At 39.4% G+C, this 68,532-nt stretch overlaps 9 protein-coding genes across 19 annotated transcripts; 3 read left to right on the top strand and 6 right to left on the bottom strand.

Annotated features, from left to right (window-relative positions):
- Positions 1-1,648: 1,648 nt before the first annotated feature.
- On the bottom strand, positions 1,649-3,006 carry LOC116260921 (ethylene-responsive transcription factor ERF027-like). Its single transcript, XM_031639458.2, has one exon. It carries the CDS (start codon positions 2,646-2,648, stop codon positions 1,995-1,997), a length of 654 nt encoding a protein of 217 aa, XP_031495318.1. The 5' UTR covers positions 2,649-3,006; the 3' UTR covers positions 1,649-1,994.
- A 7,712-nt stretch (positions 3,007-10,718) lies between these two features.
- On the top strand, positions 10,719-15,284 carry LOC116261504 (uncharacterized). Of its 2 annotated transcripts, none has more exons than XM_031640291.2 (7): positions 10,719-11,267; positions 12,259-12,380; positions 12,696-12,784; positions 12,899-12,973; positions 13,124-13,234; positions 14,475-14,570; positions 14,837-15,284. In XM_031640291.2, the coding sequence occupies exons 1-7, from the start codon at positions 10,834-10,836 to the stop codon at positions 15,122-15,124; spliced, it is 1,215 nt and encodes a 404-aa protein (XP_031496151.1). In that variant the 5' UTR covers positions 10,719-10,833; the 3' UTR covers positions 15,125-15,284. The 2 variants fall into 2 exon arrangements, with proteins under 2 accessions (XP_031496151.1, XP_031496153.1); XM_031640293.2 differs by having other exon boundaries at positions 11,129-11,267; positions 12,224-12,380.
- A 1,260-nt stretch (positions 15,285-16,544) lies between these two features.
- LOC116260786 (ribosomal RNA small subunit methyltransferase, chloroplastic) lies at positions 16,545-26,255 on the top strand. 3 transcript variants are annotated; one of them, XR_007574265.1, is made up of 10 exons: positions 16,545-16,936; positions 18,100-18,249; positions 18,871-18,927; positions 19,772-19,864; positions 21,617-21,712; positions 22,572-22,656; positions 22,792-22,844; positions 24,327-24,410; positions 24,488-24,571; positions 25,518-25,569. XR_007574265.1 is itself a non-coding variant. In XM_031639272.2 (10 exons), the coding sequence occupies exons 1-10, from the start codon at positions 16,757-16,759 to the stop codon at positions 25,793-25,795; spliced, it is 981 nt and encodes a 326-aa protein (XP_031495132.1). In that variant the 5' UTR covers positions 16,549-16,756; the 3' UTR covers positions 25,796-26,255. The 3 variants fall into 3 exon arrangements, 2 of the variants coding, with proteins under 2 accessions (XP_049935557.1, XP_031495132.1); XM_031639272.2 differs by lacking the exon at positions 24,327-24,410 and adding an exon at positions 25,724-26,255 and having other exon boundaries at positions 16,549-16,936; positions 25,518-25,628; XM_050079600.1 differs by lacking the exons at positions 18,100-18,249; positions 24,327-24,410 and adding an exon at positions 25,724-26,255 and having other exon boundaries at positions 16,548-16,936; positions 25,518-25,628.
- A 451-nt stretch (positions 26,256-26,706) lies between these two features.
- On the bottom strand, positions 26,707-30,531 carry LOC116260785 (protein-ribulosamine 3-kinase, chloroplastic). The gene is made up of 9 exons (XM_031639270.2): positions 30,324-30,531; positions 30,100-30,253; positions 29,259-29,349; positions 29,075-29,149; positions 28,919-29,007; positions 28,548-28,666; positions 28,047-28,187; positions 27,082-27,158; positions 26,707-26,867 (listed from the first exon to the last, which is right to left on the bottom strand). The coding sequence occupies exons 1-9, from the start codon at positions 30,427-30,429 to the stop codon at positions 26,721-26,723; spliced, it is 999 nt and encodes a 332-aa protein (XP_031495130.1). The 5' UTR covers positions 30,430-30,531; the 3' UTR covers positions 26,707-26,720.
- Positions 30,532-31,723: 1,192 nt separating this feature from the next.
- On the bottom strand, positions 31,724-34,544 carry LOC116261013 (RING-H2 finger protein ATL64-like). Its single transcript, XM_031639586.2, has 3 exons — positions 34,195-34,544; positions 32,905-32,999; positions 31,724-32,283 (listed from the first exon to the last, which is right to left on the bottom strand). Exons 1-3 carry the CDS (start codon positions 34,342-34,344, stop codon positions 32,046-32,048), a joined length of 483 nt encoding a protein of 160 aa, XP_031495446.1. The 5' UTR covers positions 34,345-34,544; the 3' UTR covers positions 31,724-32,045.
- Positions 34,545-41,874: 7,330 nt separating this feature from the next.
- On the top strand, positions 41,875-43,400 carry LOC116261133 (arogenate dehydratase 3, chloroplastic-like). Its single transcript, XM_031639760.2, has one exon. It carries the CDS (start codon positions 41,953-41,955, stop codon positions 43,051-43,053), a length of 1,101 nt encoding a protein of 366 aa, XP_031495620.1. The 5' UTR covers positions 41,875-41,952; the 3' UTR covers positions 43,054-43,400.
- Positions 43,401-43,694: 294 nt separating this feature from the next.
- LOC116261132 (protein CELLULOSE SYNTHASE INTERACTIVE 3) lies at positions 43,695-50,534 on the bottom strand. Of its 2 annotated transcripts, none has more exons than XM_031639758.2 (3): positions 49,073-50,534; positions 47,917-48,013; positions 43,695-45,603 (listed from the first exon to the last, which is right to left on the bottom strand). In XM_031639758.2, the coding sequence occupies exons 1-3, from the start codon at positions 49,076-49,078 to the stop codon at positions 43,892-43,894; spliced, it is 1,815 nt and encodes a 604-aa protein (XP_031495618.1). In that variant the 5' UTR covers positions 49,079-50,534; the 3' UTR covers positions 43,695-43,891. The 2 variants fall into 2 exon arrangements, with proteins under 2 accessions (XP_031495618.1, XP_031495619.1); XM_031639759.2 differs by lacking the exon at positions 49,073-50,534 and adding an exon at positions 48,588-49,055.
- A 354-nt stretch (positions 50,535-50,888) lies between these two features.
- On the bottom strand, positions 50,889-54,209 carry LOC116260262 (serine/arginine-rich splicing factor RS41-like). 6 transcript variants are annotated; one of them, XM_031638443.2, is made up of 6 exons: positions 54,051-54,209; positions 53,135-53,285; positions 51,995-52,107; positions 51,688-51,923; positions 51,161-51,427; positions 50,889-51,057 (listed from the first exon to the last, which is right to left on the bottom strand). In XM_031638443.2, the coding sequence occupies exons 2-6, from the start codon at positions 53,238-53,240 to the stop codon at positions 51,018-51,020; spliced, it is 762 nt and encodes a 253-aa protein (XP_031494303.1). In that variant the 5' UTR covers positions 53,241-53,285; positions 54,051-54,209; the 3' UTR covers positions 50,889-51,017. The 6 variants fall into 6 exon arrangements, with proteins under 6 accessions (XP_031494303.1, XP_031494304.1, XP_031494307.1 ...); XM_031638444.2 differs by having other exon boundaries at positions 51,688-51,920; XM_031638447.2 differs by lacking the exon at positions 54,051-54,209 and adding an exon at positions 52,326-52,645 and having other exon boundaries at positions 53,135-53,274.
- A 1,330-nt stretch (positions 54,210-55,539) lies between these two features.
- Positions 55,540-61,362, bottom strand: LOC116260260 (uncharacterized). Of its 2 annotated transcripts, none has more exons than XM_031638442.2 (9): positions 61,093-61,362; positions 59,358-59,584; positions 59,091-59,240; positions 58,864-58,998; positions 58,682-58,747; positions 58,545-58,598; positions 58,382-58,462; positions 56,793-56,883; positions 55,540-56,271 (listed from the first exon to the last, which is right to left on the bottom strand). In XM_031638442.2, exons 2-9 carry the CDS (start codon positions 59,553-59,555, stop codon positions 55,961-55,963), a joined length of 1,086 nt encoding a protein of 361 aa, XP_031494302.1. In that variant the 5' UTR covers positions 59,556-59,584; positions 61,093-61,362; the 3' UTR covers positions 55,540-55,960. The 2 variants fall into 2 exon arrangements, with proteins under 2 accessions (XP_031494302.1, XP_031494301.1); XM_031638441.2 differs by having other exon boundaries at positions 59,358-59,611; positions 61,093-61,361.
- Positions 61,363-68,532: the final 7,170 nt, after the last annotated feature.

Raw genomic sequence — 68,532 nt, 5'->3', positions numbered from 1 at the left:
CCGCAATATTGACTGGCCATGGAGCTGTCAATTGATTAGAAAAAAATATTATGGTAAAAGAACACGACTCTCTCTCTCTCTCTCATTTTCACGCCAGCCGGCCAAACCAAAACAAAAAGGCTGAAAGCAAAACTTTTTGGTTTCATGGCCGACTTCAATTTCTCCATCTTGAAAGTTAAAGTTCAGTTTTTCAAGAACCAAAGGAAGGAGAACGGAATAATATCCAATCTCCTGAGTCAATGTTCTAACAGGAAGGAACTCTTGGCAGGGAAGCTGCTAGCTGTTAGGACAATCAAACACAATTTAATTTCAGATTCAATGGTTAATTTGTATCTTTGGTCTTTGCGGCTAATGGTAGAAACCACAATATGATTGACTATCGTTCTTTCTCTCCTATCAGTTTTGGATCAAAAAATTGACAAGATTAGAGCAGTTGCTCGACAAAATTATGTTGTTCTGCTGCTTCTGCACTCCATCGAATAATTGTCTGGACCTGAAGAACTACGAGAATTCAACAAATAGACCACCACATCTTTTGTTTTCTCTCAATTACTTTTATGAGTAACCACATCTACCAGTTAGTTTAAAATTTTATAATAAATCTGCACATGGATCAGTTGAGGCTTTTTTTATCACTTGCAGACTTATCATTCTAAAAATTGTTAAGGAGTCACTAATTTTAATCTAGACTAACCTTAATTCTGCCTTCATCACAGATATATCATGAAATGACATGGTCTGATATATAATATAATCATTTATTTAAATCAACGTTGGACTACCAAAGTTGGTGTCCTACGCAAACTCTAGGCTGCTACATGTGAATACAAATTATGATCTAATGTAGACAATTTGCACGAGAGGAATCGGGTCCCGGAGAAGTACGATCAAGGCCCAGATGGGAAAGGAAGCTTCCCAGTTCGAACAAAACAACAACTGCTGCATCCCTGACTGCTAGCTCCATGCATTTTTATTCTTTTCATTAAAAAATCTCCATTTGTTTATTAATTCTTAAAATGAGAAACGGCTCCGACCCGACAGCGCCTCAACATTGACAGGAATAAAGAAAGCTTGAGATTCTATGAATGTTCAGACAGCATAGTCTGGAACGTCAGACACGAACTGTTTTCAAATACTTGTATATACATAAACTTTGATCAGCTATTGATCGGTCTTGATATTAGAATTGAAGCATGTACAAAAGGAGATTAAGCCCATCGACATGGTAAGTTGATTTGTGTTACAGATGTTCTTACAGATACGTAGATCGAGCCGTTTCTGTAATTAGATTCACATTTATGTGAAACGTATAACATTAATGCAGCATTTGGGTGACACCCTTAAAGAACATCATTTTGTAAAGATCAAATTGTATAATAAAACTTGACCTTCTTTTATCAGTTTTCAGAACTTGGTTTTGTTTGTTTGAGTAATACATATAAAGTGGTGTTTCGTATGAAAAACCACATGGAGGTCAAGTTATTCCTTCCTTTCTGAAAACTCTATTTTTTGGAGGGTCTGTGTTTTAGTTTTGACTGTCACCCAAACACACCTGAAATGACAAAACAACTGTTTGTCTCGACAATGCCCTTTAAGGGAGTCATTCAAATACACCCCAAATCTTCATAGAAAGTGGAACACAGAGAAAGAGAGAGAGAGATATTGTTGATGCTTGATAGAATGGTACCTTCGAATGCAGTAATATGACCAATAATATATGTACTATCTGATACTGAAAATAGCAGAAGCAATCTCAAAGTGACGATCACAATTGGTGCTATTGTCATCATCCATATCTTCAATGGCGTTATTACCCATCACGAGTACTAACTATTATTGTCCTTCAAAGACTCTCCAAATTAAACGACAAACCACCATAAAATCGATCATCAGGGTAGAACACAACCAGCATGTACCCCTCGCTACGTCCAATGATTGATGAAACCTTTCCTCTTTTCTCGGTCACCTTCAAAAGGAGGGAGAAGGTGAGAAAGTTACTGGTAGCTCCAGAGAGTGTCGCTCTCAGAATTCTCCGGCGAGTTTTCTGGCACCAACGGGCCAATTCTTGGCGGACTCAGGAGCATCCCTTCCGCCATGTCCACGAGCAGATTGGGCATGTAGAAAAGTGCCTCCTCGTCGATGAACTCCCCCATGTCCGACGCCTTCTCGCTGTCGCCCGGCAATTGCGAACTGGAAGCTTCCGCGACGTTGGGCGTCGGCGTTGAGACGGGACCACTGTCCGGCGGCGAGACTCTCCCGGAACAGGATGAGCCGTCACTGCCCGGCGGCCGGAACCTCGCCGCAGCTTCCATGGCAGCCGCCCGGACGTCGTCCCTTGACGTGGATGCAGGAACTGGGAAGGAAGCCGCTAGGTCCCTGAAATTAAGCAAGGCGGCTTCGCCTTTGAGTGCGAGGGCGGCCACGTCGAAGGCAGCGGCGGCCATCTCCGGCGTCGGGAACGTACCGAGCCAAATTCGCGACATCTTGCCGGGCTCCCGGATTTCCGACACCCATTTGCCGCTGCGGCACCGAATTCCGTGGTAGATGGGGTGTCTCCCGGGCGCCGGCGGCAGCTTTCCTGCCGGTGCCTTGCCACCACCTTCATGAGTGGGTGGATCTTCCGGCACTTGGGAGTGGGAGCTTTCCATGTATCAAGGATTCACGATAGTAACAGCAACACTGTGGAAGGGGTGGTAAACACCATGAGAAGGATGATTCCTGAGAGAATGGTCTTTCTGATTGAAGTACTGAAGAATGAAGGACACCGTAAGAGGACTGTGGTTCCTGCTCCTTCCCCCCCCTCTGCTTGCTTCTATATATATGGTATGTACACGTAGTTAAACGCAGATATGGAAGGCGAACGAAAGAGAATGGGATGTGATGGAGGAGTCGATGAGAACCAGAGATTTGGAGGCCGGATGAAAGTTTCTCCAAAGCGCGGGTTAATCGCGGACAGAGAGAGAGAGAGAGAAAGAGAGAGAGCCAACCTTTGTCCTCAAGGACGGAACACGCTTTAAACTGTCACTCCGCTGCAGCTGTTCTGCACTCTCTCTCTCTCCCCACTCTGAGCAGTTGAAATCAAGATCTCCCTTTCACCACGTTGAAAAATATATCTCTTTCTCTCTCTTCATATATATATATATATATATAAAGGCGGCAAGTAGGTCCTTTTTCTTGACAGGCTTATATATCCACAAATAGAAACCAAGGAAGAACATCGGCAATAATTTGGCGACATAATGAAAGTGGGGATTGTTTTTATAAAATTTCATTTCGGCCGCCACTGTTTGACGTAATTTCCACCACGAATCTTAACATTTTTCCTCTAATGGGGGGTCGAGTTCGCTTTCACCAACGACTAACTAACAACTGGCGAATCACAGTCGACTTCTTCCTTAAGATGAATTAAGGAGATTAAAAATTAAGCACTCCCACTCAAACGGTTTAATGCTATGGTAATGCCAAGGAAGAAAGCTCCTCGATCTTCTGTTTTGTGTTTGTGTTGGATGTGGTTCTAATCGGACTCCATTAATTCTTTACATTCGGATGCATTTTCAGGTAGAAATGTTCAACAAAGTTTAAAATAGCGAAGTTGGTTATATGCACAAGCCTCTTAACTTATATACCGTGCACAAACCATACGCATGACACATAATAAATAATCGATTAAACTACAGATTTTTTTTAAAAAAAAATCTGTAATATGTACTTTTATAATTAACCTCATCCATTTACCATGTTCTAAAAGTAATTAATAATCACATTATCGGCAATAGTGTAGGGATGTCATTGTTGAGCGTACCTTAGTATGTAAAGCATCATTCAGCCATTTATCTCTCAATCAATTATGTAGTTGAATTTCATTGGATGTCAATAGCTTAAGGCTTGTTAATATAGTAATTGGTAGAGGCAAAGCTAACTAGATGAACAAATAAAGAAGAAGGAAGTACAAAGTGTCGTTTATTTCCTGTCCTCATTTTCGCAGGCACTAGCTACCAATTGCAATTTAGATTTGAAATCTCTGCATTTTATCGGGTATCGATGGTACGATACATTCACAATGAATTTCATTGTCAAGGATCAATAAAAATCTATTGTGGAATGGAGTCCGTAAAGATAAAATGAACAAGGCAAATCATTATGAAACGAAAAAGGTAATTAATTTTTTAAACTTCGACATGTCACACGTACCAAAGAGAAGCAATTATATACACTGATTTTTATGAAATCATCATTCAAATTTACGAAGCCACTTATACCAATACTCGTGTATACTACTTTAATTAACACAATAAGAATGTAAAATTTAAATTTTGACAGCTACATGTCTTGATCGTCCTTGCGCTGCATATGGATCACCTACACCAAAAAGGACAATATTATCGTATTAATTTTTGGCAAAAGATATGAGACATTTGAAAAACAATAGCAAGTTGTTACTAATAAACCTGCTCTAAAAATCATGCTAGTGTTACTGTTGCCGAACAAGCCCTATGAGAATTCCAGTTACAATTATCTTTCTTAGGTTTTAGACATCTCTTGTGTTGCAGGAACCAAATTCATTGTATTAACTACATATTCTTCATCAGCATCATGCAATGTTAGTTAAAGCTTATAAGAAATATTGGTAAACCTTTCGTTCACCCACACATCCGCACCGTATAATTATTTTTTCATAAATTGGTTCTTGTCTTCAAGTTTACCCAAATCAAGCGTTTCAACATTCCTAATGCTTCTCATCAAAGATTTTGCTTTTACCTCACTAACTGTGTCACTGCCCTAAGTAAGGGACATATCATAATTGGTAGGGGCAGGAGACACATTGTTGGATTTCCATGGGTGCTATTCTCATAAGCTATAAAAGATGGATGTGCTTGGTCAAGTTGAAGGTGGTCCATTGCCCACCCAGGCTCTAATGCAACCCAAGACTCCGAAGGCAGGGAAAATGAGGGTCCTTCATGCCTTTTCCAGACAGTAGATTGTTAATCTCATGCTCACCAAAAAAAAAAATATTTTTTTTATTTTACCTAAAATTCTGAAAAAGTTTAGTATTATTGGTTTCATCAAATACTTGAAAAATTCAAAATAAGCGGTGATTTCTTGCGACAACAACTAGCCATTTGAAGTTGAGCGATCTCCAGATTTATGAAGCGGCTTCATCTTCCTTCATGACATGGTAAAACTCTCTTCACCTTAGGACCTTACTTTTTGTTACAGGATTTTCAGACTTTTATTGCGAGGCTATACCACTTTTCTGCTACGTTGAAAAGCGATCTCCTCCTCGTGGAGGCCACCGATCAGTTAGATCCGGGTATTGTCCCCTGCACTGGGACCCATATCCGAACTCGTTTGGCTGTACAATTTTCCCTCCCTCTTTTTTTGTGCCCAAACCGAAGCAAACTCATCGTTCATGGCTAGCTTCTCATGGCTGCCACCATGTGAGAGAAATAGAGCATATATGGATGCAAACCAGGTTAACATCCAAGGTAAAAGTGGATCTAAGAAAGAAATCAAGCAGTTGATGAATTGGTTTGAATGCAGCAGGCCTTATAACTAGATTAAGCAGATGCACTTTGAATAAGTATTGAGATTTTTGTTTTACTTGATCAAATTAAGTATGGCATTCCATTGTCACACATCGGTATATAGCAAAGAGGAAAAAAAAAACCTCTAATATGGGAAATGGCTGCACGGAAGTTGTTGTCTTATAGACATGATCAAGATGTATGGATGGTTCTGTATGACTCCGATTAATTTGATGTTTGGTTCATTAAATAATTTTGGATCGCTTCAAATATGTGATGGTTGAAAATACATATATACTTTCTGAATAGGTGGATTCATAGACTTTCTTTGACCTAGATTCGACAAGAAATTAAGTGCTTTTATGAACATTAAATTTGGTTATGACAACATTACATGTAAATTACTCACTATATTGATGGCTCCAACTGTCAATCACATAACCAATTAAAAGGTAGCACAAATTAAAAGACGTTGTCAGAGCTGGCAACAAGGAAGAAAACGTAAGCTCATATGAAAAATACACTGCATATATATATATATATATATATATATATATATATATATATATATATATATATATATATATATATATAGAGAGAGAGAGAGAGAGAGAGAGAGGATCGGTCTCTTACTATATAACGAGTCGACTTACATATAAAGTGGCAGAGGCGCTTAGGCTTGTGCCCACCCTAGGGGGAACATGTCAATAAATGGATTTCCATAGTCCCATCCCCATCTCCTTGATGGCAGCACTTCCAGTGGATGCTGCTCTTTGATTTCTCTTTGTCCACACTCGCTTAAAATTCCGCGCGCTTCTGCAACCACATGCGTATGTGTGTGGGTGTGTGTGAGAGATGTGTGTGTGTGTGTGTGAGAGAGAGAGAGAGAGAGAGAGAGAGAGATTAGTTTTGTACCTGATAATGAAGATACAGAAAATGTTTACGTGAAACGGAACCAGGAGAGCAAAAACAGGAAGATTTCTGGAAGTGGTGAGAAGCAGAGATGCAAATTTTTCAGAAAAAGAAAGTCGGTTCTCTGGTCATGGGCGTGTGACTCTGCTAAACAAGAAGTTGGCAGCAGCTCTAAATGTAGCAGAGTATCACTGAGAAGAAACGACTGGTGCGAAATGTTTAGTTCCCTTGCTTCATCCTACATGAGAATGAATACTACCAATAAATTCGATGACAGAGAGTGCTAACTATGAGAAGAATCAACCGCTCCTCACAGGGACTGCTTCACAGACAACCAAAAAGATCATATACAACTCAACTGTTACATATGAAAATGGTAACTGAAGAACCAAAATCCATTCTTCAAGATCATATATATATATATATATTTATCTAAGTAAGTCTGTATCTATTTAGCTATTACATGTGTCAACCCCTGGACTGCCCAATCCGTTTATTGTTAATGTTTTTCATCCATTTTCTCCTATAATCTACTTTGTAAATATTATTTTCATATTTAAAACATAAAACTTTAGAATGAACAGTCTAAGCCTTGAAACTTTTTTGGCTTACAAGATTAATTCATCTTACATGCATGCATGTCCTAAAAACATCTGCAGATCGCATTTTCATAATTACTTGCGAAAATGTTAAATAATTAAGGTAATGGTCGCATGATCAATCTCAAAATGGTACCGGCCGGTTCAACCTCCTTCAATTTCATTCTCGGTGCTCTTCACAAGAATGAGGCAGCATAGAGGAGTCTTTCGCTGTCTGTCAAATTGATAATTCTATTACTTGCAGGTTTTCAGTTGGTTATATATACATAATTTAACTAAGAGAGAACGTTTCCCGGACTCAATGTGTCTGTAATTACCATCATTATTTTGGAGAAACAATTCACCTGCAGTTCCGATACTTAACAATATTGGTTTGAATCCTAAGCATTTCAATATGATATGGTTGGAAACACCCCGACTCTTCACTGACCAGGTGAGTGATTGAGTTCTTAAATAGATAAACCTACCTGTTCTGCTAGTAATTTGATTCTGCGGGGACAGATCCAATATACATAATAATGTTTCGATCTGGCAACTGCAAAGTTCATGTTTGCCCATGGAAAACGTGACCATACACTACTGCCTTTAATTAATTCTGATGAGTACCAAGAATATTTTATTCTATTGGCTGATTGAGAGCCAAAACCCTAACCCTTCCTCCCATTTTCTCATGGTATCGGACCTGCTTTCAGTGCATGTGAGAAAATTGCCTTTATTTACCTTAATTTATCTGGGAGAAAATGGCCAAACATATATATAGCAAGATATTTTGCATGCTATATCAGAAAATTGCCAAACAAGAGTTACCATTCTTTACGTTCATAGAGTACATTATTTCACTTTCTGTTTTGAGGGTAGAAGCGCTCTCCACTTTTCCTTGGGAAATATTTCCCCCTCATTAGTCCTAAGGAAAAACCCAATGTTTTTAAATCGGGATCTCAATTGAATCGGTTTCAGAAAATTATTTCGAGAAATCGATAGCGGGATCCAGAGTTCATGTTGCAATCACTGGAGTGGAAGCCGAATTGGGCAACTCAGCCCGATTTTGACAACACTAGATAAACTTATAGAATTAAGAAGACACACATTCAAGGAGTGAAAAGAAAAAAATACATATATAAAAGCCTTCAAAAAGGGAGAAAAATTCTATGAGCAGTAGCTCTTTCTTAAGTCTCAGACGCGCGCTGCCCATAATTGTGGGCAGAAGCCACAGGACCTGAAATTATGAGCCAAAATGCCTGAAGAGAAGTTCATTCCAATGAGACAGAGCCAAGGTTGAGCAGTTCCGTAGTGTTCCGCGTCAGGCCAATATTACAGTAAGTCCAAATCGCCACCACCACCATCCCAACATGAAGATCAATCTCGAGATCCTTCAATGGAGGTGCAGTTGCTGACAGTGACTTGCTTTCTGCCTCATACGGGCGTCATTTTAAGACACCGCCTTCGGTCAGGGAAGAATGGATCCAACCCAGGAAAATGACCTCCTTCCTTACGAACACAGACTCCCATTCCCTCTCCCACCAATGGTGAATGCAGTGCAACTTGCCTGATGCCATGGTAAATCCCCAGGAATAAAGCGGCAGCCATGAAAAAAGAGTGCCAATGAGTTGAAGGTCCTATGTCAAGTTACATCCTGCTGTAGAAGATCTCTGTGTTTTTTTTTTTTTTTTTTTTCATGGTGTTGTTTCTCAACTCGAAAGAAGAATACGATACAGTCGACGTGATAGCTCAAGTTCCATATTAAAGAAGTATTGATTTCTTTGAATAGATGTTAGAACCAAGCAATACATTACAATTACTATGGAGACTATGAGAGGCCCTGCCATGTGATTGGGCCTCCAAGAGACACATTTTATTATTATTATTATTTTTCTATAAGCGCCTCTTTTATTTTTTGTTTGTTTTTGGTTTTGTTCTTTTCTAAATACCAGGAAACCGCCTGTTCTAAAAGAGGGGGCATGTTCCTAATTTATGTTTAGGTTTTACCCAACATACCCATTTTATTTATTTAAAATGAAGATACTAACTTACTTTTTTCCTGAATTTTAATTCCTAGATTCCTAAATCATTGCTCCCCACTCAAACACAACTTCTTTTGGTTAGATCCAAAAACAGCAAAATCCACTGACATTTCTCCATCTCTCACTTTTTACAGCCCAAAATGGCAGGATATGACCAATCAAGTTTATTATAATGTAAGATATCTGACAAATCAGATGTAATGATCGTATCAATTCGACAACTCCATATTATTTTAGGGTCATGCATTAATCCTTCGTCCAACATCAGAAGATTGAAGTAAATGCAGAGGCATGTGCTTGACTCTTATAAAATACTGCCATGAGCTGAACATCTCAAATGGTGGTGTTCAGTTTATGCAGCACAAGAGAGGCCATCGATCTGTCCTAACTGATACTCAGAACCAGACAAAGAGACATACGGTGCTATCTGTCTTCGCTTTCAATGTCTGCAGTTGGAGCAAGACAAGCAGAACCTTCCGCTAAACATTTTCTTTGTCCATCGGTCACAATAGAATGGTAAGCCAAGTGAACTGGAAGTTACCTTGATGTCTAGACATTCAGCGACTTTACTTTAGGGTTACAATATGGTTCAAGTTACTTTCTATGTGTTATTTTATTAATACGGCAGCCGATCTGTATAGGACAATATGGCTGATAGGCTTTTGAAAGGGACCATTCTTGAGCTTTTTTTTTTTTTTTTTACTTTGGGTTTTATGTTAATATAATGCATGTTAGGCCAATATCGTGTTCATTTTTGCCTTTACAAGGAGTTTTTCCATTTTTATCATACAGGGGCATTCTGGTCCTTTAAGACCCAAAATCATACTGCAACATTCAGGGCCCTAACATACTAAATTATCAGCTTCAAACTATAGATACCAACTTGACAAAAATGGCTTGCAGCTCATGCCATATCCGACTCATTTTGCACCCCTACTCCTACTGGCCTTCCACATGGACGTTATTGTTAATTAAAGTTATGCATTAAAGGTCAGCAGGCAATTCTCTGTGTCTGTATCTTTTTTTTTTTTTCTTATCTTCTGGTCAACTTTCATGTTAGCAATAGATTGACAACTCATGAGAACTTCATCCTTATTAATTGTTGCTAGCATTTAATGTTGGATGACCATTTCTTTTAAAGCAACTTATCAATATACATTGCATGAGATCCGATAGAAAAAAATGTAAAAAAAAAAAATGATGAGAGTACTGGTAGGACTGACCATTAAGTTGGGTACCTGACAAATGCGTGATACTCGGCCTAATTCTTACCCAGCTTAAGTCTCAAAATTGGGTGTTGGGCTGGACTGGGCTAGACTGACCCAACCCAGTTCGGCTCTACTCGATAACTTGCCTTTAATATTATTTTATTAAATTTTAATATATAATTTTATATTTTTATTATGATCGATTATATTTATTATTTAATATATTGTTTAATATTAACCAGGTTAAGCGCCCGAACTGCAGTTTCGTGCTGTGACAAAAATTCATTTACCTTCATTTTCAGAAGATAATTGTTCTCTTTTGTTCATATCGGCTTATTATGTTTCTCGATAGTTTCACGGTATGACATTTTTAACGTTTAAAGCCGTTTTGCAGTCACCGTCCGTGGCGTTACTTTCACGCGCCTTTTCTAGTTCCGCTCCCTCCAAAAGTAGCCGTTAACAAGAGCGTGGCTGTGGTTCCCGTTCTTATCCCGCGGCTACGTCGTCGATCATCTCTCCCCTCAATTTCTAGGGTTTCTCTGCGTTGCGGCGAAAATCCTAGCGAGAAATGGGGTCAATCTGTGCTCCTCCTTCCTCACTCCTCACCAGAACCCTAGTTTCATGTCCTTTCCTATCCTTCCGCAGTCAGAGTCCGACAGTCTTCTCTTGTAAACGGCTGAGAACGAGGTTGCAGGAGTCTAGCCCGAGGGTTTCAATTAGTCCCCCTCCTCTAGATTTCGACTATAGATTGGAATTCTTGCCCGAATCGAAATCCGAGGTCGCCGAGCTTCACCCAAGGCTGCTTGATCTGGTGGAACGCGGGAGGCTGGTCCTCGTGAAGAAGTCGCGCCTTGGCTCGAGAAGGGGGGATGGTTTCGTGGAGCCGGAGATGATCTGGATCATTGGGGTCAATCACGTGGACGCAGAGTCGGCGGCGGATGTCGAGCGCGTGGTGAAGACGGTGAGGCCGGATAATGTTGTTGTCGAGCTATGCAGAAGCAGGCAAGGAGCGGTTTATCTGTTTTGATCTCCTTGATATATTTTGCGTTAATTTTTTCTTAGTTGTGGGTTAGGATTTCTTTGCTTTGCGACTGACAATTGGGTTACAGAAATTTTGAATTTATGGTCGAAATGAATAATAGATTGCCATTGCATTGGTTGTCCATCCCTCTTTGCAGCCTATAGATGTTTAGGACCGGAATGAAGATCGAACTCTGGTTTCAAGTTATTGAAATTGGTAGCTTCTTCCTAGGGAGAGTAGTTTGTCTAAAATAACACAATTGGCTGTGATGCTGGTCAACTGAAAGATGTCCCGTGGGATGGCAAGTGACCATCAATCTAGTGAATCACGAAGATTAATTAAAAACACGGAAATTATATTGTATACAGAGTCCGTTCCAGTGAAAATTCTGGTAAAATAGTGACGCACAAGTTTGAAAGAAATAAAGCACGATCGAGTTAAATAGCTGTCAGTACTTGGAATCTGGTCTGATTCAGGGCCGTCCTTCTGGATCCACGTTTAGTTAAATATATTTGATAATTTAGTGATTGGGCATTTGTATTTTCCCATTCCTCTTGTCATTAAATAGCCAATGTCGCCTACCCTGTTCATGCGCATCAATGCTTGCGATATCATGTGCATGTCATACGGATTCTTGGGTTAGACTGAGGAATCACATAAAACGTACATATCAAATCTCTCTCTTACTTCTCTCTTTTCCTTTTAATGGTGAAACGGTAAACAGATTTGAACCACCTATTCTTCACGTCATGCGAGAAGCATAGTCAATGTTATGAAACATTCACCGGCTGAAACATTTACTGTGTAGCAACCACAAAGTTTGCATAATGTATGTGTTATTCCTGAAGCTTTTCAATGATGTGTACTAGGCTGTAGTCTACAATCCTGATTGAGAAGGTTTAAGATGAAGTAGAGTAATCATGGTCTTTTCATTCAGAAATGAACATAAAATTCTGCAAGCCCCAATTTCAGAGCTGGAATAATGTTCACTACCCCTGCATCTGGTGCTGATGAAGCTGTTTCAATGAAATCAAACATGTTTTCTTTGAGTGGACAGAGGTTTTTTGGTGACATAGGCAGGAGCTTGAGTTTGGGTAAGTGAACTTTTAAGTCCTTGGATCCGTTCTTAATTCACTTGATTTATTGGAGATGATGAGGAGATATCATAAGTTAATTTTTATAAACTTGCAGAAGTTGTAGACACCTTTCCTTTGATGAAACTGATTGCTATGTTAGTTCATGGATTGTTTTTCACTCCAAACTGAAAATTTTTACTGCTTGTAATAAGCACATTAAGGGAATTTCTGCAGCCACTTGACCGTACTTCTTACTTTTGTTCAGCTTCTGTATCTAGTTCCTTGTTGGCCCTTTAGTCTCTCGTTAATTCATTCCTACATCTTATTATTCAGGTGGTCAGTCTGCTCTTGCTCTGCGTCTGCTTTTTGCAATGTTCTCTTCTAAAATTTCTTCATCTGCAGGCAGATCTTTTGGGGATGAGGTACAAAACCAGATACCATATCTTTTCTTCTCTTTGGGAACTACACAGTAACCCATTATCATAATCAATCATGTCAAACTGATTTTGTTTTTCCCTTTTAAATTTGTTTCTCAGTTTCGTGCAGCTCGCAGTGCATCTGAAGAGATTGGAGCCCAGATAGTTTTGGGTGATCGGCCGATTGAAATAACAGTATGTATATTCTTGATCAATTTAAGATCATTTTTTGTCTCAAACATTTTGGGTTTTGGGTCAGATGATTTTGTTTTCCCTCTCTTTAGTTGTTAATCTGCAAAGCTTGCTTCTTAACATTCTATTTTTCTTCATGGGCATGTCTTTTAGCTTGGGCGTGCATGGCGATCTCTCAAGTGGGATGAGAAATTGAAGCTGCTTAAGATACTATTCCAAGGCATAAGTTCTTCAAATTTGGAGCTAACTGAAAGAGTCAATGAGGTTATTTTGTTTTAACAGACTTTAACTGTCTATGTTTCATAAATTTTGGGAATCCTTCTATGTTTCCTTTGTTTTCTAAATTCATTATTTTACCTTTTCTGGAATGTTTTGCTAAACTGTTAGTTAATCTTAGCATCCAATCCTGTGTGGCACGGCAGCTGAAGAAATCCTCTGATCAACAGGTCAAGCAGAAAACATTTGCTACATGAAAGAAGAATCTTTTAGGACCTTCACATCATTATGAAATTTCTGAAATACCTAGGAGTTTCAATGTCAGTTTGAACCACCCGTTTTAGTTAAACTGTGTTGTGGACTACATAACGTAATCTAACATGCACTTGGTTTTGTTGTTCAACCATCACCTTCTGGATGAAATTTTTAAAACTGTATTTTTATATGTTTCCCTTTCTTTACTCAATCCTCTCTAAAAATTTCAGGTCTGCTTCTTCTTTTGCGTTTTTCTGTTTATGGATTTAGCATAGATTGCTTAGTCATCTAGTGTGTGCACAAACTTTAAACTGCTGAGGGCAGAGCATACGAGATCACCTTGAACCTCTCCCTTTTCAACCTATCCACCTCACAAGTGCATAAACATCATCATCAAACCTTTTTCTCTTTCCAGCCTACCCACACCACAAGCACATAGAGCATCAACTTCAAAACTCTTTCTCTTCCAACCTACACAGCCTCTGAGTTAAGCACATACAACATCGTATTGAAACCTCTCTCTGTTACAACCTGAGAGAAAGAGAGAGAGGTTTAAACAATTGAAACAATGAAAGTAAGTTTAAACAAGAAGAGGAAGGAAAATTGGAGGTGCAGGAAATGAAGGAAGAAGTATAACACAAACAAATGAAAGTTGGGTGGAGATAGAGCGTTGAGACGATAATTTGTTGGGGTTCCTCAAACACTAACCAGAAGGGAAAGGGGTAAAAAAGGTGTCTCTTAACTTTGCCAGTTATACTGGGACTTGCTGGAGAGCTGGTGCCTAGTTGGATTGTGGATGTAGCGCTTCGCTCATTGATTGTGTACAATGTGCTGGTTCTGCTCCTTGAATAGAATGAAGATCTTGATGCGTATATCTAACATTTTGTATGAGGGATGAAGTCACAGAAAAAAGATTTTTCTGGCCATTATGCATCTCATGTTTTAAATAGCTCTGCAAAAATTTAATTCTGGTTCGATGACTCAATATTTTTGCACTTTACCTGATTTTCTTTAGATCTTGAATTTGATGCAGGATCTTCAAGCACCTGATAGCCCATCTCAACTTTACAAAAAATTGAGCTTGTGTTTCCCTTCACTTCTGCAACCTCTCATGTACGAGCGTGATGTTGTAAGCTCAAAGCCTTCTTGAAATGTTTTTCTTTCACATATTCTATTTTACATTTTAGTCTGAAGATGCTTAAATTTTATTATATCTGCAAAACTAATTTTTAGTGTTGCTAGAAAACCTGAGGAATATTACTTACTGGGAAGGTAACAATCCATTCTAGATTGAATCAAGTTGATTTAACCCAGACTGTTCCATGAATAGGCATGATTGTCATTGATTCTGGATCTTTATTTTTGAAATTTGTACATGATCATTGTCCTTTTCAGTATCTTGCCTGGTCACTGAAGCGGAGCAAAGCTGTCAATAACTGTAAACAAGTAGTTGGGGTCATTGGAGAGAGCCATATGAATGGAGTCATCCATGCATTAGCAAGTGATCAGGGGCAGTTGCGATTCCGTGATCTTGTTGGAGGAAAATGGCCTGCCTCAAGTGCGAAAGGTTGGCTCGACACATTTTTGAAAGGTTTAGTTCGAGATACAGTCATTGGCATAGTGATATGGGTTCTTTTTGAAAAATTAAAAGCTGGAGGATTGGTGGACTCTGCACTGAGATAACATTGGCCTTACAGGAAGATCAAGCAAAATGTCAAATGAGAGATAAAAATGTGAATGTTTAGCTAAGGTTCGTGGAATGAACCAGCAACAAAATTTATTCCCAAACATTGTAATATGTGCACATTCACGTCAGAATATAGATAGATCCTGAACCTGCTCAGTGCTCAGAGTCTCCATGCTTTTACCATTTGCTTACTGCAACCTGCTTTGCCATTTCCTGTTGATTAATTTGATAATCAAAATGGTACACTAAATTCTATATCTTGTTGATGTCCAAAAGGACAAGTACCACCCTCATTATCTACCCGAGCACGTTAGGTTAAAAGATATTTGGATAGATAGAACGTCCTTGGAACTCTAAATGGGGTGCACTTGATGGACAACGGCAGGATTCTGCTAACGTCTGCCTGCACAGATACAAGGTTGCTCCATTTATCTATACATGGACTGAGCTCAACTGGGTGCAGTCTATTAATAGATCAGTTTCAGGACAGGACAACAGCGTTACCCAACTATGGGTTGCTGGGCGAGGGTTCCCTGCGGGCTCGTCCTGTTCTTGAAGCATAAAGGGAACGGTCCAGCTTTGAGTCAGGAGTGACTAGTGAGCTTCATTCGGGCTGCACTGTGCGCGACTTGGGTGCTGGTTACTGCTTACTAATTGAGCAAATCGTGCGACACATTTGCTGATTGTTGCAGGTATCTTCCGGTGGCGGTGGCATCCAATTCTTCACTGAATGGATCATTTTTTCTCTTGTTTTTATCCTGAGCAGCCCGTAGTTGCTGGTGCTTTTTTATTTCTCTATCATTTGAATGGGAACGGTGTCCAGCGCCTTATCATCAAAGTTCAGTCCGGTCCCTCGACAAAATCATATCAACTGAACTGGCCAATCGAATAAGCAATCTATATCAATCTGTACGCAGTAAACAACCCTGGAGCCGAGCGGCTGAACATATGAACATGCTCAAGGCCTTGACCACCGTCACAAGTACCAAATACATCCTTCGGAAAAACAAATTGAAGCAACTCTTTCCTTTCTCCCTATTCTCGGGATGCAGGGTTGCATGGAGTCTTGGGTAGGGAGATGAACACCTCTCAATTAGAGTGTTGTGTATCTATAAGTTGTAGTCCAAAGGAGTATTGCCTACAGGAATCTAAATAAAGGAGTTTTGCCCACAAAAATAGAATTGATGTTTGAACATTCGCTGACCCCTGTCTGACTAACTAAACTATGGAAGAAGACCAAAATGACAAGAAAGGCGAGTCGGCCGATAATTTTATCGGGCCTATGTGGCTCGATACATCAGATGCGTATCGACCGGTCTGTGGACAAGTTTGAGATGGAAGCCGACACTGAATTACTGATATGCGCCGCGCCCTAAGAACTATAAAAATTTCAGAACGCGATTGGCAGTGCGCTATAATTAATCTGCCGCATTCTTTTCTTGCCGTTTCTGATTTCACAGGGATATTTCGGTCATTCGTGGTTACCAGATCACCCCTTTATCGATATCCTACCCGCTCTTCGGCCTTGCCTCCGAACTCGCAAGTCCCCATTTAAGTCTGAATTCTTCCATGCCGGCCTCCTACACATGCAGAATAACTTGTCGTTGTTGGGAGTTTGCTAAACGAAGATGGTTTCTCTCGCTCACACAGTACAATTGCCAGTCCACAAATGGGGTTCTTGTGGTCTTCCTTATAAACCAAGCAGGACAAGCTTTTACGTGGTTGGAAGCAACAGAGACGACGACTATCACGCTACTCTCAGAGCTCTTAAGGCCAGAGGCCGTACCCCCAGAAGGTCCCTTGGCCAGGTATGGTTTGATCTTTCTGTAACTTCTTTTGAGCTGTTAGCACGTTTCTCTTTCCTGGGTTCTGCTCATTGGCGTGTTTCCATGTGTTATACATCTTCCCTGTGCTGCAGTTTTTCTGACAATAGTGGAACTGTTTGCAAGGTAGGTCCTTAGTTGTATAAGCTTTGGGAGGACAAAGGGAACCAATCGGTGCCATATCACTTCTAGGAGCTACAACAGCTCTTGTTGAAATCCACCTTTCTTTTTTTCTTTTCCCCCATATTCAGCGTTTATCATGTGTTTATGTCGGCACAGTAAAGGTCGAATCGCAGTGTGAACCTCTTGTTCTCTGTCTTTCCTATGAAATAATGGGCGCACATTTTTTTTTATTAAGACTTTTTACAGTGCTCAAACGCGCCGTGTAATGTTTACTAACTCGTGGCATGTGAAATTACAGAGTATGTAATGAACTATTAGCCTACCGAGCATTCAGATGTTTTTAGAACATAATGTTTATACACATTAGTTTAGTAGCTTTCGCGAGGCCTGTATGATTTTCTCTGGTGTGTTAATTCTGGTTAGAGGGCTTTAAACTTGTTTTCACGTCCCCGCGGGTGCATCACAAGCCGCAAATGCTTTATAATGTCTTGCATAAATAATTTAGGCACTTTCATTGTTTTCAAGGAAGAAAGATGTGTCCTTTTTTCGATCCGTCTGCTTACTGATGTTCCTAACTCAATCTTCATATCAATATTATTCAGTATTTAAACATAAAAGCTTTCATAATCCCTTTATTGCGCCTTAACCTTGGCTGGTGATAGAGATCATCCCGTGCTTAACAGAGGCAACGTTTAACTTGCGTCATTCAAAATATATTATGATATTCCTGGTATACACATTATAGGCTATACAATCAGGTAGCAGCTTTTCATGTACCAGTGTGCATAGAGCATACTTTTTTCCCAAGTGTATACTCTATAGTAACACCAACAAATGGGTCGAGAAACTTGATGCTGTCGATACTGATGCCTTGCTCTCCTTCTATTTGATGAAGCTGAACATGCCCTTTTTTTGCGTGGTTCTGCTTCTGAATTAACATCTATACTTATACACATTATATCGATACATGGGAACCTGTTTCATTTTCATCAGTATGGTCTGATACTGAAATTTTGTTAATGCAGCATTACATGTTGAATTCCACCATCAATGAACAACTTGTAAATCTGGCTGAAGTAAAGGGTGGGGATGTGGTATTAGAGATAGGACCTGGAACAGGTTCTTTAACAAATATTCTTGTAAATGTAGGTGCAAAAGTTATTGCAATCGAAAAGGTATTGCTTTAAACATGGAACTTTTCCTTTTTATCACATAAGAGCATGAATTCATGCTTTCTGATTTTTATTTGAGTCTACTACGGCTATAGTAAGAGCCACTATACAGGAAGAAATAGATCTTAGACTTAGCATGTATGTGCTTGGCCTCTATCTTAGTGCTTTTGAAATGATAATACATTTTAAGGAGTCTGTGTCTAACAACACTATGTTTATGGGATTTTTCCTTGAGGTTCAATGTTTGTTTTCATCAAATTATTTGGTTGATGCTCCTTGGAAGATGCATCTGGTGTCAAAAATCTTCTTAGGATAAGTGAAAAACAGACATAATCTTGGTTGCTTTGGAGTCCCAAGACTGTCAATTTTGAACATTTTAGTGGGGCATATTTCTTCCTTTTGTCCATGATTTTCCAAGGCTATGTGTTGCTTTGTTTCATCAGATTATGTAATTTTGTGGATCACAAGAGTTTTATTTTATTTTGCAATTGTAAGTCAGTTCAGAATTTTTTTCTAGTCATCTTAACTTGAGACCATTTCATCTTGTACTTATAATTGCCATTTTTTTTTTGTTCTTACTTTATTGTACAACATTTGACGTTCCCTTCTTTTTGGGGTATGCAGGATCCTCATATGGCCATGCATGTTAGAGAAAGATTTGGAGATATGGGCCATGTTATGGTAAAAATTTATCTACGTATTTTTTGTTTTCATATATTTAATATTTAGTGACTTATTTCTAACTTCTTATGAAGTCTTAATCAAAGTCTATTTTTAATTCCTGATAAAGTTTGTTTCAGTTCCCCCTTTTTGTAATTAATTTTATTTTTATTTAAAGTCTTCAGAAAAACATGTTTCTGGATCATAAAGTCTCCTATATTAGAGGGGCCATAGTCTTTTGAGGCCAACAGTTTAGAGTTAAGACAGATCAGGAAGCTCTGGAAGAATTAAAGCAAAAGTTTAGATACAAAATTAATTTATGTTACAAGGAAGAAAACATGAACATATATTTGGGAAGATGGGGTTCTGCCTTGACATTTAAATTGCAAGTATGTGATTCTGTTTGAAGTACTAAGAATATGAGAAAGTATTAAAGGAGGTTATGGTTTAAACTTTAAACTTGTATTATTCAGGTCTTGGACATTTCCATTCAACTCAATTGCCTTGCTGAGCGCTACATGAAACTTCCAAAATTGCTTCTTTTTTTCAGTGCTTTACCTGCAGTACTTTATTGTAGTAGGTTACTGATCTCCCAAATTTCGAAAGTAATTTAAATGGACATTTAGTTCCTTTTTTCAAGACACACCTCAACTCACAGGTTGCCTGTTGAACCTGTTCAGTTTGGCACATCTGTTCCCTGAGTTTAACACAGTAGACTGGGAATATCTTTTCACTATTGAATGGGAATATCTTTCCTTGGATTTGTCTTGCTATTTCTTTGTTCATGGATTGTAGTTTTGCCACTATAGCAGTGAAAGGATGATGCATTTCTCCTTCTAAGTTATCCATGTACTCCTGCTTGTAGGTTTTGCAAGAGGACTTCACCAGGTGTCATATTCGTTCTCACATGGAATCTTTACTGGAGAAAACATCAAAGGAAGGTTCAGGATATGCAAAAGTGAGACTTCCATGAGTCCGTTTCTGAGTAGCTTTTTCTTCTTTTATTCCTCCAACTTGCAGGTGCATCCTTTATTTGTAATCATTATTTTGTACTGTCTATTCCTGGTACGGATGAAGAGTAGCGGACCATCAGTGCTGTCATATTTTGTATAAGAGAACTGAAATGAACAGTGACCAACAGCAACAAGGTGAAAGACAAAGAAGCCCACATTTAAGTCATACAATGTTAGAGCTGAGATGGCTGTAAGTCCATGTCCATAAATTGACACCCTTTTGTGGTTAAGTGTATTGAAGGAAATTAGCTGTTGTTATCTGGACTAAAACACCTTTTTTATTAGAAATTAGGTTTTAAAACTACTAAAAAAGAATCTGCCTTCTAGAGCTAATGATACAATGCCAAATGACTGTCTTTCAGGAAGAAACATTGCTTTTCCATGATAGAAAATCAACCATAAGAGAAGGCTATCCTTTTACAATGAGAGAGCATGCTCTTTTTTAACTAATTGGTAAAGAAAAATAAAAAGGGAGTTTATGGAAGAGAAGCATATGATTATAGCCAGATGAAAGAAAAATCCTTCTTGTGGTAAATAACAGGTCCTTGCTGCCTATCAGTTCACTACTTGGTAGAAAACATACAATTCATTCCAACTTTTGTGGCGAAATTAGCTGGTATTTGCACCTTTCCTCATCCTGAATAGAAATTGGGTCTGATGACCAAGCTTATACATTGTGCAACATTTAAGTCATATGGTGAAACTATAAAATCCTTTAGATGAATATATTTTTAATAATCATACTGAGAAATTCCAGACAATATATTATTTTCTTGAAAAACCTCATCGGTTGATCCACAGCCTCACCAAACTTTCACAAAATTAGCAAATTCAGCAGCTAAAGTCATGTATAATAATCGCCTAGTTGTTATCTCACAGTTGGTTGTAGGCTTGTAGCCCTCATCTGTCAGTTTGGACCATAGAGCATCGGCAGCTATGCCACATGGGTGTGGGTATAGGTGTGGACACAGGTGCAGATGTGGACACCAGTTGGAAGCATTTTCGCAAAAACTTGGGTGCAGGTACCATAAGATTTTGGGTAAATACATATACTCATTGTTCATATTCATAAAATGTAGATTATCTATCAAAAAAATACAGAATATACAAAAAGAAAAAGTGTCTGTCATGTCCAAGCCGTGTCTCATACCTTGACTTGTGTTCAGCCTTGTTGACACCAGTATGCTGCCCTTTCATTAGTGTCCATGTGACATAGGTCTGTAGTCTGATGTATTTTTCTTTGGAAAAATATTCCACAACAAAACTATTCAGCAACTCCAATTGTTTAAATTGAGTCATGGATACAGGTGAATGAACTAGCATTGTATATGTGAATTATATTGCTGGAGCCTGGAGCTTAGTGGTTGAACATTGAATATTGGAGGTTCCTTCTTTTTGACATCCATTTCAAGATTTTGCATGTTCCACCATATTTGCTCACTGTTTTCACTGTTCTTTTCTGGGTACTAATTCTGTTTTATAGGCTTGATGCTGCTAGAAGTGAAAAATGGTATAAGTACTCTGTTACTCGCCTATTTTTTTCTCTAATATAAACAATTTTAACATTTCAAGACACCAGTTGTTAGCTTCCCATGATCTGGCTTGATTGACAAGCTTCCTCAAGTTGTCCTGCATCACCTTTGGCTAGAACACTTTGCTTGCTAACTCTTTGATGATTATGCAAATGTTTTTTGTAGGTTGTCTCCAATATCCCTTTTAATATAAGCACCGAAGTGATCAAACAACTTCTTCCCATGGGTGATATATTTTCAGAAGTAGTTCTTTTACTCCAGGTTAGATTTCTTATAAACTATTTTTCATTGCATAGGAAGTTTTAAACATCCTATTGCTTGGGCTGGGCTTTAAAGCTTCAATTCGAGTTTGCAGCTTGACCTAAGCTCATTGAGCATTGTCCTATGCTTGGGTGTTTGAGCTTGAGCATGTTAAGTGTGATTAAATGACGCAGGGTGCATCTTTAAATTGTATATATTTCATTTTTATAGTTGAAGCCTTGAAGGCTATTAAAATAAGAAGAGAAATCAGATAATTAATGAACACCAACTTGCTCAGGATGGATTAATGAGCATCAAGCTTGAACTGGTCCAAATGTTTTAATTCTAGACTAAACCAATTCTGGGGCTGGCTCAAGTTTCATAATCATCCAGTTTCTCAAATTTGAATTGAAGTATAGAGAAACTGAGCGCTATCGTGACGGTTAAGTATATTCAGCTGTGCTTCTCTGAACCTGCTCTTATGCTATGCTAAACACTTAATTGACCATTGGTGGGGGATTATCATCTGATACATAAAATGCAGACTAGCCTCCAGATAAATTTAAGATTTCCTGAGGGCCGTCGGTTTGATGAGCCAGGAAATCCAGGCAATTTTTTGTGCACTTGTTTATCTTTAGGTCCAATAGGTTGGGAACTCGTAAAGGGTACTGTTTTCACACCATATTCATTAAAAGTCTGAATTATGTGAGTGCTTTTACCCAACACAGAGAAACTTGTACCGTGAAATAGGCAGAGTTGGTGTACTAAATTGAATTCTATGTCGCAAGTTATTTCTAGATTCTACATATTATGATATTCTTCAAAGCAGATTAATTGGAAAAGTCTAAGACAGGCAGTAATGTGGGTTATTTGTCTTCAGGACGAAACTGCCTTGCGCTTGGTTGATGCTTCTTTGCGAACATCTGAGTACCGTCCAGTCAATATTTTTGTGAACTTTTATTCAGGTATCATAATTGATACAATTGATGAGCCTCCTAAGCATCTCCATAAATTTTCAGTGCATCCTGCTGATCGTCATTATTTATGTAATGGAATCTGCTCCTTTTCTAATTGGATGCATGCTTGTACAATTGCTTCAGAACCCGAATACAAGTTTAAAGTCTCGAGGACCAATTTTTTCCCCCAACCAAATGTGAGTTTATTGTTGCATATTTTACTTTTATGTTTGCACCTCTTATGAGAGCCAGTTGTATGTGAAGGCTGCAAAATGTAGAGTACGAAACTCATTTTAGATTTGGAATAAAAGAAAAAAGGAAAAGGAGACTGAAATTTTTTTCTTGTTTTCTTTTCTTTGTTTTTTGCCGAATGCACCGTCATTTTTCCAATTTTAAAGAACATTGCTTGTGCATGTCTGAAAAAAGCAGCACTTTTACACGATAATTAAAATAATTTACCATCTCTTATATGTTCTGTTTTTCATAGTTGTGTTTCTATTTATTTGACAATATAAGAAGCCACTGTAATCGCACCAATTTTATTCCTAATGATGATGTAGTGACACTTCTCAATAATGTTTCTTCGATATTGCATTTTGTACACATCTTTTAGTAATTATTGCTTAAGGATATGCCGCCAATTGGCCCAATTCATGTTTGTAATATCATTTTTTAGGGAAAGTGTAACTGAAATGTGTTTGATAAAAAAAAAATCCTTGTGAAAATGGAAAAAATGCAGGCATATATTTCATATATAAAAATATACAAAAAATCCTAATTACAAATAAAATATGATTTTAATTTTTTTCCATTCTCATGCTTTCTCAGTATCGTATCACAGTATCAACTACTGAGAATCTCATGCAGTGAAAATGGGAAATTTTCAGGGAAAAGAAAAACTTCCCAGTACTTGTTACTATAGTTTGAATAGGTGTACCAACCTCTGTAACACGGGTACTCCTCCAAAGGAGGAGTACCTGTCCGGTACCGGTACGGGTACGGGTACGGCACTTGGTACGCTATTTTGGGGCGTTGACCATAACGGGTACAGTCAACGCACCAAATGCCGTATCCGTCCTTTTTAGACACGGTCAAAGTTGACCGAGTCCAAATATGTCCGTTTTTTTATTTTAACGATTATTTGATTTTATCTTTTAAAATTATTTTAACGTTAAAAAAAACTTAAGTTCGAAACCCTTAAAACTTAAAACAAGTTTTCGTTTTAGGTTTTAACTTTTAAGGGTGTTCTCCTCTTACCGAGCAACGTCCGGCGACGGTAGCGGCAGTGAAGGCAAGGGCGCGAACGCAGGGGCGGAACGGCGACGGCCACAATATTTTTCATTTTTTTTTTTCATTTTTCACCCCTACCTTCGCCGCCATCGACGACAATCGGCGATCTTGAGACTGTTTTTTGTGTTCCCTTTGTTTGCATCTGTTTTTTGTGTTCTATTTTTGGTTCTATGTTTGTGTTTGTGTCTATTATCCATTTTCGGTTCTAGCTTTGAGTGGTTCGATGTGTTGATAATTTGATAAATGTGTTGGCAACCCGTTTGGCTAATTGATGGTCGTTTTCTTATTGAGAGGTCAAATAACTTAACTATGATAGTTGATTGTGTGCAAATATGTTATTTTGTTTGAAATTTTTTGACATATATATGTATATGTGCATGTGTGTGTAGGGCCATACCCCCGTACCCAAGTTTTTTAAAATGGTCCACACCCGTACCAGCACCCACACCCGTACCCGTACCTATGTGACATAGGTACCAACTATCGAGCATATAATAACTGACTGACCAGTCACATGCATATGGCTGACTTTTTTTTCTGTGATGTGCAGGTTGATGGAGCTATTGCTAAATTTAAACTAAAGCAGCCATCAGATTATCCACAAGTCACGTCAACAAAAACCTTCTTCTCCATGGTAGTTACTAGTTATAGTTTTGCTACATTTTTTTCTTTTTAGATGGCTCTGACTGGCTAGTAGGATCGCAATAACAAACCAAGATACGTATGCTGTCAGATTAAGTGTCCCTTTTTCAATAACACAAAGGGGTCTTACCCATTATTCTTCAGTCTACCTGTTTACCATCAGTTGCTAGCATAGAACTTAGAAATTGAATAGTCAACATCGGCTACAGTCAGAGTTGAAATGACGATGGGAGCATCAACACTAAAGATTAAAGAAATGTTTGTGCACACAGTCACAAGGAAAAGGATTAGCAAATTCAGCTTCATTGCATTTTCTTCATTTAGTTATGTGGACAAACCATGGGGTGACTGACTTCTCATGCATGTGTTAGAACTCTTGCCACAAATTCAAATAGGATGATACTATGGTTATTGCCAGTGTGTTCTCAGCTTCTTTTTAACTAAGCAAAAGTGTGAAAGACTTAGTTCTTCTTGTTAACAGTCAAGAAAAGTGCCGCTAAAATTTTGAATGATCACAATGGTATCTATTGTGATATTGTGAATGACAGTTTCAGATATTATCTCTCAATACTTTTTTGAATTTATTGATGATAATATGTAGAAACGGGTGCATGGAACTGCACGATTCCTTATGCGAAATGCAAAAGCATGTAGAGAGGTCTGGATCGTACAAGTTTTTCAAGGGTGATGATCCTCTCAGTAATTACATGAGATGACCATTTTAGACAGCATTCTAGAGTCAACCGATGAAGGTCATAGGACTACATTTAAGATCTACCAATATCAGGCACTTACTTTTCTGTATCAAGAGAACTTGTAGCAGCCCACCTGTAAATAGTCAGTCCTAATCTTTGCAGGTAGCCCAGTAGTTGTGGAAGTTCTCTTTTCTATTGCAACCGTCTATTGTTTGCTTTAATCATTATCATTGCCATTTTCAGGTGAATGCTGCATTTAATGGGAAGCGGAAGATGCTAAGAAGATCACTTCAGCATTTGTCCACGCCTGCTGAGATTGAAAATGCACTTGAAAATCTTGGCCTTCTTGTAACGGTAAGTCTGGTTCATGTCTTGTCCTTCCATCTCGTACCTACTTTACCCGTCCATGTGGCACTTTTTTGCACTTTGTGATGATGTGAACAATGCAGTCACGTCCCGAGGAGCTCACATTGGATGATTTTGTGGGGTTACACAATTTCCTATTTAAAGGGAAGAACTGATTTTGCAAATTATTTATGAAAGCTCTGACAGTTATTCAGCAAGAATGTACTTCTTGAACCAACGGATATTACACTGCAAGTCATGACCAGATAAACTACAAAGTGGCCAAAGATGAAACATACTCTCTTTATTGTAAGCTGATATCCTGCATCTGCCAGAGAGTGAAACACATCAGCTTTTGGAATGCTGAAGAATTGGGATGACCATGTCGAAGGCTAGATGCATTCTGGAATCTATTCGTGACGCAGAACTCGGCTGACCTACTTGATGGCTCATTGGTAGACGCTGCTGAGGTTGGACTGCACGTTGGACCAGCCAAATGCATGGCTACAGTTTCAAGTATTTGTATTAGTTTCAAGTATTTGTATTATAGTTTGCGAGGAGTAGACAAGGTATCACATTATAAGAAATCTCATCTTCTATCAGAATCATTTTCTGCAGTCCGGGTTGATTGACTTAGACTTTCACCGGTAACGAAATTCATGAAAAAACTTCCAGTATAAATTTGAATGTACGTTCACGTTTATGAACGCAGGACAGCTAATTTAGGTGATGCTTCCTTTGTTGTTGGATGGAAAGTCCCAGGTCGAACATCCCATTTAGCGAGTCTGCCCACCAGTTTAGAATCTGTGTGGCATCTCACCTTTCAGTCTAGAATCTGTGGCATCTCGCCTTTCAGTCTAGAATCTGTGGCATCTCGCCTTTCAGTCTGTCGAACATCCCCCACTTAAGTCTCGAACCCTAAAGAGAGGGAAGTTTTAACTTCTTCAAGGTATCGCCATACCTCTAATGACTAGACTATTGAATGATTTCCTTCTCCTCCTCCTCCTCTCCTTTCATTATACAAATCAAACCGAGCTGGTGGTTTGGCTCATGTACCAGAAAGAACCATGAAAGGTAATCACAAGGATAAGAAGACAACACTTATGCTTTCAGAGCACGCAGGTAATTGTCAATTATAGACATGCAGGAGGAACGATAACCAGAACCAAACAGATTGTAGTGGTTCAAGTAATGATACAACAAATACAGATCCCTTCTCTGCTCGTGGCCCGGATGCTTTGGCATTACCTGCACAGAAACAATTACAACCAGAAATGGTTACCATCACCCACCAACCAAAAAATAAAAAGGAGAGAAAGTTCATTGGAAGTGTCAAGCCAAAATTTCAATTTTTTCATCAGTAGCCTTGCATAATCATTCAATCTGTAGGCTGAAAATAAACTTGCATAAACCTTCTGCGTGTCATTGTCGCAGGCAAACTGATAAGAGAAACTACTAATACCTCGAAATACGCATTGTAGAAGGAACTAGTAAATCCTGCGCACCATGACATCCCAAATTCAGCCTCATTATGGCCATCTACACAAGAAGCGGCCATGTCAGTATGGATTTTGATTTTTAACATAATGCAAGATCGGACAGGAAAATGTTAATCTATAAGAATAGAGAAGGTCGTCACTACAGTAATTATATGCTCTTGGATGAGCCTCAGTTTTGATGACAAATAAAAGTTTCCGGCGCAAGAACAAAATGCACAGAATCCACAGTTTTTTGGCTGTGAATTTGGGACAACTGACGGATGATCTTTACAGAGTCCAAACACGACAACTTTAAAAATATCACGAAATTTTAAACATTTTGAAGCTACGCAGAATAATATCGCCATACCACAAAAAATATCAGCGTCTTTCCCTTTCCTTTCCAAATATATATATTTTAACTTATATTTATTTTTTATAATTTAAAAAACATGAATGTTGGCATTGTTTTTTGGAAGAAAAGGAGTAGAAAACTCCAATCTTTTCTAGTGCACTTTATACTTAAGTTTTTTTAAGACTTTCAAGATTTCCACAAAAGAAACGAGATTAAGGAAAAACTCTTAAGAAATCATGAAAGACATCCTTAAGAATGATATTTTTCAGTATAATCTTAGCCTAGTCTTACTTATCTATGGCATATGCTTTCGAGTTGCCTAATAATACAAGCCTGCCTTTTAGATAATTCATCCCAAGCATAGGAAACTTTAGTTGGGAGTTTCTGAAAAACAGGACAATTTAAAACAAGGAGCCCAAAGACAATAAACAATATAATCAAGATGCTCTTTCTTGCTGGCAATGAGCTGGTGCAGTAGGATGGGAAAAGCAATTGCACAATATTTTCTGAAGTGTTGTGACTGAGAAAACCAGAACAAGAAACTTGCGAAGAAAAAAGAAAAAAATAAGGGGGAGGGAGGCGATCATAACTTACAGTAGCAAGCTGGATCCAGTATAACAGGTTCACCATTCTTGTCAGAGCTAATATTCCCACTCCACAGGTCTCCGTGAAGCAAACACGGTTCAATCACAACATCTTCAAACAGTTTGTGCATATTATTTATTAGCCTTTGTCCTGCCATATTGAAAGAGTCAGTTGACTCAGTTCACCCGTTTCATATATTCGCTTTTCTATAATAAAATAAATAAAATGGTTGAATAATTGAAAAAGTAGATTACTCAGAATGAAATTCCCCAAATACAGAACGCATATACTAGTTTCAGAACGTATGCACATTAGATATTTCCACTTGCTCCACAGAGAAAAATAAGCTCAACGAGTTCCATAACATAATGCACCAACTTCAAAGATGAACAGCATCAATACTAAGTACTAACCCCATAAATCACTTTTTTCCACAATTGAGTAGAAGGCATGCATTAATAAAGAATATCGATGATACTTAGCTTTCAACTATGCTTAAGAATGATGCACCTTTTTCATGGATCGCAGAATCCCCGTACTGTTGTAAAGCCAAGTTTAATTGGTAGCCCAATCTATGCTCAGCATAAAATTGGACCCAATCTGTGGACCAAGTGTTTATTTGAGGTGTACTGCAGAAAGTATACATGAACATAGTTAAATTAGTTAAACCAAAGAAACCATCAGATGACAAAGTCCAGAGAGGTGAATCAAAGTATGCCGGTACAATTTACATCTAGACAAAAAAGAATTTCCATCTGAGCCAACGGAAAAACTAAAGACTTCTAACATGATTTAACTTCTGCAGACTCCATAAATACATAGGACATCTGAATCGAAAACTAATATCAGAACTGGTGCTGTAGCAGATAACTCAATTGCACCTGCCAATTGTATTGTTAACAGGAAATCCAAATCCTTTATCAGATTTGCTAGCTTTATGCATTTCAGCAAGCTTCCTACCCAGCATCGCCTGCACGCTAGAACAGGTTAAAACTGAGATGCGCATGACTAGGCCAAGGATAAAAAATGAATGTCACCTGGTCTCCTCTAGACGGCCCGAATTCTATAAATTCCATAATGATGAAGGAACCTCCTCGTGGTAGTGAACCAACCTCCATAAAATTAAAAACTACAGTTATTAATGAATATACAGCACGCTATCCACCTAACAGGATTCTAGAATAGAACGCATGTCATAAATTTGATTGTAGAATCTTCCACCTTGAAAGGACGAGGCACGCGAATAGACTTTGTCTCGTACATCAAACTAAGTCCTAAAGCTTCGCCTTCAAACATCTCGGGCCCAATGCTTCTGGTACACATACATAGCAATAGAAATTTCTGTTTGCAGGTTACAACAATTTGAAACCAATAGAATTCATGATAAATCTCCGACGGCATGAATTGAATGCGCTATTCTGCATCGCTAACATCAACAGCACCTTAGGAACACCATACAGAAGAGTGAAGCATAGGAAGAAAAAGGCAGAGAATCAATCAAATAGAAAAAGATGTCTCGTTGACAATTCATGACGATTAACTATGAGCAGTTTCAGACAGGAGCATTATGTTCCTTAGAGGAGACGACAAACTTTTATTAATAACAAGCACTAACTACAATAGTCCACGGGGACTCCAAAATCAGTCATCAGGGTATCAGGAAAGCCAGAAAAGTGGACTAAACAGGCTGCTGGCCCTAGGATCCCCAACCTACGGACGTCCATTAGAGGATACGCTTCACAAATGATTGCAAAAGATAGAGCATAAACAAACGCAAATATGCTGGATAATTGAAGTAACTAGAATGCCACCTCCACCAAGGTAAACTCAAAAGCGCCATGCAAAGGGACGATGCACAAACATTGTGAAACAATTACATTTCTAACATGAAATTGGTCGCTCCATCTTCTCTTGCTTGCGTGTTTTGGAAAGGGAACCGAGATAGGCGTTCACTTGAATGATTTTGTCTACTTCCAAACTGAAAACCAACTCCCCAAGAACCAGAAAATCAAACCCCAAAAGCCATCTGCAGCAAATCATACAAGGAAGCACGAAAGCTCACCTGTTGGTCTTGACAAAAAATGACCGGACATCGGTATCGTAACGATTAGCAAGATTGATGCACCCACCACCAACAGAACTGATCCGCGTGATCTTCGTTGCTTTCCCTTCGGTAAGTATCCACTCCCGAACTGGGTCATTGCTGAAATCCGCCGCTGCCATCTCAAATCCGTCATGCGCGTCCTAGCTTCAACCTGAGGAAAGATGATGAACGAGGAAGCTTACTTGCTACTGGTTTGAAGAGAATGGTGGTCGGTCTCGACCGAAGGGGGAGCCGAGTAAAAGGGAAGCACGATGAGAGAGGAGGGAGCAGCCCCGCGTGTCCCATCATCCTTTCGACAGCCCCTCACCGCCTCTCGCCTTTACCGTTTGATATCCCCTTGATTGAGTACGGCCATTTGCAAATGTCGGCTCCCATGTAGCCGGAACCGCGAGCCAGAGCGACCCCATAACGCGGCTAAAATCCGTGACCAATATAAAAATACTTTAACGAAATTGATAGAGCAAACTCGAATGGAATCAAATCCTTCTGATGTGAATCTTGGAGAAATCACATGGTAAGTTTAACTCCACCTAAGATATCTTGTTGCTGCTCTTCAATAGTTGAAGTCCGAGCTTTGCCTTTGTCTTTAGGCGAAAAACAGATTATGGTTACTGCTTATCCAATTTAGTCTATATCCTGTTCTTCCCAATCTGCAATAAATTTCAACCTCTGCTATCGCTTCGCATATTTTATTTCACATTCCGATAACTTTGGTTTTACTAGTGAGGGTGGTCATCTAATGTGGAATTGGCAAATTGAAGTTTTCTTTGCACCATCCTGACCGTAGGCATACCAACATCTAACATATATATTCACTTGCAATATAAGATCCAAGACCCTCATCTACACAGAACATATCATATAGAACTATTTGATTCTCAAGCCAGAGAAGAGAAAATAAAAAGTTGAGGACAGCCAGATGTAGAATTCTGAAACGGTCCAAGTATGTATTGGGTAACCACTCCCTCGAAGCTTGACTACCCAGGTATGGGCTTGGAAATTTTGATCCAAATACCATTTGAGTTTTCATGAGCAGGTTTAAGTTAGAACTCCACCGGCATATCTGCCCGGATTTGGTTATATGTCCAAGTTGCCTCTTAATTTGCATTTATCAGGTCGGTCTGTGGTTTATTTTGTGGTCCAACATAATCCAAGAAGGAAACCCGAATCCCACTAATTCTTGATTCGTCTAGATATGCAAATACACTGATGTGGCATATAGTTTACCGTTCACAAATACAACAATTCGAAGACTAAGAGTGTCATTATTTGATACCGACTCGGACCTGAACACGCCCGATTAAATGTGCAGATGCATCACAGATTCAGATATAGAGCCATGCAGATCCAGACCCTTCCTTTTTTGCTAATTGGAAAAGTGAAAAAAGGAGGAAAGATAGCTTCACATTACTTGTTCATATGTGTCCATCAATTGTCAGGACCAGAACTTTTTGAAGGTTTTGCAGGCAGATGCCAGATTATTCGTTCGAAGAGAGGTGCGCGTAAGCTAATGCGTACTTTGGACTTTCTCTAATTTGAAATGACAGTAACTTCCACAAAATTCAGTACAAAGAGGTGGCCATGAAATTTCCTTACTTTTTCTATCAGAAGTTTTAGTTTTCTAAATAACAAATCAACAACTGTATAGATTTACAGAATCTGCTGGTCACATCATGTTCACCTTGACTGCAAATAGAATCCACCCCAAACATCCAATTGGTCAGACACTAATAAGTAACTGTACAGTAAGATCTACAGTTCTTACATCATAATAACTCCACATCGAGTATAGTATGCGTACGTTATATCAGAACCAAAGCACTTGCCATCTTCGTCGGTGCTACTTATATCCCCTGGCTCCAAACATTAAAATCAAATGATTGCCAGTTAGCATCCATCCTGCTCTAAGCTCCTAGCAATTGTAGTTGTGTGGGTGGAGTTTCTGCATGGATAGCCATATCCAATCTTGGAAATGTTGAATCCTGCACATCATAAATGTCCTGCAGCGATAAACGGCAGATGGGACAAGTTCGCTGCTTCAATATCCACCTGTCAATGCACATGACGTGGAATGCATGGCCACATTTTGGCATAAACCTCAAAATGTCCCTTTCTTGGTACTCTCCTAAACAGATGGAACACCTGATGCAGGAGATATTTATAAGAAACAGATAAGACGGAGAATACTTGAGTATTTTATAGCCTTCAGCTGTCTAATTACTGATTCATTGTGTTTACTTGGAAAACTGCACAGGTTACTGAATATGCAGCAAAAAAAAAAAACAAGCGGAATGAATGGAACTTTTCTATTTCAGCAGTATAGATTGTTCACTTTCTTACTGTCTATATGAAAGAAACCGGATGGTTGTGCGGGTAGATTTTCTTTTCTTTTTCGCTGTTAGTCCGTAACGTGCTGCAAACCAGCAAGCATAAACTCCTAAATCCTAATGACGTGTGTGTTCATTAATGAGGGTATATCATGGAATCTACTGTTTCACTGCTGCAAACTCAACCCCTTAAAATGGGTAGAAAGAGTCATGCTTATGGCCTTGCATGTGCATGTGACAAGATGATGATTGAAAGCATTTAGTTAACCTGATCAGTGAACGGAATTAATTAGACAATCAATGAAGCAAGCTTGCTCTCTTCGAGAACTGACAGAGGGGCTCTAGATGCCTCATCTTAAAGACGACAAAGAGACCAGAAAACAAACCTGAAGAAAGTATCTAGCGTAAACAAAAAAAGAGAAAAAAAAACACTTACTGGGCATCTTCTTCAGAAGAGAAATCATCACTGTTGAACTTGGTTGTAGGAACAGTTGTAATAACAATTTGTTCCACTTCATGAACAGTACTCCTCTGTTGACAAGGTTTTGGATTACGATTAATTTGGAGATAGTGACGGCTCTCAAAACCAAAGAATACACAAAAATCACGCTACACATTAATCAGAAAGACTGAATCATAAAAAGAAAGTATTCTCAACAGTAAGGTGAAAAAGGAATTATTGGAGGAAGAACAGGATCTAGTTATTTATGTACGTCTTCATCAAATCTATTTTGCCAGGTAAACAAAATCGGCCGGCATCCTGCATTTATATTGTGATACATGCTCCTCTCTTAGTTGCCGGGAAGAAACTAAAAACTCTGAAGAGATTTTTCTCGTATAATGAACACATCATAAGATACGTTGAGTTAAATCCCAAATACTCTAAAATCTCACATAGGCACCACCAACACCAGAAGCCTGCGAAACGAAAGACTGGATAGAAGCAGAGGAGCACGAAAAACAGATCAAGAAAAGAAAGAACAAACTTATCTTACTTATCTTAAAGAAAGAAACTCTCCACAAAAGCAAAGGAAAACTGCCAAAAAATCAACTTCGTGAAATAGACGTTATAATGTTATATAGGCAAGTAGCGACCAACTTCCACAGAATTCTCCTTGTGTGTCCTCGTTACAGAAGAAAGCTCTATATTTCTCATTACAGCATAGGATTCTCTTTGGCCTTTTACCATTAGTCAACAACTGCAGCATTAGAGGAGAAGTCCAAGACCCAAAATATGAACCGGAAAAGCCTTTTACAAGTAAAAATACTACTCAAGAGGACATGTGGACCTAACCAACCAAAAGTATGATTTATCAGAACCACGCCTGGTTTTGCTTATTTTCTCCGAGCAACTTATGCAAGATTTTTTGTAAAAGCTTCTGCCACCTTGAAGAATATGAAGCAGGAGGCAAATCAAACTCCTTGCAACAAACAGGTTACAATTACAGCTTAGCTAAAAGAAATCGACTAGGAAACAATCCTCCTCCAAATAGCAATAACTACTGTTAATGACGTCATGAACTCAGATCAACTCCCATAAAGGGCGTTCGGAAGTTGAAAGAAAAAGCAAACATCAGGACCATGCTTAGGTGGCGAGGAGAAGCACAAGGGACCAAGAAGCGCATTGCCCTTGATATATGGCCTAATTTGAATCTCATAATCAGTTGCAGACCAAAATAAGCGAAGTAAACCAAAACGAAGAAGCCAAATCAGGAACTATATTTACCAACTCCACACTTCGTTGCAAACTTCTCTGCTGCTCCATCCGTGCCTCGATTGTCCTGCAGATCAATCGAGCTCCTACAGACACGATGAACGCCAAAGCAATCCCAAAGCCAATAATAATCGCCAGCCAGTTCTTTTCCGAATCAATCATGGTTATTGGGAGCCCAATAAAGAACCATCAGTTGCAATCGTTACTTCCAGGTGGAGAGAACGAATTAATCGAGAACCATGTCAGGTAGGATTTAGCGACATGAAAAGAAGAAGAAATACGCACTCCCCATTTGTTCTGCTTACATTTGATTGCCAGGATTCTTTCTTATTGCTTTCGAGCTTGGGTTCTTTCGGCAAATGATTGAAGGAGGTCGTCGTTCGTCACATGGGGACCCGCAGAAGAGATTCATTCAATTAAGAAAGATGTCATCGTCTTACTTGCAAATGGATTCTTCGAATCTAAGCCCTTGCTTGCTGTTTTATGAATCTCAAAGTGGGCCTCGCCACCGTGTTCCGTGCACGCTTCAAAGCTAAGAATCTGCATCTCTTTCTCTCTCTCTCATATCAAGTGGTCTCAGTATTTAAACGCTAACCATCAGATGGGGATATTCATCCAAGATTAGAACAATTAATCTGATTTGAACCTCTCTTTGGTTTATAGTTGATCGAATGAAAATTGTTCAGTTTCTGCCGTATCTAATCGGTTTTCGGACACATTTGTGCTCCCCAGTGCAGTATCAGATCCCAAGGAGACTATACCCACAACAATTTAAAATTCAAGAAACATTTGGGCAAATAACAAAACCACATAATGATTCAATGGCCGTGGCATAGTTGGTTTGGTTGAGATATGTAGACAGCAAGTTCCTGATTAGATTTCTATTGCTGTTATTCCTTTCGCTGGAAAAGATGCGGTGTTCTCTAGTGTTGAAGGGTCTCGCTGCTCACTAGGCATTGACACAGTCCAAAACCCCAAATGCCTGAAAATGATGAGACCTTCGAACCTCTTTTTCAAGTGGTGGGTTGTTAACCTTTCCCTCACATGAAAGACACATAATTAACACATTGGCACAAAAATAAAATCTTAAAGTTTAAAAAAGTTAAATTTTGATGTAAAATGATATGATACTTAATCTTTTTCATAGTTTTATATACAATCAAAGTATGTTAAATATTTCATAGTTTTATATACAATCAAAGTATGTTAAATAGCAACAAAGCTAAGTTGGATATGTAAGAAACGTTATACACGAAACCTATTCATATACTTCCCAAGTCCAACACAGGTCAGCCCCTAGCAGTTGCCCACATTCACACTCCAGTGTTTAGCTTTGCCCTTGAGTCTAAATGTTGTTAACGTCAGCTTGTACCAGTCCATATGTGTTATATTGGGCACTTGCCGATACAATACAGGGCCAACATCAGTTTATCTCATTTTTCGTCAATCAATTTGAATTATTTTAGATTATTTTTTAATTCAAAAGATAAAAAAGGAGCACACGAGCCGATATTTATCAATGTGTATCGTCTTATATGCCATATGAATAAGCAAAGTGACAGGAAACCATACCAACGATAACAGCATTGTGCAGGTCAGAGATCCAATGGAGCTGTGTATTAACAGCCTCTCTACCAAATCCAGAGCAGCCATATCCAAAGGATCTGGTATGATCATAGACCTACCTCTTATTGATGACCTCTCTCCATTTAACTTTAAATCTATGGTTTTTAACATGTAGTATGGATTTTATTATTAAGATATTCAACTTGTTTAAACTAAGGATCTCCCAAAACACACCTTCTTATGCATCCTTAGATGAGTTTTTTAGTAGCCTATCATTTGCTTTAAAGATAATAGCTGATAAATATGTTAGCCATGGTATATTTTGTTATATTATATGAATTATTTGTAATAAGGTGTTGTACAAAGGTGGCCTACTTTTTGAGGAAAATTGAGAAAAAAAACATCCAAAATTTTAGTGGCAATAAAAAAAATGCATACAGTACATAGATCTTAATATTATTAAAAGGGCACCTAACAATTTTGATAGTTAATAACAAGGGCGGAGCTAGGATCACTTTTAGTTTAAAAGGGGGGTTGGGGGAGGCACCGGCGCCCCTTTGGCTCCATCCCTGGTTAACAAAAAGGACGCAGTTGTTTCTCAACTTTTGATTAGGTTCGCAATTAGTTATATATAAAAGCTTTCTTTTTCCATCTTTGAAACACAAAAATGAAAAAAAAAACTTTGATTATGTTTATTAGATATCCGCTAATATAGAATGTTCTAACCATAGTCACAAATAATGTTTCAGAGTTTTAAACAGCGAGGTTTTTCTTAGATATAATATGGTGAACTTGAAAAAAAGAACAATAAACTTTTAAATTTTTTAAAAAACTAAAAATAAGAGAAAAATAAAATAAGTGAGAAACTAATAAAACAAACATCAAAAGATAAGTAGATTTTCAACAAATAAAAAATAAAAAAAAAACTGTTTGGCATAAAAAATAAAAAAAAAGATGAAAAAAACGTGTTTTAAAAGCATTTTTAACATTAAAAAAAGTTTTTTTAGTTTTAAACGGTCATTTAATTTATGACATTTTCTTCGAAAAAAAACGCGTCTTGACTATAGTCTAACCAATTAAGTAGTTGAGAGTTGAGATCTACAAATTTTACATATGTGTGAGAATGTTGAAATCCACATATCAAGGCTGCATGGACCGCAGTGGCGGACTTCACGTGTAGATTTTAGATACATGTTCAAAAGGCGGTGGTGGAACCTTGAGGGCGTCTTTATAGCGACACCCCTAATTTCAAATATATATAGATAGATAGATAGATAGATAGATAAAGAGAGAGAGAGAGAGAGAAAGAGAGAGAAACGTCAGGATCTAAATTTGAAAAAAAAAAAAGCAAGAGTGAAAGGGACATCCTTGATCGCCGTGGCATGCATCCAAGCTTCGAACATCCATAAGGCCAGCGAACACACACACACCTTATGGATACATCTCGGACCTGAGGCCTATCCGACATTAATATAATGTGCGTCCATTAAAACTGTTCAACCTGACATGGATCAAGGACTGCATCTGGATTCATCCCTTTAGATCTGATCGAAGCTCGACCCAATTAGGCTGACATGGAATATTTGTCCGGGTTAAGCACAATTCACACGGATGACTGGCTTCTAAATTTTAGGTATGTGTATTATATTGCCTTTGTGATCATTGTCTTTAAATAAATAAGTTTCCAACTTGAATGCCTAGTTAAATACATATACATTTGCCATCTTTTCTTAATTAAAGTTATGATTTAATGTAATGTCAAGTATAAAGTGTTGCACAAGGACCAACGTCCCAGAGAGCATTACAATTCAAATCAAAGTAGCCCAAGTAGTTGCTAGTATAAAGTGTTTCATAAAGTTGAAACTGAACGGGGACCAATGTCCCACACATCATTACAATTCAAATCAGGTATTCGAGTTAGGTGAGGCTACCCAACAACAACATTTCATTTCAAAAGAGACAAGAGGGGGAGGGGAAATAAAATTTCTTTTGGTCCACCAAAATATCTCAAAAGTTTTATAGGGGTCACATTAAAATTTTGTTTCCCAAGGGCCACCGTGTGTGAAGTTGCTACATGTGTCACTCCTCGGTATGTAATTTCTTATGTCATTCTAATAATAAAAAAAAATATCCATGCTGAATAAAAAAAGAAACCTTTTGTATGGACAAAAAAAGTAAACCGCAAAAAGAAGATTTGGAGATTCAATAAAGGTAAAATTTGTCAGTTCATATATACATATCGTTGTGACCAATATACCCTTTTAAGCAGTAAAAGAATGTTTTCATTTTATGCACCGCTCATAGCATTATCTCATAGGCATTTTATTATTTCATAAACATGAACTCATACTTATGTTTTAGCACTTACACATTCATTCATTATTTTATTATTTCATAATATTTTATTATCTCATAAATATTATCTCGTACTTATGTTTAGTATTATCTCACACATCCGTCTCTTAACTCATTATCTCTTAAATCTTTTATTTTCTCATATATGTTATTCCATACTTATATTTAATGTTATCTCATACATTTCTGTTATTGCATTATCTCATAAATCTTTTGTTATCTTATAAATATTATTTTATACTTATTTGTTATTTCATCCATATTTGTTATCGCATATACATGCATATGCAACGTTTGGGCATAAAAGTAAATGTATATGTTGATAGTAGGGTTTACATCCGGCATACAGCTCGTTACATACATAAAACGACGTACAAAACTCTCTCTTCAATGGGTGGGGGAGGGGGCATAAGGAAGAGGGTCAGAGATGCATTCTACCTGCCCCTTAGTTCCGCCCTTAGGTCTAGTAAAGTTTGTCAAAATGAACCACAACCAATTTCATGGCAGTTGAAGTTCTGCAGAGCTCAGTTGAAAGCATGCAAGTCTGACTACAAGACTAGTCCATATAAACTGAACCTTAGAACAAACAACATGTGAACCAAGCCCAACTTGGGCTTGTTTTGCTTCAGCGTTGGATGGAACTTTTGGGTGGCTCGTAACAAGAAGTGTAACAATCCAACCCGCTCTCGAATTCGGGTTCCTGATCTGGAAGATCTTAACCCACCCCTTAATAATTTCGATTTCAACCTCAAAAAGGTTAGAAACCAGTATAATTAATCACTTTAACAACCTCTCTTATAAGACTTTCAAGATCTCTCACAATCTTTAATACATTACTGAACTTTTTTTTGGAGTGTTACACTACATCCCGTTTAAGGCACACACGTTTATGCAAATGAGAACCCAGGTCTGAGTGTTGAACTATATTTTGATATCATTGTTACTACTTGACCCACTCTTAAACGCATTCCTCTGGTCAAGCAAATCTCAACCTACTCCCTAATAGTTTTCGCTCTAACTCCAAAAAAAGTAGGAACCACAACAAATAACCACTTTAATAACTCCTTTTATAAACTTTTGAAGATCTCCTACCATTTTCAATATATGACTAAATTGTAGGGGCTGTTACAAGAAGGTTTATGAGGGGCCAAGGTTGTGTCGGTTTGCACACGGAATTGAGACACATGCCACTTAAACTAACAACCAGCGATTTACCAGCCACTGACCCAAGCTGGTGTGTCAAATCCTCAATGCTTCTACTGTGTGCATGCCAACAACCATGAGATATGCTATCGACATCTTATCAAGAGGCTGTGAACTGTTGCTATTTCTGTATCCATCTTATGCCTGTCTTGTACTTTGGTTATTCCTGGTCGGCGACAACATGAATTGAAATTTCCATTTTCTCAAGAAAAGAAACAAACGATACATTGGTTTTCATCTTTTGCCTGCCTTATAGAGGAAGAACCTTTACGTGTTTCACTTTCACTTTCATAAGTTACTTGCTAGGTGAGCTAATGTTGGTAAGGAATAATTTAGCGATTAGCTGAGAGTGAAACATGCTTTCCGTTTCCACCATGGAAAACTTTTCCAACACCCAAACTGCGGATTCCCACCAATCCACCGAGGGTTGGATTGCATTAACTTCTATAAAACGGAGTAGCGAGTCATGATCAGCGTAGCAGCTCATCTTCCCTTCCAAATGTGACCGTTAGCTAAGTTGCAAGGAAAGGACGTCACTGTTCATGATGCACCGATCAAGAATGGCGGATCAAAGGCTTTTCCTAACTTTCCCACGTGCATTATCCTTCTGCCCTTTTGTTCTCCTTAAAAAACTTCTTGGCACACAGAATTGGTAGCTGATAAAGACTGTCTGCTTTGAAAATACCATATTATTTTCTCCTTTTTTCTTTTGCTTTTGATTGGCAAGGAATACTGTGATATTAGGCTTTAGATCTTAGATTTGATGTGTTTCAACAGGGATTTCGATTTTTGTTTGACCTATGGATTTGAAGTCAAACCCTTATTTCCCCAGTAGAGATTCATGGATTTGATAAACAAAAGAGATCATAACATCCACAGTTTCCACTAAAGATGAACTCATTCATGTAGAGAGAGTGCCAGTGCTGGGATTTGATTCAGAGCCTTCCTTCACTTGACCGCCCTCAACAATTCCATCTTAAAACTGGCGGTGGTGGGATTTGATGCTGGGTCTTCAGCTGAGGACTCTTCGCAATTCCTAAGTTAAACGAGCTTCACAATTCCTTCTTCTTATTGTTGCCTCCAAAGGAAATAATTTGGCCTTTAAAAAGAGCATAAGCATCAAGGCCTTTAATACATAGGAACAAGCAAAAAAGTTTTTTGATAAATTTTCTTTCATTAACTTTACATTGATGAAGTATCCTTTCTTATAAGTTGCAGCCTCACAACCAGGAATTATTAAAGCTATTGAATTCCAATCCACCTAATTTGTTGACGCTTTCAAGTTATCCCGAATAAAAAAGCAATGTCATTATGTTAGATATACATATATCAGACCCTAAATTCTCAAAAATGTCATATTATATATATATATATATATATATATATATATATATATATATATATATATATATATCACAGAGAGATAGAGAGGGACAATCATCTAACAGTCCATGCTACGTGAGCGACCAACCCCAAGTGAGTTTCTAGAAGGTTCGACAAGTGACCACGTGATCCCCTCCCTAACCGTCAGAACCAAACGGGAATTTTCTCCACGACTTGGACGCGCTTGCTTTGCCTCCAAGACAGTAAAAGATTTCTCCCGTTTGTCAAACAGGAAGCCCACAAGAGGAAATTCTCCTTCGTCAACTCTGGGCCATTTTTTTTTTTTCTTACCTTTGTTTTGGTACACAGCCAAGAAAGTATATGAATAAGAACGACAAACAGACTGAGGCCTTTGTGCCACCAAAATTGAACAAAAGATAGCAAGAATCCGACAGCAAATCTCGATGTTGGTTCGAACACTGACTTGAAAACAAGAAAAGTTGTCCCTCCCCAAGAAAAACACTCCTAGAAGATAGGCCAAAGAAGTAGCAATTCCCCCAAAAGAACATCTACAGACAGCAGCCGACTACCAAACTCCAAAGAACTTTCAGAAATTTATTGCAGAAGAATCCACAGCGTGCCATATACCTTTTTCCTTCCTGAAATTCAGTTAGAGGGACAGTTGTCTTCCAACTTTTGTTCAAAGACATGGTGGGCTAACTGCATGCGCCATGGGCATTGGGCAAGTTTCAAATGGGAAAGCAAATCTAGAACTTCTCCCAATGACAGGCCACAGATTTTTCCACGTCAAAAGAACTCATCTCCCATACGGCATGTTTACTCGGTGCCGGGCAGCATACTTAACCGTGTTTACTAAGAGCCCATTTGAATACAAGGAACTGTAGAGCTGAAACTCTAGTTCAAATTTTAATGGAAAGTTTCAGCTGCAGACAAACACTGAACTTTAATGTCAGAATTTTTGGTGTTAATATGGAACTTTAGTACCCTGTTGGGAGAAATTTTGCGCCTATCAAGTTCTCAATACCCCAAATAAAAGTTCCAAGAAATCAAACAAATAGGATAAATAATACGTGAAACAAAAAATCCATTAGACAAGTACTGATACTAAATATCAAGCAGTTTAAACCCGAGTATTTAAGTTTACAAGCCTTAAAGGAAACTGTTCAAAGTTTCTACCCCAATAATTGAGGCCCTGCCCCCTGTTTCTGTTATATATGTCTGATCAATAGCATTCCTGATAGGGAGTTCCCGTGGAGGTGTAGCTGGTGGAGAATTAGATCTGGTGATCCTCTGAGCTTCACCATGGCTCTCCAAATGCCCATCATGTCGAGCAAACTTCCAAAAAATGAGAGATTTCAGGTACCATCGTCCAATCTTATGGAGAGGATCTGGTACTCCATTTCTGCTTCACGAAGCAGAAGCACGCTCAGCAGCCTGCACGGCTACTTCAGCTCGCTCGGCCATGCAGAACTGAAAGAAATCATATCGAAATCCGATATGGCCCGTCAGCAAGAGAGTGCAGGGCTTAGGATTGCTTACCAAGGAGTTGCCGGCTCATACAGTGAGGCTGCGGCCATGGTTTCCTGCCTGGACTGCATCCCTGTCCCATGCAGGTCCATAGCTGGAGCCATTGAGGCCGTCGAGAAAGGGCAAGCAGATCGCGCCGTCATGTCCGTGGAAAGCACCATGGAAGGAAACAAGGTCCGGAACTATGAGCTGTTGCTAGAAAGGAACCTGCACATCACACAGGAGATCAACCTGTTCGTCCATTACTGCTTACTGGCAATACCAGGTGTGAGAAAGGGGGAGGTGAAGAGGGTAATTAGCCATCCGCTGGCACTGGCCCACTGTGGCCAAGGCCTTGCTCGCCTTGGTCTGACTGCCTCACGGGAAGCAGTCGATGATACTGCAGGGGCTGTAGAGTTGCTGCTCTCAGAGCACATGCTCGACACAGCTGCCATAGCCAGCCCTCGAGCTGCTGATCTTTACCACCTTCAAGTTCTTGCACAAGATGTACAGGACGAATCATGGAACGTGACAAGGTTCCTGATCCTGTCCAAGCAACCAGAGAAGATCAAGAAGGTAGGGACTCTAAAGACGAGCATGGTCGTTGCTCATGAAGGTGGCTTGCAGCCATTGCTGCGGGTGCTCTCGGTGTTCTCCTCACGAAAAATCAACCTTGCGAAATTGGAAGTGAATAACTTTGAAGCAGAGCGTGTTAGAATATTAGACGTCCATAAGGGCTCAGCCGACGAATTTCAGCATGCTTTCTACGTTGATTTTGAAGGTACCACAGAGGATCCGAAGGTGAAGGATGCCATCGCCGAGATCTCCGCGTTCTCCAAATTCAGCAGAATCCTGGGCTGCTACCCAGTAGATTCGAAAATTTATGATCTCAGTTGACGACGTTTTCTTCCCCACTGGTGTTGGTAACAACACAGCCTTCAAAAGCCAGGAGAAACGGCAGACTACTGACTCCGGATCTCCGCCTAAAGTTCATAACAAACCGTTTGCTGCTCAAACAAAATTTGCATAAACTCAACTGGCCCTGGAAAGAATCTGATGTAGCATAAAAAGGATCAGTTGAGCCAAAAAAAATTGTGCACCTCATCAGTTGCGATTCTTCTTCATTTAGTTTGCAACAATCAGTGTAAAAGATTTGGAGCAGGGGGAGTGGGAGTTTTTCTTTTCCTTCTTGTGATTCCCGGATTCGAAAATTTAGTTATACGAGACTCAGCATTGCCAGTGCATTCGCCGCAAAAAGGTCATATCAGGCCATTATCATAGCAGAACAACCAGGGGAAAGAGGCACAAGCGGTAGAATCTTTTCTCAGCGTCCAAGTCGAAAAATTTATTGACATGGTGGTCTTTTTTCTTTTTTTTTTTGGATGTCCCTTTGGGTGTTAGTGGTGAAAGCTTAGAGCGTATAGACAAAATATTATATGATTCATACGGCAAATTCAGAGGCACCATCCGAAACACAACACCTGCAGTAACATCAATAAACAAAACCTAACGGTAAGAATATTGAGCTCAAGGCCTGATGATTAGCAAAGTTTCAAACATTGGGATCATGAAAGATACATGAAACTTGGAGCAGGTTTAATTTACATGAGACTAGAACTGACTAGCATCTAGGAGTTACAAAAATATGGAACAAACCGCCTCTTGTTTCATAGAGAAAATGAAACAACGAGCTGCGCAAAACACATCAAGAAGCCCCGTGGATAATCATCACCACCTACTTCCGGCTAAACAGGCTTCGCAATTTCCCTCGTTTTAGCCTCTCAAGCAGCTTCTTTGAACCAGGAACGTCCAATTCACACAACTTCTTGAGATAGCCGATGGCACCATAGGAGATCATCAGCTTTTTGCACTTTTTGCTTGAAGACACAGCCGCAAGGCAAAATATGGCATACTTCTTAGCGGTGTTGTGCATGCTCGGCTCGAGTAATTGAACAAGGCTCGGAACACTTTTTTCATCCTTCTTCACCTCTCTGCAGTTTTGCGGAAATGCTATCAAATTTCCAATGGCTTGAGCAGCAACCTCTCTAGCACTGTTGGTCTTAGCCTCCAGCATCTTTACAAGCAGCGGAATGCAACCAATCTCACCAATCAGTTTCCTCGTTTCCATTGAATTGCATATCCTGCATATAGCTGAAGCTGCAGCTTCCTGAGCACCCAAGGATCCAGCTTTTAATACGTGCAGCAAACGAGGAAGAAGGCCGAGATCAATCAGACTTTCCAAGGGCATTGATCCAACCAAATTACGCACGGCCGCTACAGCAGACTCTTGGGGCAGAGGGCCATCGATATAGGCCAGAAGGCGCTGCACTCCACCTTCAGCGACCACTTGCCTCCTCAGACTCTCGTTGCTGCATGTCATGTTCTGCAAACACTCAGCAGCGTACTCTTTAGAGCCTAATAGAATCCCAGAATCCAGAAGATCAATCATAACCTTGATGATCCCGGCTTCGGCAAGACTCTGCCTAACTTCCGGCACTGCTGAAAGATTCTTAAGAACACCAGTCGCTGCTGCTTGAGAAACAGAAACCCCTGTTTGACACATCTCGACAAGTGGAGGAATACCACCACGTCCCACAATGGATCTGGCAGTTTCTACTGCCATAGACAACCTTTGGAGAGTAATTGTGGCCTTCTCCTTCGCAATTGAACTGCCAGATTCGACCAACCTGATGAGAGGTGGAAGGACACCCTCAGAGACAAGCAGATTCTCGCAGGTACCCGATTCGGCTAATGAACACACCACATCCGCAGCTTTCTCCTTGATTTTGGGGGACCTCGCACTAAGCAACTGAATCAAAGCAGAAATGTTGCTTCTCCCCATCACGCTCAATACGCCCTTCTCGTCTTCCTTCATGATTTCCACCAAGCTATCAAGAGCCTGATGCTTAGCTTCTATATGACCAATCTGCAGACGGGCTAACAGCTCTCTGACATTCAATTTAGCAGTCACCGGTTGCTCCCCGCTTCCGGGTTTCGCAGTCGCTGGCGATGGAGTGGATTCCCCCAGGACGCCAGTTTTAATAAGAACCCCGCAGTCATGAAGATTCAAGTCCAACTTCGCGGACAAAGCATCAAGATTGCTCTGCATCTGAAGTTTACCACCGGTATTTTCCTCGGAGCACCGTCCACCCAACTCAATGGCCTCATTGAGGGTGTTCGAGATAGCCACTAGCTGTTCTTTGCAGAGGCTGTTCTTGGAGAAACAAGGATGGCTGGAGAGATCAGACAAGCAAGATGGCACCTGCTCTAGCTTCGAAAGTACTAGTTTCCACCTGCCAGTAAAGCATTTCACAGAACCTGCCTTCTCAATGGCTGCAGGAACCAACAGTTTAGCATGTTCTAACCATTGTTCTGTGGATTTGGCGTCCACTGCTCCTGTTTCATCAGCCATTCTTAGTTTTCGAGTAGAATGGATGAGTTTCAGTCCTGGCGAACGAAAGAAAAATAAGAAAACAGGGTTAAAAGACCGTTTTATTTTCCCCCAAAAAAAAAACATTACTTACTTTTGCAGGTAACAAGGATACCGTTAAGATCCACATCAAGTTTCTATATAGAAAAGACAAAACGCAGAACTTCCTTTTGCAGATGCCTTTACACAATCACGCGACCCACTAATTCAAGAACAACCTGTCCTTAGACAAAGCGGAAGGAGGACCACCCTCACTGTTCTTGTAGCCACCCAAAGGTTTATGCAGGACGCAACTAGTGATTTCCAGCGGTTAGAACCTTAAAACTCCGTTACAACGGGATTTGGCACATGTAGAACGCTCATGGGTGCACGAGTAGAAGAGAGAGAGGCCACAGTTATATGACAGCCAAGTAACAAATTGTGAAACTCATTTATGATTTACCGTCACCGATGAGCATACACCACTTTGCGCTCTGCGCCCAAGGTCACAAAGCACGCCCCGAATGCATTCCAAAGGCAAAGGAATGATTGCAATGCAGACATAGAGGGTATCCAGGCAATACGCACAGAGCATCAACCCTCGGAACTCGATTTTCATGACCAAATTTTATAGGGAAATGTACGCAATTGTCCCTTTCTTGAATGACATGCCCCTACATCAGGCAGCACATCTTTGTGGATCCAGGAAAAACAGACCTTTTGTACCATTACGTGACGTTATTTCAGAATCAAACTCGGTACTGGCAAAAATTGCAAGATCCTGACCCTACCAGCTCAGGTAACAAACAAACTATGGACACTACAAAGATTAAAAGCTCATGAGTACCACCTTTTTTTATGACAAGAAAGCTCGAGTCAGGCGACGCCACATTATATAATAATCGAATGTAGTCCACTATGTTAAACGTAACATTTCCCAAGGTTTTCAGAGTCCAGCCCTTCAACCATGCATTCGAAAGGTTATTTAACAATTTCCAAGGTATTCGGAAAAAAAAAAAACTCCTGCCAAACTACCTTAACCTTGCCAAAATTCGGCGGTAGAGTGACTGTGCAGAACTGCGCCTAGACTATGAACGTTAAATTGTAATCAAATAGATCACAAGTTCATCATGTAAAATAACCTTTTAAAATCAAAACACTACTGTCATCACACTTTCTACGATTCTCACTAGCAAATTACAAAGCCCTTAGTAGTTCGTACGCATGTTTATTACACGCTTTAACTTTATAAAGCATAAAACCTCCTTTGTCTGCTGGTCCCAGCTTACTTGTTTTGAGACATGATATTGCTTTTCCTAACCGACAATAAGCCTAAACTCACTCAATTTCATTTATTGGAGACACACACTATAAACGCCCAAACAACAGCCTGATTTACAGAAAAGTGCCAGACAGTCGAGGGGGAGCAGGAGGGGAATCCATCACAAAGAAACTTTAATCGAACAAAAGAACAAAAAGCAGTGACTGCATTACTTTTTTAAAAAAAAACGAGAGATCTTATCGACCGCAGCTGCCGGCGAACCTTTCTGCGAACAAGTTTCTGAAGAAAGCATGCTTTGAAGCACGTGTCACCACTTTATGTCCTTTCGCTGTAACGTAACTTAAGCGAACAGGAAAATTTCATCTATAACTCTGCCCTTTGGACGTAATCCTAAATACACGCCTCAGTTTCCGATCTTTGCCGACAACCGTCAAAGAAGAGGCATGTTGGAACATGTGAACCTACTCTTCCATGTTATCTTCCCAAGTTAAATGATTTACCAGCCATCAGTAAAACAGAAGGTTCTATCAGATAAACAAATAACTGAGGCATATAATAGAAACTACGGCTACAAACTACAATGTGACGTCGAAAATGAAAACTGCCCCCGGTTAAAGATAAATGAAACGAATCAAGAGTCAAGACCCTTGCTTCAAATCATTATTTTCCCCGCTTTCTTGCTCGCCCATCATCCCGGAAGTATTTTTCATATTTCCCAACTGTTTTGTTCTCATTAATTATATTTAACGTTGTCATAAGAGATACTGCCATATTCATACCTGGCTCGTCAAGTTCATGCCTATCGTAAAATTTTTAAATTAGTTTCCGAGTGAAAGCAACAAAGTGATACATGAACACTTGAAACGGAAAAGAGATTGAGCAAATATAATTGCAAACATGTACCCCCTGAATGACATGAAGCCAAGTTGCCAACGACCGTGATGAGCTGCAGGATGAATACTTAAATCTCTTGAATAAGAAGTACAGATGGTGCATTTGTTAAAACTAACGCACACAGCAGCAAGCAATTAATGCAAAAGGTAAGCGATTTAGAAAGAACATTCCTAACCTTCGAAGAGGAGACCGGCCGCTCCGTCACCAACTGAAGGCGAGCTAGAAAGCGTGGAAGTGCGATGAGGCCTCAGAGGGAGCAAAATCTTCCCAACCTGAGATTGGAGGGGGAGAAACACGCAGCATTAGTTACGCTATAGTCAGAGGCATCAGTGACGACGCGCAAATGTGGAGGTAAGGTGAAAAAGTGCGGGTATGCGTATGGACTATGGTCACTCCACCTCTCTGAGAGGACAACTGTTTTCTTCCTTTTCATCTTCCAATCAGGACCAGGAAAAGAAATAAGCACGATTCAGTGGAAAATTAGTGAAATGCACATCAGAAGTTCACGCTTTCGATCACAAAATGAATGGACTGAAGCATTAGGAAGCAGCACAGTGTCTTTGCTTGAAAATCAACTAAAAGTCTCAGAACTTCCAGGGGACAACAAAAAGCGTTGGAATCAAATTTCACCGCTTCAGAGACGATCATGAGACCAAGATACTGAGCAATTCGAAGAACAATGACTATTTCACGAAATGCAGAAGCTGAGCAATTCGAAAAACAACTAACTACAAGAATTGCCGAATATTGTTCCACTAGGACCTAATTTCCAGGGCGAACGCCCAAATTCATCTCGAACAACGGCCAGAAACACCGAAGAGTACGTTAACGAGGAAATAGAGGTACCTTCAGCAACGATCAGAAGGAAATCCACGTTTGTTTGGCCAAAGCGGCATCAGGCGATCCATCCTCTGTTCAGCAAAATCTCTTTTTTGAAATATTAAGGAACAAGAAAAGAAAAGGGCTCATGGATAGGGTAACGTTCCACGGGAAAAGAAGGAAAGGTATCCAGATAATGCAGCTCGAAGCACCTAGATCAAGGTTTCACCGGGAGGGAAAAGCAAGAGGAAGGAGGAAACATGATCCCAGTCACTACACGACAGAAACGGCATTAAGATTGCGAGCAATCGGAAGAGAAAGAAAGAGACGACTACTTTGGCTTTCTATAGACGATTTTGAAAAATCAGTCAGAGAGTACTAAACTTGCTCGACAGAATTCCCTCGAACCTCGCAACATCCAGAAGTCATGCAACGGTCACTTACACAAACGCATTAAAAAAAGGCAGGTAAATTCAAATTCCTATCAGTGTGACAGAGAGAGATTCCTCTACCGTCATGAACAGGTCGCCGGCGACGTCGGAAAGAAAGTTCCGGCAGCAGCGTCGCCGTCGGAAGCAGGACTCCGCCGCATAGAGGGGCGGAAGGATCTGACGGCTGGATGCTGGGGGAGCCCCGAAGATCGGACGGCAATGGCGGAATCCGGTTCTCCTGATTTTAAAAGCCGTGCCAGGCCGCGGCTACATAAGACCCGACGGTGGCACCGCCGGAGCTGTCGGTGCAAAGTGGAAGCCGAGTCAGTTGAGGCTTCAGCGTCGTCCATCTCGAAGATGAACGGCCCGAATACATGGCTCTTCGGCGGTGCTTCCTTCTTCAAAAACTTCTGACGTCAGTGCGTCGGCAGAAGCGCGGGACCCATCTAAGATACGGATACTCTGTGCCTCCACGATCACCGTCCATCTCAACATGAGCGACGGTCAGGATCCCCCAGTCGTCGCCTCCACGTGTCAATCCAGGAAAGCATTTGAAATTTGAATGGATTTCGAAATGGCGAAAACACCCCTCGGCCCATTCGTTCGAAATTTAAAGCCCCTGTGCCCTCTTTCTTCCTTTCGATCATGTTGTTGGTTATGAGTGAATGTTCCCCACTTCCACAGACCCTGTCAGGTGAAGGCATCGGGTGAATCGTATTTCGGCCTCTTCAGCTCCACCTTTTTTTTATTCTTTTCTTCTCGTGTTTTTCATCCAACAGTTTGTATACATCACACATGAATCGCGATGGAAGCATTCATGATCAAGCATTCGTGATTCGACTATCATTTGTTTTTACTCCAGGATCCAGATGGAATCGCGAGCTCTGACCCATTAACTGGCTATTAAGTTGCACGAAAAATTGGATTTCAGTTTCTCATGTATGACATGCTTTGAAAAAGTAGCGCTTGCAGAGTCAGGACATGAGGGCATGTTTGATGCACAGAGAAAATACTGTGCAACTCAAAAACGTTTCAGGGACATACAAGCATCAAACGCAGAGAACTTTGCCGTGCCTTTCTCAGAGGACTTAGATTCCAAAAAAAAAAAAGCCCATTAGGGCTGCGTCATTCTTTCTCCCCTTGTTGCTCCTGCTCAACGTCGCAGCCGCGGCTTGTTGTCGCCATTATTTTACCAGCACAGCTTCTGAGCAGCGGCGAAGGACAACCCTCCCTCTCCCCCATCGATTTTCCCACTTTCCACAGGAGGCTGCCGTACAGGTCTCTCTCATTGTTTGATCTCTCCGTTTAACCAACAATGGGAATAGAGGGCTTAGAGTAATCTCTCTCAATGGTTGAAGAAATCTTTAAAGCGTTCTTTTTGTGTTCAATACTACTTTCAATAGATTAACGTGTAACCGGTGGGGCCTTGTTCTTCGCGCTCCTTCCAAGGCTTTATTAAAATTTTCTTGTAACAGTTCATCTATATACCTGTATTCATTCGCAGGCATATGGAACCTTGCTATGTCACTTTGACAGGCTCAATGTTGTTTCATTCCTGACAGGGAGATAAGTACTCTACCAGATCAAAGAATTCAGGGTTTCGGGTGTCAAATGGGATATTAGAAATTAGTTTATTTCTTTTAATCAAATTGTTTATTTGGACCTTCCTTTACTTCAAAATGAGGTTTTAAGGTTTCTGCTGGAAAGGTTTTCTTGCAGAAGATTTTGCTTGCCCTTTGTTTTCGGTTCCTACAAAAAACCATCAAACGCCACCTTTTAGGACACAAGAGATCAAATGAATTTAGACTCGAATGAAACTTGGCGCAACCTAAATGGCAAGAACAACGGAGGTACGTTGACAAGCTCGATGCTAAGAGCACTCGGATAGATTCCTATGTAGAGGAAATATAATAGCTAAGCATCTAAATGTTCAAACATCATGTATCCTAGAAAAATATAACATGCCAAAACATGAACCAGAGTCATATTATCAAACAACTGGATAAATCCTTCAACTTGATAAACCTCAGGACCTCGACCTTGACCTCGATCTCGACCTTGATCGGCTGGTTCAACAATAAAAACCCGTCGTCAACACCACAACGACTCAGACGAAGTATTTAACCAAATTAATTAAACGACTTGGTAAAATTCCAGTTGCTAGCTCACCTGCGATATCCCTCATGAGCAGGGCTTCCAGGTCTCCCATAGTCTGGACTACCCCTCCCCCCTTCAGGCCTCGCATAAGGGCTAGAGCCACGGCCATAGTCAGGGCTTGCCCGCTCAGCAGCTCTCCCATAAGGACTTGGAGATCGTCCATAGTCACGACTTTTGTCTGCAAAACGGTCACGGCCACGCTGGGGACTATAGCCATTTCTTTTGTCATCATCGTTACGAACAGCATACTCAACAGAAATAACTCGATCCATCAGCTTGCTGCGCATCACAACCAGGAGAATAAATTAATACAACAAAACCACAAAAAGGTATCCAAGAGACTATAATAATAACTTGACGCTAACAGAGCACTCCAGACACATTAAATATGAACCCACAATGACGAAAAACCGTATGAATAGTCCGAAACATATTCCATGTCCGTCGGCTGTATCCAGAATCGGTAATTGTCGATTGATACACAGTAATTTACAGATATAAAAGATAAAACGAAACTAATTGAAAAAAGTAGCAATAACCTCTGGTTTGTGGCTTCAAGTGCTTTGGTTGCATCTTCCTGGAACTCGTATTGCACAAACGCAAAATTCCTTCTGATTCTTACATTCAGAACTTTTCCAAACGGATCAAAGTGTCTTTCGAGGTCCCTTGCCCTGGTATTAATTGGATCGAAATTTATAACAAAGAGGGTCTTTGTCGGTCTTAAGTTAACAGCAGATCTTCTGGAACCAGCAGATCTGCGACTGCCACGCTCCTGCTGCAGCAACATTCAGAAAACCATGAACACCAGATGTGCTATAAAACGAGAATATGAAAAAAGTCGGCTACCTTTGTCCATTCAACTCGAAGACGACGCCCATGCCTGCCAAACTCTAGCCTGTCAAGTCCATGTATAGCATCCTCTGCATCCCTCTCATCATCCATGTAAATGAATGCAAAGCCTGACACAAAGAACCAACCAACTATTCATGCTGAAATTACAAGATGAGATGCGCAAAGATATATGCATACATCAGATGAGGCTTCTTTAAGATGGCAAGGGAACAACAGCCCTAGTACATGATACATTAACTAAGTGCAGAGAACTCAAGCAATCCCTTCCATCTCTTCAGATTCTCAGAAGATAAAAACCAGTGGGTTAGAAACATAAAAAACAGACCTTGCATGCTGAACTAGATTGTGTCAAGAAACATGATCCAAAAGTAGGCAACTCGTGATGATAGGTCTTACGCCATAAATTCTCCTTCCTGGCTGCAAAGTCAGCAAGGTAGACACCTTGGAACATGTAGAAACTGAGGACTTGGTTGTAGCTCATGAGGAATGAAAGATAATGAGTGCTTGAGGAAAATGTAAGATGATTCCATTGTGGATTAGACCAGCTCTTCCGAAAGATAATGGAAGTGAGGCATGGGCACTGGCAGTAAAGGTAAGGCACATGAGCCCATCAACCAGGAAGAGCTTGGATGCTCCAAGATATTCCTGCGTCAAAGAAATTGTTGAGTAGGGGACTTAAACATAAACTAATATATTCACCTTTTTAAAATTTTTATTGTAACCCCCATGGGTAATCAACCAGAAAGAACCACCAAGCATAGCCCTAACTGCTGCTGTAAGACATGATGTGGAGAGGCAGCATTTTATAGAAGAGATAAATCCCTTGCTTCAGGGGAAGCCTTGACATTGCATTTTGACTGAACTTTAACATTGTTGATATGACATAGTCGGGGATTTAATTTAAGTTACCAACACCATCCAGCAAGAATAACTTCCACTCTATTGGTCATATCATCTCCAGACAAGAGATGATCCATGTGCGAGACACAATTCTGAAACCAAGTCACCTTACTCCAAGAAGAACACTAGCAAAGTAGCAATACTTCCATGGCCACACCGACTAGGAAAAGATACAAAGCGTTTCCAAGAAAGGACGAAAAAAAAAAACAGCAAAAAAATTATCAAAGAATTTACCTGATTTCATGTCCACTCTGTCCACCTTCCCATATTTATTGAATAGTCGCTCAATTTCTGATTGTCGAGCCTCAAAGTCAAAGTTTCCACAGAAGATAGGACGCATTTTTTCCACGCTTCAACTTCACTTAAAAGATAAGGATCCCTAGAGCTGATAAAAATACAGACAACCAATTTACTTAAAAGAAGATGAAGGTAGCACATAACACAAGGAGGGTAAACCTAACAGGCATCAAGATGCTAATGATGATACATACAAAGGCACAAATACCTTCAAGGCTTCAATAAATCTAGCAATAATCTAAAAGCAAAAATAACGACATATATACGCCGGTTAATCTTTTCCCGGCTTCCAACAGCAAGGAAAATCTGTCGTGCCTTTCCATTTTCAAAGAATCTCCAAACGATATTTTACATCCCATATTAGGCCCATGATTCTCATCTTCCATTAATCTTACAAAAGGGTTTGCCCACGCCCAAAGAAGGCCGTGCGGCAACCTCAAAAGTAGAAAAACCTTCGGGAAGAAGGAACCATTTCTTGACTATCTTCAGCGTCCAAAACCCTTGCTTCTTGCAAAAAGCACAACCACCAAACAGAACGCACATCAACAGATCTAGATTCATCCAACCGACAAGGCATGCGAAGCGACCACAATCAAACTTTCCCACAAAAGGAGGTTCGACGAGACTACAACAACAAACAACACATCAAAGCCGATCTAGAAACTTTCAAAGGAACGCGTAAAAGAAAAAGAAATACGACAAATATTAATATCATCTAACAAAGAAATGCACAAAATCAAACCCATGAAACCCTAGATCTGTACGGGTCGAACGAAGGGAAAAGAGAATAAAGCGCAGAAGGCCTCAAAAAAGAGCCCATCATAAGGAAAGATTTACAAAGAAATATCTAAACCTTCAAACGCTTCTAGATTTTGCAGGACGAACAAGGAGGAGGAACCGATCGAAAGCACGAACTCCGGCGCAGCCCGACGTGAACTGAGGAATCAACAAAAATCTAAACGAGGATAAGAAGGCCGACTTAACCAAGGTCAGTTCGATGCCTTCCTCCGTGTGTTACCACGGTTAAGTAGCCCTAGAGACCCGCGGGGCCCACCTTTTTCCAAGAGAATGAGGCCTTACCCATATTACCATATACGCTGCTGTAAGGAAAAGAATTGCACAACGGTGATGCAAAAAGATTCGTGAGTCGGTTCAAATCAAATGGCGTCAAAGCGATGTAAAAGTCAGAAATTGAATTAGTGAGATTTTGTGATTCAATTAAAAGTGCTATTGCATCCGTAAAAATTATACAAAAATCAAGAAAAAAAAATCAAAAATATTTGAAATTATTCATAAACGTATATCACTTAGTTCTGTATCGGCGTATTCGCTTTTTCACCAAGCCTGTTTGAATTGGCTGACTAAGTCCAATTTTGATAATCCTGCCCAGACGGAGAGTTATAAGATAAGGGTTGGTAAATATCAATTCTGTATGTTGCAAAAGATAAAGGGTGGGAGGCAATTTGAAGCATAGACATCATCTCAAAGCAAGTTTGATGCGATACATTGACAAAAAGGAAGTAGAATGAAACTCCTTCCTCTCACCCAAAAATTTCTAACAATCAATGGTCGGAGAGGGGGAATTGGCTAACCATGGTTTCTTCGTTTCTAACAAGAGAGGTGTAAGCGGATCCGGACTGGACTTCTTACAACATAATCTGAAACTTTAATTCCACACATGGTCAGATGGAGACGGTATTTTTATCAGATATTGACTAGGACCATCCCTCGGGTCTGGGCTAGATCCAGATTGGAGTTTCGGACTGATCATGTTTGACTTGAGACCTAACCCAATCGTCTGCAAAATTTACACACCAAATTCCGTTGTGGTATATCTTATCCGGAACCACTATCACGAAAATCTTGGTTAGGGATTCGGGTTTGATCTTATACAGCTAGATCTTAGAGTTTCAGATTGGATCTTAAACAGCTAGGTCATGAACTGCGCACAATAAAGATATGATCCTAACCAAGCCAATGAAGTCCGATCCAGCTTGCACTTGATTTTTATATGAAGCGCACTTTCGGAACCTACATGTTTGAATCGCCCAAGTAATCAAACGATGGATGAGCAAGATTAATGCAAATTGGCATTTTACATAAGCATGAAAAGCGAAGCAGTCCTAACCTCAAAGCAGGAGAAGGTGGATGGTGACTTCAGCCTCTTCAAAATACCACCCTTCCTCAGTAACCATGAAAAATGACGAGAAAAACAAACTCGTGTTCGTTCAATAGAAACACGTTAATCCTGCCATCAAGGACCCTCTAAAATGCCGTTCCATGTTCACTTGAAATAACAAAACGGACAAATGCTGCTGTCGACAAAGACGTGTGGGTGTATATATGAGAGAGACATAGAAAGAGAGTAGCATTTGCTCAAACATTTCTGATACAGCTGTTCACGACCCGTCAATGCACTCCACTGACTCCGAGAGATACCTTTATATTGCAACAGTGATCGAAATTATGAAAGGTGCAAGAAACTGCATCTAGCAAAGAGACCAGTAATAACGGTTCATCAGACACAAGATCCTATATAATTAAAAGTAGACCAGCGTGCCGCCTTTTCGCGAATTAGATGACTTTCTTGTCTCCATGACTCTTCTGTAGATTGCATCAACAGGGAATGGCAAAATCTCTAATCCACATGCTATCACTTGGAAGCATTTTCTGGAAAATGGGTCTGACGTTGTTGATAATGCTTGATAGAAAAGAGCAAACATATTACCCCTGATCCACATAGCAATCCAAATGAAACGATATTTACTCATCTTCATCACCGCTATATGCATCACAAAGAGATTGAAGAGCTGCATTAGCAGCTACACCTGTGGACTCTTCATGTTTAGTGCTGCCACTGGTTCCTCCTGCCTGACCAGCAGCCTGCTCATCACACATGCTAATATTTTTGCTTGTTCCTTCCTTACAGCTTGTCGACCCTTCCTGCTTAGTAATATCCATACTTTTCACCTCCACGGGCTGTGATGGCACAGGAGGCTTCTTCACAATTTTAACTGCCACAGATTTTGACTTGAAAACAAATCTCTCGTTCTTACCCATGTCACTGCTGGTTTCTGCTTCAAAGAAGAGAGAAAAATAAAAGACTGAGCTGATGAGAAAAGAAAATCGAATCCAGCTATATATGATCATAAAAATTTATCAAGGAACTACCGAAAATGATCATTCAAAAAACCCCCGTTAAGTAGCAAAATCATGGTCGTTCCTTAATACTAGATTCAGGAGGAACCATAAAGGAATCATCACACAAGCTGCCTTTCCCAGAGAACATAAAAACAGCCCCTTCTCATTTTGAAAGACAAGAAATATGCTGATCATTTTTTCAGATGGCAGGCATGTGAAAAGTGAAAACTTAACCCACAGGCCATAAACTGAGTTCTGCCATTCTGTCAAGCAATCCACATACCAATAAGAATCATCCCCCAGCATAACCAGTTACAACAGCAGTATGAAATATGCTGTGCATACACAAAATGCACACACCAAAGACACATACACATGACACAAGCAGACCACTAAGCGAACATCAAATGGTTAGTTTCTGAAGACTAAAATCAAGCAGTCAACAAAAACCAACCTTTAGGCTTGTCGCTATAACTTTCTATAGTCAACAAGTCTGTTGCTTTACGCTCAGTTCCACTGGTTGAAGGCTCAGCTTCTCTCTTTCTCTGTGTGATATTCAAAAAATATTAGATGATTTGCAAAAAATATGACATGAACAGACATGAGTCTTAATGCCAGCATAAAGGAAGCTAACAATTTTGAACAGGCAGAAAAAGTCAGGCTAAAACATGAAAAAATAGGTCAGAAAAGCGTTTCTATTGGCCAAAACTAAGAACCAATGCCAGAGAGTGGAGGCAAGCAATGAATATTTTTAGAACTAAAAATTTCTTCTAGACAAAAAAAAAACTTAATGATGGGAAACTTGAAACTCTTTTGTCCAGGAGACTTACAGAACAATCAAAACACTCACTACAAGTGGATGACAACCCTGCACCAAAAACACCTAAAGGAAAGTTCTTTCCATTTATGGAAAGGCATTGCAGATCCAAGGTTTTCAAGATTTCCCATCCTTAGGCATGACCTTTAACAAGTTGAATGTTTCGAGAGAGATCCCTAAGATTTGAAAGAAGAGTACTTACAAGTGAAACACAGTTATCAGGAAACTATGTTCTATTTGGAGTAAAAAGTTACAAATTGCACAATAGTCCCTACATATGAATACAACTTAGTCCTCAAATATTCATTTTCCAAAATCATACAAACAACCTAAATTCAGTTCTTAAGCCTTTTCTTTTTTGAATCTCAGCTAGGACTTGTCAAATCCTGCCTAGACACCAGCCAGCATTTTCAAGAAGACTGGCTGCCCAAGTGTTCAACTAGTATTTTCTACTACCCGTACATTAACATGCCAAAAAATCTAAAGAACGATATCAATAGATGATATATTTCAATGATATCAGCTACATTGAACTGACTTGTGTCATATATCCCTCGTCATCATAGATTCCTACGAAATGTATTATATAAAGAATTCCCTTCTCAATGATTCAAAGAATCAAAATAATACTGTTTCAAGAGGTTATAAAATATAAGAACTAGAACATCGGAGTCAAGTGAATGATTTAATAAAGAACAACAACTTCGTTCAATAGATATAACAGCACACACAGAAGGAGAAGAGAAGAGTTTTGACTATAGCAACACATAGTGGAAGTCCTAAATATTCTACTGAAAACATGTTTAATAATTTAATGCACTATAAGTCTGTAACTATCTATGGGCATACAAATTTTCAATCTGATGCTGCATATGCTAGCTTGAAAACCCATAACTTAAAGTGACTAAATAAACCATATAAATGGATAAAGGACATTTAATTTACAGAAAACCTAAAAACACATTTATAAGATCCAGGATGCATATCATGTCATCAACTCGTAAGTGCAACCTTAAAATATGTCCACATGACAAAGTCCATGCCGCATGATAGACTTAACAACAGTATATATGGCAGTCTACAGGAACAATTAAATATCATTAAAAAATGACAATCAGAAAGCCACTTTTTTGAGGAAAGTAAATGTAACTTATTGAATCCATGGTTCTCAAGTAAGATTTTACTGAGCTTGTCGATCAATTCATATAGCACAAAGGAAAGCATACTTTTAGGCTGACGTGGGGGTCTTCAGCAATATCATCATCCTCATCATTATCATCTATTCGGTGCACAAAATCCTTTGAGTTCTACATCAGAGAAACAAATATTCGTTAAGATATTAAGATCAAAATAAGAGGAGATAATGTGATCATGGATAGGTGTACTTACATGAAACACGATAGACTTTAGTATCGCTTCATCCTCTTCTTCTATCTTCCTCTCCTAAAAATTAGATACCACAGTGTAAGTCACCGACTGGCATTCATGAAAACGACTTTCCCTTGAAAACGATAACTTTGACCTACCCTCTCCTCCGATGCATGCTGCAGTGCTTCTAGCATTGCATCAACACTCACAGTCGCATGCCTGGACTGCATCATCACAAACCAAATCACCAGTTGAGAATCAAGAACAGAAACATTCAAGTGATTAAAGAACCATCAATTCAAAAATTCCTTGTTCATCAACACAATAAAATTTCAAATACCTTCATAGACTTCATCTCATCAAGAGCAGCAAGGATATCCATCTCACGCTTCGAGTCCAATGTCCTATTCTCTAAAGATTTCATAGCATCACCCATCTCCTCTGCTTCCCTTTTCTTCATCTCCTTCGCCTCGGCCTAAGAAAAGAACGAGCATTGAAAAACTAACAAAAGTAAAAGGCATAGCACCAAAAGGGAAACCCAAAACCTGCTGGAAGTATATTCCACACCTCATCTTCGGCACGCCACGGCTCAAAATTTCGAGTGGCACCAGACTCCACTATATAATCAGAGTTCTGTGGATCAGTCTTGAACGTAATCTCAGCCGAGCATTTAGTGCATTTGAAGTAGAATCTGAACACTTGGATCCCTAGATAAGTCTAAGAACAAAAATCAGAAATCCCATAAACAAAAGCTAAAGAAAATTCCAGCAATTGAAAACGAGAAAGCAATAAGATGAGAGGGAAAAAAGCAACAAAATACTGAAGAACATTCACCTCGCCAACAGCATCTTCTTTGCGTGAATTGAACTTTGTCCCCTTATAGATGTAATTGCCACATGTGCTGCATCTGATGCTCATGGGAAGCATCATACGCACCTTGATTTGTTGGTTCTTTGGCTGACGCCTCCTTGGGATCTTCGAAGGATCGAAATCGGGAGGGTAATACTTGTTAAGCACCTTCCTTTCTCCCATCTGAACCCCTTTACCTTTACTCTCTGAACCTGCTTCTTATTCAATTTAGTCTTTATCTACCATGAAAAAGAAAAAAGACCAATAAGAAGAAACCAAGCAAAGATGCAGTTCAGGCTATGTCAAATAGATGCGGGGTGTGGGTACAGGTGCAGGTGCCGGAGCGGCACATCTCAAAAAATTTAGGTGCAGCGAGGTATTTATTATTATCATTATTAACTTATTATTATAATATATATATTTCTACTGCAGCTATCCACAATAAGAGAATAAATATTCACTTCATCAATATAAAACAAAAGAAATAAGAAACATCATTAAAACTTTAAAGCTCGACAATTTTTCTCAATGTTGATGTTGCATAACTGAAAGTCTGAAACCAGGAGAAGAAGACCAATGACGACCCTGCATTAACAATTTAACACATATATGTTTCACACTTCACAGAAGCCAAAGTAGCCATCAAGCAAGTGGCGGTTTCATTAACACATTTTAAGAGCTAACGAACAGGTATATATACATAGCTATGCTGCCTGCGGCAGGCAGAGAGAGACGAGACAGAACAGAGAGAAATCAAAATCGAAGCGTGATATCAGAATCAAACAATAAAAGAAAAAAACACACTTCTGCAAAGAGTGAGAAAGAGAGTTTACCTTCCTAAAATGCAGCTTCGTTCGTGAGAGAAGAAGAAGTGGAAAGACGTGAAAGAAGAATAGAGCAGGGGAGCAGTCAGCAGTTCGATCGTTCTTCTGAGGACAACCACCGGCGATTAAACCATTTCAGGATGGAGATGATGCCGCCGGTGGAGGACACAATCGGACAGAGAGAGCAGCGGGAAGGGGCGAAGGGCACGATCGATCGTGCCCTAAATCGATTTTCATCAAAAATAAAAACCCCAAAAAATGGACCAAAATATCCATTTTGACATCACCTGACTCGCGTTTGCGGATGCATTTTAAAGTGACCCAATTTACTGTTTGCTGGTTGAAATCATCACTCCCACATTATTTATTTATTGTTTGATTAAATTCTTTTATATTTCTTGTTTGTAGGTGATCGGTTTAGGTTTCGGTCGACAGCAATTGGAGTACCGTGATGAAACTTAACAAAACAGCAGATTGCAACACAAGACAATCCTGTTTACCATGTGGTTCAAACTGAAGATGACGTTAGAAGAGCTCGCACAAGCAGTCGTGCAATGCTATTCTAAATCATTGTTGATCAAAGTAGAAATCAGAAAGGCATAGTTCTGAAGAAGATAGTTGGATGGCGGTTTTGCTCAACTTTACTGTGCAAAGTTTGATTTCTGTGATCAGAGGTATCACGTCTGTGGCTTGCTAGAAATATGCTTAACCCTAATCCCAAAACCACACCCCCAAAAATCGAAACCCAAGAAACAACCATGAAACATTGGAAGCCCAAAAGAACAAGGAAGAAAGAAACGTAGAAGGGAAAACGCCCAGCGAACTCGAAACCATTCTCAATAGCAAAACAAAATCAAAGGGCATACAAAGAGCAAGAAGGCTGAGCGATTTCTTACCTGAAAAACACAAACTTTGTAGCCGCTGGTATGCTAGAGGGTTTGAGAAGCATGTCAGTATGTGGCGGGAGGCCAAAACTATACCGATCTGTGGCAGTCGGGGGAAGAGAGATTTGAGAAAGCAGGGATCAAGGCCAGAGAAAGTTTTTCCGAACTAAAATTTTATCCTTCAAAGCCTTTGGGGAATTCTAATTTAGCCCCTCCAGAAATTTTGAGATATGTAAGAGGCCCGGTAAAATTTACTCGTTCTCTGTGTGAAAGAAAAAAAGGCCGAACCCTGTACGAAAGAAAGAAGGTCGACAAATGAGCGGCATTTCTAAGCACGACTGTGTAATCCGCAAGGATTAAAAAAAAAACATACGTAAAAAATGATTAGGTCTGTTTATAGTTCACAAAAATCACAAAATTTTTTTTAAATCTAATTGATAACTCAATAAATAATATTATTTTGCCATCTCTAAAGAAACATGAAAAGTATTCCTAACTTTATTAATACAATTGGGATTTTGTGGTTTTCTTGAAGAACTTCCTAAATTAATAAAAAACACAATTGTTTCAACATTGATAAAAAACTAAGTTGGTCGGATTTGATTACGCGGTTAAGAAAGATAGTACAAGCCAATGAACTTACAATTCAAGATTAGCAGGCAAATTGTTTTTTTTTTTGCTCAAGTATATAAAATTCAATTGGCGTTTATTGTTGCCCCTAATTTTAAGTGTATTTGTCATACTTTTCCTATTTTTCAAATGAAACTTGCTTCAATTGGTATAGCAAATCGATCAGTTTGATGAGCTGGTGAAAGTCTGATTGTAAGTTCAATTCTTTTATGTGTTATTCTCTTGGAATACAAATAGTAAGAAGCGTGTCATTCTAGTTGAAGGGCCAAGTTGAAGGGGCAAGGAGAGTCTTGACTCATGAGTCTCGACTTCTTTAAGTGCCACTCTAACGATTTCCTTAAACTATAGGCAAAACTATCAATTCATAATTTGAGGTGACACAATTTATCAAACATGTTTTTACCACTTTGTAGTGCTTTCTAACTTAGTTTGCTATATTCACTTAAAAAGTATGGACATTCAGCAAGGTTTTTTTTTGGTCAAAATTTAAGGTATAATTTTGAAGTGTCATCAAGACCTAAGTGTATATTACAAACATTTCAAGAAGTAACCTTTTGTTGATATTTATTTAATAGGTCAACTCAACCACTTATTTTTCCTTTTACATAAAAGAGAAACTACTTTTAGGAAGAAAGATTCATATATCATGCCATCCCGAATGTGTCTCCTAAACTTATTCCTTGGTGTTTTTAAGTTTTTCTTAATAAATTTAACCTAACCATATAAATGGATTCATAAGTTAGGGAAATATAAGAATTCAAAAACAGAAAAACTTTACTTCGATATTGAATTTTAATAATCCGAGAAGGTTAAGACCCTTAATCTAAAAAATTTATAAAATCAAATTTAGACATCTGATTTCATATTTTTTTTACTTATGTAGATTTTCATATTCATTATTCATTTATATGGTTGAATTTTTTGGAAGGGCAACCTTTTTTTTTTTGTAATAATCAAATTGTGGAATCAATTTTCCGCTGTGCCTACTACAATCTCAACATTCTATTTTAATTTTGATTTATTTATAGTTCTTGGAAATACAAAGAAGTTCTTATGACAGCTTTACATGTGTCTGTTTGTGTTCATGCAGCATCGTGGACATGGCTCATCCGTGACTCCAAATATATGTCTTTCTCTTGCATTATAAACAGGAAAAGAATGGCAGCAGTAACCATGTTCATCTTCTGGTTGAAAGAAGTCGAGATCAACTCATCCGTTGGCAAAATGTTCCCCTGGTCTTAAATCAGGAGTCTCCCTGGTCACGGCTCAAGGGAGAAAAGGATCCATGCGCCAGTTTCTCATGCCTGAATCTTTTTTATATTCACTGGCTCTGGTCCTTATACAACCATGAAAGTTTTGTTCGAATGGCAACCTAAAAAAACACCATTTTGTGAAAACCAAGTTTTTTAACCAGTTTTTGAAACCTGGTTTGTGTGTTTGGGAGTAAGACATACGCATAATTTTATGTGAAACACCTGGGAGAGGGAGCCAAGTTATTCACATCCTTTTAAGAATGGTATTTTGTTGAAAGTGAGTTTTTCACAAATCCAGTTTCAACCATCACTCGCCTTTGACGCCAAGTTTTGCTTCCAAAACAGTATTTAACTTGTTACTAATATTTTTTAAAGTGTCCAATGAATCTAATTAATTGTTGGGTTTAATGCATGGTATAGTAACATAAAGTTACTGTTCCCAAGCTAGCCATAAGGGGCTGTTTGGGAGTAGCAACAGTACGTTACTGTTTCATACATCTGACCCAAAACATTTGGCACCAATAACAAATTGGTAGTCCAACGAAACTACCCAAAAAATTGAGACAGATTTATGGAACCCTATAACATAGTGTTCTATGAAACTACTCCAAATTTTGGGGCAGAATCATCGGATAGTAAGTGTACTGATAAGAATGTCATCCATGCCCTAAAATTTTTGGTGTGAGTGATTCTTTAGTTGCAAAACTTATCAGCATCTTCATGAACTTGTTACAGCTTCCAAAACTCACCATCCAAGCTGCTTGGTGGCCAAAGATCATCTTACGCTAAAGGTACCGAACTCACAGCTCTGGTGAAGCAAAACTGAAAGTAGCCATGTCAAACGCCCAAACGCAACTCAATTTTAACATGTAATCCATTTGTCAAGCAGCTCTATCACCAAACTCATTCTGGGGTTCATAAACCTATTGTCAAGATCAAGTCTATTGAACATTGTGTGTGTTCTGTCAATTTCTGGCCTCTCTGGTCTCCATCTGACTGTCCATAAACATGGTGATGTGTTTCTCTTGTCATTGATATCAAGGAACCTTACGGTGCAGATATTGGAACGGAACTATGGTAGCGACAAAGATAAGGACAATCCTCTTTTGAAAACGATCATGCAAGATTCTCAAGATTATGAAGATTAAACAGCTCAACTTTGGACGAAGATTGGAATTCAAATGCTCAGCTCAGCTTCAAAAGGAAAGCCAAAATTCAAAAGCAATGGATGATGCTGACAGACCAGAACTGTTGGACAATCACTCTAGCAACAAACAAGACTGATGGAATTCTAGCAACAATCTCGGGAATACCAGGTCATTGAAGATAAGGCTACTGAATTCAAATATGAATCTGAAAATGGAAGATTGCCAACAAATAGCTGCAACCGATTTTGCTCTTGTATAAACCAAATCTTCACATAATGGAAACTCTTCATCTTTTCCTCGATGACTGATATATGGTGGATGTAGGAGATTGACAAACCTAAGTTCCTGACCATGTAAAATCGGCTCCTTCCTCCTTCTGATCTTCCTTACAGGGAGGACCCCATAGGTGTAAGTTGCATGCACCTCATTGTGGAGCAGGAAAGTACTGACAGAGATTGCCATTCTTTCCTGACTAAAGTCAGCTTCTTATTCAACTTAGCAACAGATCAAACTATACTAGATCAAACTAAGATCGACACAACACAACCATGTCACTGCAACATGCGTTGCAGATTCCTCCTCACATACCATCCAAAACCTGAAAAATCACCGTGTGGTCAATAATCTGTCAAACTAAAGAAGGGAACATTGCATTTGTATTTACTGATGTATCACTTAACATCCCATATTTCTTACATTACTTTTATGTCTCTTAAAAAAGTTTTCAGGATTATGAAAGACAATCCTGTTCATTGCCCAGACAACCATTAGCCTCTCTGTGTAGGGTTTTGGCAAGGACAAGCAGATCCATAAGCCATTGACGCTGGTTTTAACAATCTGAGATCTCTATAGTCTACTCCACTACTAATGCACTTTGGTAAGTGCGAGTGTGTAAAACTGAATTAACTTATTTTAACAATCTGAAGAGACAGTGAAGTTGTTTTGCATATATGGCACAGTGACCCTTGATTGATCTGATGGAACTGGGTTAGACCTAGATTTAACCTTATCCATCCAAACCAAATATGGGCAGTTCAAGATCAACTTTGATTGAGGGAAGCTTATCAACCTAAATTTCTGTTTCTTTTTTGACCTTTTTATATCAGTCAGGGGAAACAGGTTAGCTGAACACTTGTAAGAGATCGAATTGAAACCAATTTCTTTGTAAGCTGAACTCTTTAGGCTTCAGTATGGTGCCTGCTTATGTATGTAGGTAATACATCAAAACTCGTCTTTTCTGCCCGTCATGTGAATTCTCTAATGGGACATACTAGAGGGCGTTTGACAACAGAAAAACTGCGTTCTCTGGAACACGGTATTCCAAAGGCCCTCTAAGGGGAAAATTGTGACCCCAGATCGACTTCTCCCACTTCTGTGTGGACATAAAGAAAGAGGCAGAAAATATCATAGCAACAAAACCGTTCAATTTTAAATTGAACAGACTTGCATGCTTAAGGTCTGCCTGTATAACAAAGATGCATGCGATGCTAGAGGTCTCTAGCTCTAAAGAATATATACCAGACCTTTCTTCTCCACGGACATAGACATATGCGCAACATGCCATCAAAACCCTAGTTCCCATGTGTGTGTCCATGTGTTCTCATTCTTTAGAGCACAACCATTCATAGTATGATGCCTTTAGGTGAATATGTCCAACACTACATTTTGGCTTAGCACCAGAATTTGAAAGGAAACTTAAATCATAAAAACGTCCATTTTCAGCATTCCAGTTTCAGGATTCTAACACAGCTTAGGTCAAGGCAAAAAATCTGAGACGGAGGCATTGTAATGTCATGGACATCATTGTTGATGAATTGCCAACAAGTTTTAGACTGATGTTTTTGTCAATCACAATATCCGTGGTAGTTTGCTATAGAAAGTTGTTTATGATGGTACTGGAGCCAAAGTTTTGTTTACGCTTCTAGGGACTTCCATTCTCTTTTTTGCCTATAATCGCGGCTACTCGATTCTAAGAAACTTTTGACAAAAGTTTTTACCACAACCTGGTTAAGAGAGTAACAAAAAACTAAAGAAAGAAAAGGTGAAGAGACAGAGACGAAGCAAAAGAAGAACTCAGCCAGTGATGTTCATGGACTAGGTGTTTCAGAGACAACCGCAGAAAGTGTTCAAGTGCATGGCATGCTTCATACTTATCACCAAGAGTTTGTGTACCCTGATCTCTTTGTCATTCACAAGGGCGTCTAGCCTGTGAGGATCGAGAACTGAAGTGGAACTTTAAGCAGATTCTATTGAACTTAAACATAGCAGGAACTTGAAATCTTGTTCATCTGCTGAGAAGCGACGGTTAAGTGCTCTAAGGTCCGCCATTTCCTGTTTCAATCTACCATTATTTGTACAAGTTGTATGCACTGAAGTGCTGAAAACATCAATGTTGATGCCGCTGGTGTTTACGGTCGGTCATTAAAACGTACTGTAGAAACGTTAGCTATTGTGACCGCCCTGTATAAGTGGAGGTCCTGCAATATTCTTGGATGACATTTCGTTGTTAAAGCTAATCACCGCAGTGACGCAGTTGAGGTCTCAACTCTCAAGTTTCCTACCAGTCAGAGTATTACCACAATGGCTTGAAGTGAGGGATGGCAGACAGCCAGAATGTTAGCGGCATCAACATCCTCTGCTGCAAAAGGAGGTCAGTGCAAGTCAAAACTTAATGCCGGCAGCACATTTAGCGCAGAAAGTAGATGTTTCACCTTAGTGGGACAAAGGGTTGGGTGGAAGCTTTCACTCTACGTGACCCGTTCACCATGAATACTATAAGCCTAAGACTTTGAGATCTGAAAAAATGACGCCCTTTAAAGAAATTTGAGAATGAATCAACAAAACATTCCGTTTGCTTAAGATGGCATAGCCTTGAACGGTCGCATGCACTTTCATTTTTAGCCATTATCGCATTTGGCACTGTTGCCTACCCTCATGCACATGTTTGTAGGGCTACCAGTAACAAGCCTTCATGACAAGAACCTCAGCAAAGGTGATGGTGGCTCCGCCTACACGCACTGTAATGGTGCAGACCGATAGATCCGTCTTCCTTATATTTGGATTCCTTTTGGTCTCTGATTCTTCCATTTTGGATGTAGACATTTGGTTCAGAATCAAGATTAAGAATTTTCTTTCCCATTAGCGTGGTCGTTCAGGTGATTCAGATAGGCTTAGATTTCCACTCTTTTTCCTCAATGGCAGCTAGTGGCTTAATTCTTTTCTTTCAATTGGGCACTTCGTGGGTTACTTACTGAAGTAAAAGTATGAAACCTTATTTTTCTCATCTTCTTCCTCCATTTCGCAGCGTAGGAAAGATCGGGCCGATCAGCCACTACAGCTTCAAGTCAAGGATAACAACCTTTGTTGAGGACAAAACTAAAATTCCCCTCTTACAAGGCGATTTAGAGATAAGTTAATCGCAGATAACTGTTCATGGATTATCTATCATGAGTGAAACTTATCTGGGGTAATTTTGTTGGGTTTCAAAGAAAAATTCCACAACCGTTGTTATAAGGTACAGTTGGGACCTTTTTCTTTCCTGATCAAGAATTTAGGATGTCAAAAATTCTAACCCCTAGGCCTGTAAGAACTTTCAGTGCATTTTTGTGGCGAAATGTGCCACCATGCTTGGTTCTGTGTGAGCAGGCATGCCCCAAAGTAAGATGAAATTTAACCCAGCAGACACTTTTTTCTAGTTATCAAATATGTTTTTCTAGGTAAAAAAGTACTACATGCACACTACATTATAAAGCGAAATGGAACGTGGTAGACAATATATCCGAGAGAAATTCTTACTCGATCAATTGGAACTGTGTAAGGCTGCTTCAAACAAATTAGGATGAAATTTTACCACAGCGGGTTTTTTTTTTTCTAAATGTTTACTTAGGGAAACCGCTATTGATGTAAAACCTCCAAAGTAATATCCTTATGCATCCAAGATTCTCACTTACTTTGGGGTTTGGGTGGACCTGCGGCACACCCTTCAATTCAATTGTTGTGCTTACACCATTTGCAGCTCAAAAGAATCGCACATCAGTGACCGTGGTCACAGGATTCGAAGCTCAATAGCACTTTATTCTAGCTATCAAACACATGTCTAACGTATCACCTCTATGCTGCATTACATATGCGCCTTTTACTTCCCAAACCATTTGGATCCATCATGAACTGCGAAAAAAACTTTCGATCTTATTCAATTGAAACACTATCCAGTCGAATATGTCTAGAGACAGAAAAAATCCGCCACACCAACCGACGAACATCAGCAAATCAACCAAGTTTAAAATATTGTCCTCCGTAATTCATCGGATGTCCCTTCTAGCGTCGTCTTTTGAAAAGTTTGTGCCGCTCAAAAGAGATAATGAAACGCGTTCACATCATAGTAACTTTTTTAGCCTGGAAAAACTTTTCCTTCCACACGC

The sequence above is a fragment of the Nymphaea colorata genome, chromosome 9 (genome assembly GCF_008831285.2).
Source record: "Nymphaea colorata isolate Beijing-Zhang1983 chromosome 9, ASM883128v2, whole genome shotgun sequence".
Taxonomy (NCBI): domain Eukaryota; kingdom Viridiplantae; phylum Streptophyta; class Magnoliopsida; order Nymphaeales; family Nymphaeaceae; genus Nymphaea; species Nymphaea colorata.
Note: the sequence above shows the minus strand (reverse complement) of the source record. Positions and strands in the feature narration are given on the sequence as shown.

Excerpts from the sequence above, each read along its gene's own strand:
- LOC116260786 (XM_031639272.2), top strand. The coding sequence starts at position 16,757 with ATGGTTTCTCTCGCTCACACAGTACAATTGCCAGTCCACAAATGGGGT. Across the intron at positions 18,928-19,771 it reads GAGATATGGGCCATGTTATG|GTTTTGCAAGAGGACTTCAC; the intron begins GTAAAAATTTAT and ends TCCTGCTTGTAG. Across the intron at positions 22,657-22,791 it reads TTTTGTGAACTTTTATTCAG|AACCCGAATACAAGTTTAAA; the intron begins GTATCATAATTG and ends CAATTGCTTCAG.
- LOC116261132 (XM_031639758.2), bottom strand. Across the intron at positions 45,604-47,916 it reads GGCCGGTCTCCTCTTCGAAG|GACTGAAACTCATCCATTCT; the intron begins GTTAGGAATGTT and ends TTCGTTCGCCAG.
- LOC116260785 (XM_031639270.2), bottom strand. The coding sequence starts at position 30,429 with ATGATGGGACACGCGGGGCTGCTCCCTCCTCTCTCATCGTGCTTCCCT. Across the intron at positions 30,254-30,323 it reads TCTCTTCAAACCAGTAGCAA|CGGCGGATTTCAGCAATGAC; the intron begins GTAAGCTTCCTC and ends TTGAGATGGCAG. Across the intron at positions 26,868-27,081 it reads TCTACAATGCGTATTTCGAG|GTAATGCCAAAGCATCCGGG; the intron begins GTATTAGTAGTT and ends GTTTCTGTGCAG.
- LOC116260262 (XM_031638443.2), bottom strand. The coding sequence starts at position 53,240 with ATGCGTCCTATCTTCTGTGGAAACTTTGACTTTGAGGCTCGACAATCA. Across the intron at positions 51,924-51,994 it reads TTCGAGTTGAATGGACAAAG|CAGGAGCGTGGCAGTCGCAG; the intron begins GTAGCCGACTTT and ends ATGTTGCTGCAG. Across the intron at positions 51,428-51,687 it reads CTTGAAGCCACAAACCAGAG|CAAGCTGATGGATCGAGTTA; the intron begins GTTATTGCTACT and ends TGTGATGCGCAG.
- LOC116261013 (XM_031639586.2), bottom strand. The coding sequence starts at position 34,344 with ATGATTGATTCGGAAAAGAACTGGCTGGCGATTATTATTGGCTTTGGG. Across the intron at positions 33,000-34,194 it reads TGCAACGAAGTGTGGAGTTG|AGGAGTACTGTTCATGAAGT; the intron begins GTAAATATAGTT and ends CCTTGTCAACAG. Across the intron at positions 32,284-32,904 it reads TCTTCTGAAGAAGATGCCCA|GTGTTCCATCTGTTTAGGAG; the intron begins GTAAGTGTTTTT and ends CTCCTGCATCAG.
- LOC116260260 (XM_031638442.2), bottom strand. The coding sequence starts at position 59,555 with ATGGGAGAAAGGAAGGTGCTTAACAAGTATTACCCTCCCGATTTCGAT. Across the intron at positions 58,748-58,863 it reads ATGAGATGAAGTCTATGAAG|TCCAGGCATGCGACTGTGAG; the intron begins GTATTTGAAATT and ends GTGATGATGCAG. Across the intron at positions 56,272-56,792 it reads TTATAGCGACAAGCCTAAAG|AAACCAGCAGTGACATGGGT; the intron begins GTTGGTTTTTGT and ends TCTTTGAAGCAG.
- LOC116261504 (XM_031640291.2), top strand. The coding sequence starts at position 10,834 with ATGGGGTCAATCTGTGCTCCTCCTTCCTCACTCCTCACCAGAACCCTA. Across the intron at positions 12,381-12,695 it reads AGGCAGGAGCTTGAGTTTGG|GTGGTCAGTCTGCTCTTGCT; the intron begins GTAAGTGAACTT and ends CTTATTATTCAG. Across the intron at positions 12,785-12,898 it reads GCAGATCTTTTGGGGATGAG|TTTCGTGCAGCTCGCAGTGC; the intron begins GTACAAAACCAG and ends TTTGTTTCTCAG.
- LOC116260921 (XM_031639458.2), bottom strand. The coding sequence starts at position 2,648 with ATGGAAAGCTCCCACTCCCAAGTGCCGGAAGATCCACCCACTCATGAA.
- LOC116261133 (XM_031639760.2), top strand. The coding sequence starts at position 41,953 with ATGGCTCTCCAAATGCCCATCATGTCGAGCAAACTTCCAAAAAATGAG.